Source organism: Vidua macroura, chromosome 13, assembly GCF_024509145.1.
Source record: "Vidua macroura isolate BioBank_ID:100142 chromosome 13, ASM2450914v1, whole genome shotgun sequence".
In the NCBI taxonomy this organism is placed as follows: Eukaryota; Metazoa; Chordata; class Aves; order Passeriformes; family Viduidae; genus Vidua; species Vidua macroura.
In genome coordinates this window covers 1385234-1453724 of record NC_071583.1, presented here as the reverse complement: position 1 = coordinate 1453724, position 68491 = coordinate 1385234, and the positions used below count along the sequence as shown (strand labels likewise).

The following is a 68491-nucleotide window of genomic DNA, read 5'->3' as shown; positions in this document are numbered from 1 at the left end:
CCCAGGAAACAGGGACAGGAGGAGAGGGAACGGCCTCAATTCAGGAGGAATTTCTCCATGGAAAGTGTGGTCAGGCCTTGGCAGGGGCTGCCCAGAGAGGTCTGGAGTGCCCATCCCTGGAGGTGTCCAAGGAAGGGCTGGATGACAAGGTGGGGATGGGGCACAGCTTGGGCTCGGTGATCTCGGAGGCCTTTTCCAGCCTCGGTGGCTCTGGAATTCTGGGAGTCTGGGCTCCTCCTCGGCTGGTGCGGGTGGGCGAGCGCTCGCCTCCCCGGCGACGTCAGCGCCGCTCCGCGGGCAGCAGCGCAGGGGAGGAGAAGGGGGCGAGATGCGTTTCTGTGGAAAGTACTTCCACACCCACCCCAAAGCCTCCGGGACAGACGTGATCTTTGCCACCTAAGAACGAGAGGTGTGTGGTTACTCGGAGCAGGTTGTAACAAATTGAGTCCTGCTCGCTAAACCTCATTTTCCAGCGGGTACCTGTGGGCTCAGGGCCGTTCTCATCGGCCCAGGTGGAACCCAAAGGCCCCCCGGTCCTGCCAGCCCACACTGCCCGAGCGCTCCCTGCATCTCAGTCACTGATGCACGAGGTGAATATTGGCGCCGGGATCAGCTCCCAGAGGAGCAGGAGCTCTTCCCTGCTGTGCCTGCTGCAGTATGGAAATGATCCTCCCGGCAGACAGCTGAGTCCCACCTCGGTTCCCATTCACCTGGAGATGAAAGTGCTCTGGCTGCCAGTGTAGGCGGGGCAAAACTATTTAAAAACCTCATTAGAGAAAGTATTCGGGGAAGACAGCAACACCCTCAGTTGTGGTTTGCTCCAGGACTTCTCAGCCAGATCCCTGCTGATACAGAGGGAAGGGCACTATGAGAGACATTCCTGTCAAATACTACTCCTCGTGGGGATGCCTTGGGTGTCCTTTGCCTTTCTCTCTGTCCTGGTGGGCTGTGTTTTACCTCAGCCTAAACGTCCCCCTCCAGGTGGTGTTCTGGGGGCTGGAATCAGGGCTGTGTTTGGAATGGAGGGGTCCAGGAGTGATGTAGGAGGGCCCCAGCTCCATGCTGGAGGAACGCAGTCAGCAGAACTATGTGTGATTTTGATTAGGCAGAAGTCCACCATGAATATTTCCTATTCCATTTAATTCCTGTTTGTGCTTATTTCAGCTGAATTTGCAGCAGGAGTAATGCCCAAGCCACATCTGGCTCCTGATGCACATGGGATCAGACCGGGAGTTTGGGAGGAGGTGGATCTGGATTCAGAGGTTTGGCTTCTTATTTAGAAAATGACGGGTTGCATTCTCCCACGGCTGCTCCAGACTGCCCCAGAGCTCTATGATATTCCTGGCCAAGGGTTTGTTCAGTCTGCCTGACGAGGAAACAATGTCATGTGTATGGCTTGTCTGGCCGCGTGCACCTGCGCTTCCCCTTCTGCCTTCATTTTCTTTGCATCCCATTTATTCCAAGGGGCCAAATATTCATTAAGTCCTGATGAGTTGGAGTGCCAGGAATCCCTTTTACCTCCCCCAGCACAGCCAGCCACCCACCTTAAGCAGCCCCATTTAATCCAGACAACTGCAGCCCTCAGCCCAACTGAGGGACATCCCGAGCCCTCCAAGCAGGTCCCATGGGATCACACAAAGACCAGACTGAGCTAAGGAAGGCCACGTGCAGCACATGGCCTTGCTCTCCCTTGGCTCCAGCCACAGGAGCTGGTGGCATCTTGGCAAAGCCCATTGGGTTCCCGCTGTGCCCCTTCCCAGAATCATGTGGAATCACAGAATCAGCAAGGTTGGAAGAGATCTTCAAGATCATCCAGTCCCACCATCACCCCTAAACCACGTCCCCCATCCAGACAGCTCTTGAACACTTTCAGAGCTGGTGGCTCCACCACCTCGAGGCAGCACTGCAGCCCCCAGCTCCCCACACTGGCCTGCCACACTCTCACCTGTGGCCCATGCCCTGAGGAGCAGCCCCTGCTCACCCCTGTGCTGATGGCATTTGCGGCTTGAACCGACTCCCCCCGACCTGGCCCTTGGGTGCCTCACACCCCCATGGGCAGGGAGGTCACACAGACCTTGTCCCAAAGCCTTGAGCTGAGAGGTCAAGGTTTAACTCACTCACGTCCTCACATGAACTGCAGGAGGAACACACTCCCGGGCTGCTCTTCTGCCTGTCCCAGCTCTATTTTATTATTATTTTTAGGGGTGGGTGTGTAATTTTTTTGGACTCAATTAGCAAGTTGAGAATATTCTCTATGTTAATATTTGACTCAGACATGATGCAGTTCAGCCCCGTAGCTGTTGTTACCTGCATCCCCCGAAAGAACAACATCTCCCCAGACTGGGAGCCTCAGTGCTGTTGATTCCTGCCGGGGTACGTGGGTGCCAGTGGAAAATAAATAACGTGGTATTTTCCAAGTGGCAGATCTGAAGGCACCCTGCTTTCCTTGCTTTGCATACTCACAGAGCACCATCCTCTCTGCTTCCCAGATATGAAAGCCGAGGCAGAGACATCTGATGGGGCTCCAGCGCTGACTCACTGTTTGATGTGAGGCAGGAGGAGGGATGTGATCAGATCCCCATTGTGCAGAGCATCCACCAGACAACGCCAGCAGCGGGAGGAGAAGCGATTCCTCATCCTCCCTGCCCCTCCAAAGCCTGCTGTCACCCCTCGCTGTCCCCTCCCCACCTGCAGCAGCCGGGATGTCACCTCTGAAATGGCTCTCGGGTTGTGGACTCCCATCCCTGGCAGCATCCAAGGCCAGGTTGGATGGGAGCAGCCTGGTCTGGTGGGAGGTGTCGCTGCCCACGGCAGGGGTGGAACTGGATAACTTTAAGGTCCCTTCCGAGGCAGCCCGTTCCATGAGTCCCTGATTCGGTGATCAGGCCGTGTGCAGACAGAGCTGAGGCCTGTGCAGCCCCGGGGCGTGCCGGCTCTGCACGCCCGGGGTTCTTTCTCACGAGATGGTGCAAGAGCCGGGGGGGAACTGGTTAAACAGCGTGAGCTGCCGGGGCTTGGCAGGGCAGCATGTCACCGGGGAGCCGGCGTGTTTTATTAAACACGCTATCAAAGTGGGCTAAAGTCTCTTATTAATGTCCACAAATTTTGCCACTTCCAAATAGTTTCCACCTACATGTTCCTCCCACTGCTGCACTGGGTGCTGGCAAACATCTCTGCTCAAAGAGGGGAACGGCTTTCATTTGAATAGTCCTGGGGCGAGTTTCGCTGAGCGATGCCAGCGTCATTCCCGCAGCTCTCACGTGCCCGGCAGCGCTCCAGGGTCGTGCCGGAGGGAGGGCACAGAGACAACAGCTCTTGCTGTGTTTTCCCAGTGCTTTATCCAGGCAGAGCCCATGGCAGCCTAAACCAGTGCAATTAAGCAGCGATGGATGCACGTATTTGCAATATTAAATCTCAGCTTCTGACTCGTGACGGTCCCTGACGGTTCCACGGCAGTGAGCGCGGCCAGCTGTGCTATCGAGAGTCTCGCACAGCTGAAACCACCCGGCCTCACACCAAATCGGGCTTTTGCAACTCCCAGAAGGCTGAGGCAGAGCCCTGGTGGGTGTCAAAGTGCTCCTCACACCCTGCGCTGAGGTCCCACAGTGTCCCTTGGGACCGGCCTTGGCTGAGGGGTGTGGGCTCTCCCGCGCCTGCCTTGGACACTGCGGGTGGGAAGGGAGACGCGCAGCTCTCCTGGGAGCTCCTGGCTGGCTACATCCCACACTGCCCGCGCTCTGCAGGACCACGGACCCCATGGGGATGGAGGCGCTGTCCCCCCGCCGGAGCCTCCCGTCCGTCCCGGAGGCGGGAGCGGCAGCAGCTGCGGAGCTGCCGGGCTCGGAGCGGAGCGGAGCCGTCACGTTTGCTGAGCACAGGAGAGAACCCCGCTCCCAGCTCTGTCAGAGACAGCCTGGCTCCCGCAGGAACTTTTCCCGGTGCGGAAAGCACGGGGTGTTCCTGCCGGCGGCTCGGGGCCGAGGATGCCGAGGCTGAGCGCATCCCGCCCGGCACCGCGTCCAGCCTCGGCAGGGCTGAGCTTTCACCTCCGGTGCCAGTAACCCGACCCGGGATTGCTGGAAATGGGAGAGAGGGAGAGTCAGCGATTTGATTACAGGCCACAGGCACATGCCTGGCCTTCATGGATATATTAAGTAAGAGACATTTTAAAACAAAACCACCCTCAGTAACCTTATCGTAAGCTCGAATCCACAACCCATCTGTTAACTCCCGGCGCTGCCCACATAGGCTTCCATCAGACAGCAGTGCCAGGGATTTTTGGAACGTTTTCCCCCAAATCCCTGCGGTCGGAAGGGGACAGGCCCGGGGAAGGGGCAGATCCTGAGTCTCGGATTCCCAGCCCACCCCCAAACCAGCCCGCAAAGTCTCACCTTCTCGTGCCTCTGTAAATAACTGCAAATCCCCTTGGACACGAGCTGTCGCGGTCCTGTGACTCCCAGCCCTGCTGGAGGAGCGCTCAGGAGAGCTGCTGCTCCACGGATGGCTTGAGAGAATTCAGCCTTTTAAAACATTCTGTTACTGCCTGAATCGTGGGGTGTAAAGGAGCCCTCCATGTAGAAATAATTCAGCAAACACAAGCGAGAAGGCGAATTGATGATTGCATCAGTCCTTGCTCATGAAAACTGATCCCCGGGAAAATGTAACTCAACTCTCGAGCAATCTCACTTGATGCCCAGGAATGCAATAACTTCATTTGGATCCTCCTTTTAGGGGGACTCCTAAATCCTTGGCAACGTCCCTTAAGGTCATGAGCAAATCCTGATATGGAGAATTGTTTGGCAAGCACGAGAACAGTAAAAGGGCTAAATAATTGGGGATTACCTCTGACCCTGATTTGTGGCTCACCACCCACTGCAGGAATGTACCGAATATCTGAAGGAGCATGCAGGAGTCAGACAATCCACGGGCATGAAGCCGTCCACGTACTCTTGGAGCCTGAACTTCAAATGCAGAGCAGGTTGGCCCCAAACCTCATTTTTCATTAGCAAAAGGCTGCAGCAAGCTCTAATTATTTCTGTTGCCTTGGACAAAGGGTCGGTGATGGGACAGATGAAAAACTGTGGGTTTTTCACCCTTTGTTTGGAAAATAACAGCTTTGGTCTTGGGGGCACAGAGAGAGCGGACCGTCTGCCCCAGGGCTCGTTACTGAGGCTGGTTATGGTCCCCTGAGCTGCAGCAGGGGACAAACCATCACCCCCATGTCTCCTGATGGTTCTTGTCGAGTTTGTTCAGTGCCTGCAGGAACGAGCAGCTCTGCTGAGGGGGGTCACAGCTCGGAGCTGTGGTTCTGTGGTACTCTGAGCGCCGTGCTCAGTCCCAGCTCCTCTCCTCCACGGTGCGCCGGGGCTGTGGCACCACAGAGACCCTCAGGGTCCTGCCCATGGCAGGGGGTTGGATTGAGATGTCTTTAAGGTCCCTTCCAACCCAAACCGTTCTGGGATTCCATGATCTTGGCCATAATCACCAGGTTTGCAGGCTCGGATGTCAAACACTGGGAGGACCATGTTGAGTGGGACAACCCAAACATCTGCTTTGTGGAAGCCCCATGTCACTGATCCAGTGCTGTGGTGTTCACACTGGAGGTGCTGCTGGGAGCTTGTAGAGGAGATTTTGGGGTTTTATAGACCTTACATTTATGGCTAGCATCTTTCTGAGGCTCTGACTTCCCTTGGGATTCTTCCTGGTAACAACAGACACCTTTGGACGGGGGTAAGCCCTAAACAGCCTGTCTCCATCACCCATGTAAAACCTCTCTGTGCTCTCATGTAGCACCTCCTGCCCTCGGATTCCTCCCGGGGTGGAGCAGCCAGGACTCTGCAGGCAGTAGCAGCAGCTCAGTGCTGGAGCTCTGCTGTTCCCTTATCTCGGTAAATGCACCTTTTATCAGCTGAGCCTGCCTCTACTTGCTCAGCACTCAGCAGGGAAGTGACCACGGCCCTTCAGGAGAGCTCTGCCTTGGCAGGTACACACAAACCATTATCATCGCTCGGCGTTGTGCAACCGCTGGCGTCCACGGGCAGGGGATGTCATGGAATGGTCTGGGCTGGGGGGGACCTTAAAGTTATCATCATTCCACCCCCTGCCATGCACAGGGACACCTTCCACTAGACCAGCTTGTTCCATGCAACATTTCCAGGGATGGGGCTGGCACAGCTTCTCTGGGAACCTGTGCCAGCGCCTCCCCACCCTCACAGGGGAGAATTTCCTGATGCTGATCACAGAATCACAGAATGGTTTGGGTTGGAAGGGACATTAAAGCCCACCTTGTTCCAACCCCCTGCCATGGGCAGGGATGGATACCTTCCACTGGAGCAAGTTGCTGCAAGCCCTGGATACCCCCAAGGATGAGGTCCTACCACCCCAAAACCTCCCTGCAGCACTGCCACTTCCCCAGAGCCACATTGCAGAGACTCTCACTTATTTTATTTCTTCCCCCACATTTCCAGACTTCCGTGGCTGCAGCTGTGTCCGTGTTGAGTGCCTGTGTGGCTTTGGGGGTGATTTTTTTTTTTTTTAAACTGCTTTGTTTTTCTTTCTCCCCGATCTTGGGACACAACAGTGGTACCTCACGGTATGGCAGGGCATGGTATGGCACGGTATGGCACAGCACTGTATGGCACTGTATGGCACTGTATGGCACGGTATGGCACAGCACTGTATGGCACTGTATGGCACTGTATGGCACGGTATGGCACAGCACTGTATGGCACTGTATGGCACGGTATGGCACTGTATGGCACGGTATAGCACAGCACTGTATGGCACTGTATGGCACGGTATGGCACGGTATAGCACAGCACTGTATGGCACTGTATGGCACGGTATAGCACAGCACTGCATGGCGTGGTATGGCACTGTATGGCACGGTATGGCACAGCATGGCATGGTATGGCACTGTATGGTGCAGCACTGTATGGCACTGTGTGGCACAATAAGGCACAGCATGGCACGGTATGGCACGGTATGGTGCAGCACGGCATGGCATGGTATGGCACTGTATGGCACGGTATGGTGCGGCACGGCATGGCACGGTATGGTGTAGCACAGCATGGCACGGTATGGCACGGTAAGGCACAGCATGGCACGGTATGGTGCGGCACGGCATGGCGCAGCACGGTACGGCACGGCACGGCACAGCCAGGCACGGCATGGCACTGTACGGCACGGTGGCACGGCACGGCACTGTACGGCACGGCACAGCCAGGCACGGCATGGCACTGTACGGCACGGTGGCACGGCAAGGCACTGTACGGCACGGTGGCATGGCAAGGCACTGTACGGCACGGCACAGCCAGGCACGGCATGGCACTGTACGGCACGGTGGCACAGCCAGGCACTGTACGGCACGGCATGGCACAGCCAGGCACGGCATGGCACTGTACGGCACGGTGGCACGGCAAGGCACGGCACGGCACGGTGGCACGGCACAGCCAGGCACGGCAAGGCACTGTACGGCACGGTGGCACGGCACAGCAAGGCACGGCATGGCACTGTACGGCACGGTGGCACAGCAAGGCACTGTACGGCACGGTGGCACGGCACGGCACGGCCCCAGGCCGCCACCCCCGGCCCCGCCGCGCCGGGACACACGTGCGGGGGGGGGGGCCCGGAGCCCCGGCCCCGCCTCGCCCCGCGCCGCCGCCACGTGAGGCTCATGTGACGGCGGGGCGGGGGCGCCGGGGCCGCCAGACGTGCCGGCGGTCACAGGGCTCCGCACGTCGCTGCCGTCCACCCACTCGCCCGCATTTAACCCGGCCCGCGGCCGCCCGCCGCTCCTCAGCCCGCGCGGCGCGGGCGCGGCATGAGCAGCAGCGGCACCGGCAGCGGCACCGGCAGCGCCCGCAGCCCCTGAGCGCCCCGCACCGCCCGCGCCCCCCGCCATGGAGCGCATCCCCAGCGCGCAGCCCCCGCCCGGCTGCCTGGGCAAGCTGCCCGCCCTGGAGAGCGGAGACCTGCCGGGGTAAGCGGGGCTCCGGGGGGCTCCGGGGGGGCTCCGGGGTGAGCGGCCCCGCCGGCTCCGGGACGGGGCTAACGCGCTGCTCTCCTTTCGCCCGTGCAGGCTGGACTTCGCGCACATGTACCAGGTGTACAAGCCCCGGAGGGGCTTAAAGAGGAGCGAGGACAACAAGGTAAATGGGGGGCGACGGGGTACAGTGAGGAGAAACATAAGGAAAACTGGGGGTTAGCGGGGTAAATTGGGGGTTAACGGGGTGAATCGGCCGGTGCGCGCCCGTGACAGCGCTCCCGGGGCGGGGGCTCGGCCGCTCCCGGCGCACTCGGGACGGGAGGAGCGGCGGCAGCGGGGCCGGCCGGGCTGGGCTGTGCCGTCCCCCCGCTGACCCGCTGCCCCGGCCCCGCAGGAGACCTACAAGCTGCCGCACCGGCTGATCGAGAAGAAGAGGCGCGACAGGATCAACGAGTGCATCGCGCAGCTGAAGGACCTGCTGCCCGAGCACCTCAAGCTGACGGTAGGTGCGAGCGGAGGGACGGGGCAGCGGCTCCCCCGCGGCCGGCGCTCTGCTGCCGCTTCACCGCGGATTTGGGGTGGGTTTGGTTTTTGGTTTTTTTCCGTTTTTTTTTTTTTTTTTTTTTTTTTCTCCGTGGCGCCGCACGCCCGGGCAGGCTGTAAGCGCGTCCCGAACTTCCCCGGGAGCTGCGGATCCCCGCGGGAGCCGGACCGCCTCCCCACAGCGCTGCCGGGCGACAGCAGTCCCCGGCCGGGCTCCCCCGGTCACGGTGCCAGCAGGGGCAGCAGAACCGATAAATAAAACGCTTCTCTCCGGGCTATGCAGCTGGTCTGAAAGTACCCACAGGGTTCCGTGAGAGCCTTTCCCGTAGCCTGCTTTTTAACTTGTTTCCGTGGAATGCTGCCGGCGGTAGTCCTGCCTGCTCAGGGTCTCGCCGTGCCCGTCCGCCCGCGGCTCCCGGGAAGGCGCTGGCAGCTCCTGCCTGCGTGGCCGAGCCGGCGGCGGGTGCCAACCTGTGCCTGTGCTCCCAGACTCTAGGGCACCTGGAGAAGGCTGTGGTTCTGGAGCTCACCTTGAAGCACGTGAAGGCACTGACCAATCTCATCGAGCAGCAGCAGCAGAAGATCATCGCTTTGCAGAGCGGTTTGCAGGCGGGTGAGTGTTCAGCCGGCAGGGTGAGAGCCTGTGTGTGTGATGGACTTTCCCTGGGGAGCCCGTGAAATGCGGTTGTGACACCTTGTTACCGAGGAGGGAGGAGACAGGAATTCTGGCCTTTCCTGCTGTCATTTTCTCAGGCTTTGCTTATGAGCTTTCACAAAAAAAAGATGCATTGCTCAAGATGGTCAGTGCAGAGTGCCCTGGGAGTTGTTTGAAATTAAACTGGGTTTTAAGTAGTTTTAATTACAGCCCAGGTTTGCTGTGAGGCTCTCTCCAAAGCCATTCGATTCTTCCTATTTGTGTTTGTGAGCTTTAGATAACGCAGTCTGGTTTATTTGGTTGTTTTTCTCTGGAAATAGATATAAATCTGCTTTCTATACACACCTTTTTAAGTTTCTGTATAACCGAGCTGGCCTGGGCTCTGCAGGCAGAGGGGACCCGGTGCTTCAGCTTATCAGCCTTAGATGCACTTCCTCCTGCTGTTTTCACATGTGGCTCTCACGTGAATCGGATACAGTAAACCCGAATTTTTGGGAGGCGCCGGCAGCCACAGGGAGTGCAGTGGAGCTGCCGGAGCAGTGGAGTCCCCTGGAGCTGGCGGAGCTGCTGGCAGGGCCGGGAGCTCCCTGCCCCGAGGTGCAGGGCGAGGTGCCCTGCCTTCCCCGGGGCTTTCCTGGAGAAGCCACAGCTTGGCTCACTCCCCTCCCCGCTCTCCAGTAGCTGTTGAAGGTGGATTTTGCAGTAAATAACAAAAAGGAGCAGGCAGCACTTTACGTGAACTCATTGTGTAAAAGTGGACAGGTGGATGTTCCAATGGAATTGTCCATTTCTGCAGGAATCTGGGGATTTCTGTTCATAGAGTCCAGCTTGGCCATCGCATTCCCCTCTGGCTGTGCTGTAACCCAAGTCCAACGTCGCCTCCGGTCCACCTCGGAGCTGGAAATGGAACTATTTAGCATGTTGTTAATTTTTAATTTCTTTCTGTTAATGTTTCCTTAGGTGACCTGTCATCGAGAAACCTTGATTCCAGCCAGGAAATGTTTCGATCCGGTTTCCAGATGTGTGCCAAGGAAATGCTGCAATACCTGGCAAAGCACGAGAACGGCAAGGAGCTGAAGTCGTCGCAGCTGGTCAGCCACCTGCACCGGATGGCCAGCGAGGTGCTGCAGGGCGGGGCCGCCCGCAAGGCCGGGGACATCCCTCCCAAAATGGACTTGAAGGAGAAGCCGGCGCCCCTGGGCGAGGGCCACGGGAAGAACTGCGTGCCCGTGATCCAGCGGACATTCGCTCACTCCAGCGGGGAGCAGAGCGGCAGCGACACGGACACGGACAGCGGGTACGGGGGAGAGCTGGAGAAAAGCGACTCCAAACCGGAGCAGCCCTATTTCAAAAAGGATACCGACCTCAAGTACGCTGTCCAGGAGAGAATAAGCTCTATTAAGCAAGAGACTGAGGACCCGCCGGCCAAAAGGAGCAGGCTGGAGTCGCCGCAGGACGAGGGCCCTTTTGGCAGTGACATGATGGGCTCTCCCAGCAGCTTCCTGGGCCCCCACGCTCACCAGCCTCCCCTGTGCCTGCCTTTCTACCTGATCCCGCCGTCCGCCACCGCCTACCTGCCCATGCTGGAGAAGTGCTGGTACCCGGCCTCGGTTCCCGTGCTGTACCCCAGCCTGCCGGCCTCTGCCGCAGCACTGACGGGCTTCATGAACCCCGACAAAATCTCCCCCCCTCTGCTGATGCCCCAGAGACTCCCTTCTCCTGTACCGGCCCATTCCCCCATCGACTCCTCCGCTCTGCTTCAAGCTTTGAAGCAGATTCCTCCTTTGAACTTGGAAACCAAAGACTGAGCGCAGTGTGACTGGTTTTTCTCTTTTTTTTTTTTTTTTCTTTTGTTTTTTTGTTTTTTTGTTTTTTTTAGTTTGAGAGACTGTTTCACTTTTATATATTGGCTGGACTGAGGTGTGGGGATGAGGTTCACTGTGTGTAGGAAGCTAAACCCCCTTTTCTCTGACTTGTCAGGTAGCTTGGAGAAGGATGAAGGATGCGCCCAAGTTAGCGATTGACAACTACTTCCAAAAGATTAAAGAAGGGTTTTGTGCTTGGCCCCTTCCCTTCTTCCCTCTCCACATCTACAGAGCGGCAGTTGACTCGGTCAGCTGCGAATCTATTGCAAAGCTGTGAAGAAATATTCCATTGGGCAGACCTGGTTCGAGGGTCTGCGAATACAAAATACGTGAATATAAACCACGGTACTTCCCCGAGCGGCTCTGGAGGCAACGGCCCTGCTGGCTCATCTGAGCTGGACTGGTGCCCCAGTGACCCCGAGCGTGGGGGGGTGGTGGTGGCAATGCCACCGTGGGCACAGGAGGAGCAGGGCAGTGGTCACTGGTGGTGGTGGCAATGCCACCATGGGCACAGGAGGAGCAGGGCAGCGGTCACTGGTGGTGGTGGCAATGCCACCGTGGGCACAGGAGGAGCAGGGCAGTGGTCACTTCAGGGGCAGCAATGTCACCAGGAGGAGCAGGGCAGTGGCCACTGTGAGGTGGTGGCAGTGGTGGCAATGCCACTGTGGGCACAGGAGGAGCAGGGCAGTGGTCACTTCAGGGGCAGCAATGTCACCAGGAGGAGCAGGGCAGTGGTCACTGGTGGTGGTGGCAATGCCACCGTGGGCACAGGAGGAGCAGGGCAGCGGTCACTTCAGGGGCAGCAATGTCACCAGGAGGAGCAGGGCAGTGGCCACTGTGAGGTGGTGGCAGTGGTGGCAATGCCACTGTGGGCACAGGAGGAGCAGGGCAGTGGTCACTTCAGGGGCAGCAATGTCACCAGGAGGAGCAGGGCAGTGGCCACTGTGAGGTGGTGGCAGTGGTGGCAATGCCACCGTGGGCACAGGAGGAGCAGGGCAGCGGTCACTGCCTGGTCACACACAGGTCAGGCAGACCTAAGACGGGTTTCTCTCCACACCTTTGCTGATACATAGACGTTTTTTTTTAAGAAATAAAAGGTAGCTGCTGCTTGGAGCTTTCCATGGCGTTCATCTAATAAATAAATTAACCTGCGCCCTTCCTGTAACTTGAGCTGCTACGTTGGGCCGGGTCGGGAGGAGCTGTCCCTGGGATCGCGGGTCGGGAGGAGCTGTCCCTGGGATCGCGGGTCGGGAGGAGCTGTCCCTGGGATGGCTTCGCTGGTGGCACCGGCTCCGGCCTCTCCCCGGCTGCCCTGGCCGCTCCCCGGGCAATCGCCGCGGCTTTCCCGGCCGGGCGGGTCGGGCTCTGGCCGGAGGGAGCCGGCAGCGCCATCCCTGCTGAGCGTGCCCCTGTCAGTGCCTTTGGAGAATGACGAGGCTCAAAGGAGCGTTTTCAAAGGAGCCCGATCCCGGCAGGGTTTGAACATCTGGATTCCTCCTGGCACACCTGGCTCACATCCCCGTGTTAAGGAGAGAGGGGTCGGGTGGTGACACTTGTCCTGTAAACTGCAAGGGGCTTTCTCCACAGAGGAACATCCTCTCCAGTTCAGCTTCTTTTTAATTAAAAACCCCCCAAACGTCACTGCTAAAGGCAGTGCTCTTTGGTGGTTTTTTTCTTACTGGTTTTGAGAACTGGTGAGCAGAACCCCTGTCTGGATCCTCATGTCGCCCTCCCGTTGCACCAGCTGTTGAGATGCACTATGCTTGATTGCAGATTGTGTTCTAACGTTTATTTTGTTGTTGGTTTTTTGGGTTTTTTTGGTATACAGTTGTTGCCTTTATTTGTAAAATCCTGTTATAAATATATATATATATATTATATAAATATATTAAAAGTTAAAACGTTTCAGATGTCTATTATTTGTATAACTACTTGAGCATAAAGAAGTGAGAAATATGAATGTATTCTTGTTTCTGGGTTGTCTTTTTTTTTTTTTTTTTTGAAGAGAAATATTCCGTTTTTCTCTCGGGAGAGGTACAGTGTTTATATTTTGGAGCTGCCTTCAAGGTGGGATATTGTACATATTTTTATCTTGAGTAAATGTTAAGTAGCTGTTTAAAAATGCTTAATAAAATAATTCTTTTCCTGTGGAAGATAAGGGTTTGCCTCCTGTGCTTTGAAATGTTTGGGCAGGGTCATTCCACATGGCCTGGTCCTGCAGGGGATGGCACAGGGGGGAGCAGGAATTTGGGATGCAGGGGGGAGCAGGATCTTGGGGTGCAGGAGGGATGAGGGATTTTGGGGAGCAGGGCTCTCCTTGCTCCCCCCACAGCTCCTCTGCCATCGCTGCCTGAAGGAGCTCAGGGTCCCATTACCCGTGTCACCAGGAATATTTATTTATTTTAACTCCCTTGGCACCCTCAGGGATTTTTTTTCCTTCCAGACTCGAGGGAGGTGCCAGGAGAGCCTGGCTGGCTTTCCTGCTCTCTCCTGATGTCACGTTGTGCTCCCTGTGTCTGGCATTTGGCTCTGTGGGGAGGAGGCAGCCCCTCACCCCGGAGGATGTAGCATCTCCACAGGCTTTGCCCAGTTCCTGGAGGAAAATGGACTTGCTGCAAACTGGTTTTGCTTCAGCACCCTCAGCCTGTGTCTGAGCTGCCCGAGCACTGCCAGGGATGGTGCCCACCAGGCCCCTGGGGCTGAGGGGTGCGAGGGTCAGGTCCTGCCTTTGCTGGAGTGATCCCTGCCACCCCCACGTGTCCCTGATTTGGGAATTCCAGCTGGCCCTGTGGGTGGTGGAGCAGCCTGCTGCCTCTGCTCCCAGTGCTGCAGAATGAGCCCGAGGGCAGGGTCCTCATCCCACCACGGGCTCCCTCCCAGCCTCTCCAGCAGCGATGCTGGTTTCTGCTCTCCAGACGAAATGACGACGACCCCGAACCTTCCCCCAAAGGCAAAAGAGGGGTGAAGCAAAGGGATGGGTGGGAGGACTCAGTTTCCCAGTGGTGCTGCCTGTGTGTGGATGGGGCACGGGCAGTTCTGAGGGGGCATTTGGGATTTTCACTGTGCAGATGAATCACAAAACGTGGGGAGTGGTTTAAGTGTCCGACTGGGCTCAGTCCTGGGCTGAGCATCTCCAGGACCCCACATGGAGAGGCCAATGCTTCTGTTAGACTGTGGTTAGAACTAAAGAAACCTTAGCTTAAGTAATGCTAGGAAAAAAACGCTGCTTGGTTTAATGTGTTTGGGGCCTCCACACATCCCAGCGTTCATGTTATGTTTGCTTTAATTAGGGCTAAATATTGATCTTACTGAAGCTGACTGTGAAACCCCATTTGGGGACAGCATTTGGTGCTCAGTGCAGAGATGTCTCCAGCCTTGGGACCCCCTGGGTTTCTGGCTCCTTTCCATGGCTCTCATTCCCCTTTGGTCCTCATATTCTGACCCCCCCTTGTCCTGTGGTGGGACAACTTGCAGGATTTCCAGATCCTCAGTCTCGGAGGAAAAAAATTGCAAAAAAAGTGGAAGAGGGAACATTTACTCAGGAAGCAAAATATTATTACGGGCTGGGAATTTCCTCTGCCACCCTGGCTGGGTGCCAGCGGGACAGGTGAGTTCTGTGGGGCAGAGTGGGGCCGGGGCTGCCCCTGTGGTGGCACCGGGTGGGGACCCCAGCAGCCCTGCCAGAGCTGCCTCCCCGGGCTCTCCATGCTGGCCCTGGAGGAGGAGGGGATGGATGGATGGATGGATGGATGGATGGATGGATGGATGGATGGATGGATGGAGGGAGGGAGGGAGGGAGGGAGGGATGGAGGGGCGACCCCCGGCACGGCGCCAGCCCGGGACAGCCCGTGCCGCCCGCCCCGCCGGGGTGTGCTGAGTTCCCGGGCTTGTTTTCATGGTCTCACCCAGCTCTGACCTGCCTCAAATGTTGACACAATGTCACGTTTCCGACTGCAGTCTTTCATGTGCAGCCGGAGGCTAAATACGGCTGCTGGTTCCTGGAAAAAGACGTGCCTGGCACCCTTTCAGCAGAAACCCGATCCCCATGCAGGCTTGGCACAACAGCTGAATAACACAGCAATAACTCTTTCAGCAGCATTTCAACCCATAAATAGGGCTTCCCGAGCGACTCCTTGAAGTCAGACAAGGAGGATACAATGATTTGGGGCAAAAAATTAAAAATAAATGAAGTTAGTGTGCGTGAAGAGCGGGTGGGAGGGGGCAGCGGGGTCAGGCAGATCAAAGGGTGTCGTGGAGGTGCCGAGTGAGGTTTGCTGAGTGGGAGCACAGGATTGCCTCAAAAGGAAAGAAATGCTCCTGAATTTTTTAATGTCTCGGTCCTGTTTCATACCAGCCCCGTGGAGGCATGGGGAGAGCCTTCCTGAGAGCCAGGGCCTTTCCTAACCCCGGTGAGGACACACAGACACATAATTTTAGCTTTTCACCACCTGTTTGGAAAGCTCCCGTAGCCGGGCGCTGTGGGACTGGATGGTTTTTACAGGCATGTACCCCGGGAGCTGCTTATTTGCATTATGCATGGACCAGGGCCTAAAATAATCTGCAGTGACGCACATTTTTTTGCTGTGATTTTCACACCCCCCCCCCCCCCCGCTAAACCCCCCCCCTTTTCCAGGACTCCGTTTTTCTGAACGTGCCGTGACTTTTGAGGACCACGCATGGTTACCCAGCCCCGGGGCTGAGCCGGGGCCCTGATTCAGCACGTCGGGCTGAGCCGGGGGGAGCTGCCCCGTCCCGGGTCCCCCGGCTGTGACACACGGAGGGAGAAGTGCCCTCGTGCTCCGCCTTGGCTTTCATCTGCAGAGCGTGTAGCTGCAAGTGCGGCGTGTTTACAAATGCAGGCATTGCAAGATCCCTTGAACTGTGTCCTAGTACAAAAGAGGCTTTGAAACGAGAAACACGTTGTCATGGCATGTTCCAGGCCAGCAGCACCAGACTGAACCAGATAATTGCTGTTTCTGCCTCAGCGTGGAAAAAGCAGCAGGTCTTGAGCAAGTCTTTTTTTTTTTTTCCCCCCCTTAGACATTTCGTGTGATGCTCGGGATGGGAGGAGAGGGTTGGGAATGCCCGGGCAGCGGGGGCAGAGGCAGGATGAGCTCCCCAGGGCTGCAGGCAGAATGACTCTGCTGGGCTCAGCCCTTGTAACCGTAGCCCGCGGGGCTGGTGACACCGACCCTCGCTATGCGACACGGGGTGTCCGTGTTCTGTAACCCTGGCGTGCTGCCCGAGCCGGGAGATGTGGCTCTCGCTGCTCCCTCGTGTTCCAGAGCTTTCCCACTGCCCTTCTGCGGGCGGTTCACGGCACTTGAGAGCTCTGCCGGTGCCTCCCAGTGCCAGGGAGAGCTGCTAATTGCAGTGAACATTGCTGGCCCTGGGCAAGGCACCTCTGCCCTGGGAGCACTGGGCACGGCTCAGGGGTGCCCGTGCCCTGGTGCCCTCACTCCTGGGGTGTAAGAAATGGAGGGTAACATTTCTACCTGATTTGGAATAATTTATTTCTTAGACATGTGTCTTTCTCCCAGGTGTGTTTCTGCCCCAGGCACATCACCCCGCGGAGGCAGTTATTGCCATCCCAGCCAGGGCCTTTGGAAATGGCCAAACAGGAAAGCTCTGCATGGGAAGGGTTTTTCACCACATGTGCCTAGTTAAAACTGCAAACGGAGCAGGCTGGGTAATACCACACAGCTGATGGAAACAGGAATGCCTGGAAATAAAAGGCAGCTCCCCCAGCTCCTCCTGTGCTTCTTGCTGTCCTTGGGCTGGTGGGAGCTGGCTGGGCTCTGTGCTGGGCTGGTTGCCCCTGGCATCCAACTCTTTGCACCCACACACAGAGGCAGGTCTGGCTGAGGCAGGTGGGTGTTTGCTGTGGGATGGACCCTCGGTCATCTCAGCCCTGCCCATGTCCGTGAGTGACCCTCTGACAGTGCTGATGAGAAAGGGCTGGCTTGATGTTACAGCCTTGAACTTGCCCCTGGTGCTCCCTTTTAGCTCCTCTCTGACCTCTGCTCTTTGTTCCAGTGCCCAGGATGGGCTCCCACGTTGTTGTTTTCTGCACACCAGCTCAGCCCAGGGATGATGGCCACGGTCTGTGGCTGCCAGAGCCGTCACACCAGAGGAATAATTAGTTTCTCTCTGGAACACAGCTTTGTCCTCCCTTCAGCCCCTGGTGCTGCTGGAAGTACAGCAGCACTCCCTCCTCTGTGCAGCTCTCCTCTCGCCTCTGTGCCGTGGCAGCGAGAGAAAAGGCCGAGGTCTATCCTGCTTTGAAAGAACTGATGAATATGCAAACTATCAGGGCTGAAATATTGCTTATCCGCGTCACGGGGTGTGCACGGAGCTCGTGCTTGTGCTGCTGCCTGAGGATGTGTGCACCACCAGAGTGCAGCTGAGCAGCTTAGGGAAGATTTAACTCTTATTTCTATTCTCGACACCGAATCATTAATAAGGTTATGGCCACGCTGGGGTCCTTTCCCAGTGCCCTCCTCCTGCTGTGGCGGGGCCTGGGGACCTGCTGGTGGGGATTGACTGCAGCTATTGATCGGGTAAAGCTCCAGCCCAAATGGAAGCAGTCACTGATGATTATCTCGTGGTATTAGTGCGTGTATTGTGAAATTGGTGTGATTTGAGATGAAATGTGACCTATGGGCATAGGCAACGTGTTCTAATGTATTCAGAGATGCCGGGGCTGACGAGCTATTGCTGCTGCTACCACACTGATTAAACCCCAGCTCGCTCTGCTCCCATTGAAATCAGTGGGAGGTCTGTCATTGCCTTCCGTGAGTGCTGGACTGGATCCAGACTGCACTTCATGGGATGCATTATTCCACAGGATTAGAGAGGCACAGGGAGTGGGATTCCTCTCTCTCACTGAGCTCTGTGCTTAGATGTTTGCCTTGGAGCTGGCTGGGACATGAAGCACCCGGCCTGGTTTTGGTGTCAGCCCAAGGAGGGGATGAGTGGTGTTTGCTCCGGGTCTGCCAGGGCTGGGGTGCTGCTCTGGGACACGTGGGGGGCTGGGCAGCCCCCTGCCATCCACAGCTCCTGGTGGCATGGGACACAGGAGGCAGGGTTCTCGTCAGCATTGCCTGTTTGACCCACCAGTGCTGGAGTCCTGGTTCAGGAATGAAAAGCCCACTTCCCCCCAGGGAGGCCCAGAAGGGTCCTGGCTCTGCCCTGCTGGTCAGGACGTGGCTGGGGAGGGGCTTTCTCAGGTTCTTCGTTTCAGACAAACGTTTGGCCTCAAAGAGGTGCCGGCGGCTCCGGGGCTGGATTCCCCCGCGGCATGGGAGGCTGCTCGGAGCTCCTCTCACCGCCAGGGCCCTGCCATCCCAGCCCCGCCACACCGGCCCCTGGCTGAGCCTTTGGGTGGAGGATGACTCAGGGCCCCGTGCAGGGAGGGGGTGGCGGTGACCCCCCCCAGGGCTGCTGGGGAACTGAAGCAATCTGTTTATCATGGAAAAACTGCTCTTTGCAGCAATTCAAATGGAAACTTCCCAGAATGAGTGTTGCAGAGCTTTCCCCTTGAATCACCGGGCCTCCCAAGGGCCGCTTTCGAAGACGATGCCCTCGGGAGAGCTGTCCCCGTCCTTGCCGTGCGTGGAGCTCCCTCCCGGCAGCACAGCCGCTCCCAATCCCTCCTCGGGCCCGTTCCCATGGGAGCAGTGCCATTCCCCAGGCGGGACAGGTACGGGAGCACCACACGCAGGTGTCCCAGGAGCTGCTGCTCAGCCGGGTGCCGGAAGGCTCTGCGGTGCTGGCACCTCCCAGCCCGGGGTGGAGGCTCCCACCCGCGGCCATCTCGCCGGGCCATTTGCCTGTTTTCCCTTCCCTCTGGCTGCCCATCACCTTTTCCGTGGCTGAAATGAGTGTCCAAAGGCCACGGGGAATTCAGCCGCGGCCGGGAGCTCACGCAGCCGGGTGAATAAGGAAGGGAGTGAGTGAGCGAGTGACGCCTGACCCGCTCCGCTCCCGAGGCTGCCCTGCACGCCGTGCTGCCCGGCCGTGCCCAACGCGGTGCTGCGGGGGCACGGAGCCCGTGTGGTGCCCGTGGCACAGGCCCCGGCCCGGCACGGCTGCCCAGGGATGCTCCGGGCAGCGTGGCCACAGCTGTGTGTAAGCCCTGAGCTGGCAGCCGGGCAGATCCGGCCACCACAGCAGCGGGATGGGTGTGGCAAGGGGTGGCAGGCAAGGACGGCGGGTTAGGGCACCCTGGTGGTCCCACCGCCACCCGCGGAGCGAAGCTGCTGGGGATTTTTGTACATTTATTCCTGCCGGCCCCGCGGTGCTTGTCCCCATAGTAACAGAGCAGGCTGGCACTGCAGCGCTCAGTGACATCCCCGGTCCCCAGGGAGCAGCCGAGGACCTGCGTGATCCGTGTCCCCAACTCCTCGGCGGTGCCAGGAGCCCGGGGACGGCTTTCCTGCGCCTCAGAGCGTGTCGGGCTCTCACCGCGTCCCTGCAGCCCCGGGAAAGCAAAGAATTGTTGGCCGACAGGGCAGAAAGGACAGGTGCGGGGCTGGGCCAGGGGCTGGCAGGACCGGGCTGGGCTGAGGGCGGGTTTGGTGGCAGCTCTTTGTGCCCAGCGCCGGCAGCCGCGGCCGGGATGTGCCGCACGTGTGAGAAGCACGAGCCCGGCTGCTGCGGGAAGCTGAGGCAGGAACCGCAGAGGGGTTTTCCGGGCTCCAGCGAGCACCTGGGCACTTGAGGTCAGGAGGCATCTGCAGCACGAGCCTTTTGAACCCAGCAGTGAGGCAGAGGTGTTTTGAAGGAGACCGGCAAGACACCGATCTCTGCTCAGATCCCGGAGCCGCTCGGAAGATGAGTCAAAGGATTCCTGAAACAATTAGAGCTGTGAGGTGCAGCAGCAACAGCACATCCACCGTCAGCAGCTCTGCCAGGCGCCCTCGGCCAGCTGTTCGTGCTTTCCCTTTAATAAGGCACATTAGGCAATTTCCCATTTAAAAATGTTTATGGGAATATATAAATATTCTCTTATACAGAACTTGCCTGGCCCTTTGTGCGCCAAGCGGTGGCGAGAGTGACTTGAATAGTTATAAATCTGTCGAGACAGCTTGAGATGGAGCCTTCAGCGCGGTGAGATGGATGTCTCAGAACCCCCCTGGGGACTGAGTCCTCCAGGTGCCGGGATGGGACACCTCGCTCCGTGGGACAAAGTGCCCCACCGAGCAGGACAGGGCCACCACAGGCTGCGTCACGTCCCCTGGTGCCCAGCCACAGGCAGCGTGGGCAGGGTTTTCCCTCGTGTGATTTCCCGATGGCCGCAGGAAGAACTTGCACAGACCCGATCTGGATTTAATCAAAGGATTTTTTTTCATTTGCTGTCTTATGTGCTGACCACCAAACCACATCCTTCGAGCCTGAGCCCAGCACAGTGAAACAAAAACTAGGCCAGGGCTTTTTGCTATGTTTTTTTTTTCTTCTTTTTTTTTTTTTTTCCCTTAGTGCATCAGTTGGGTGCAAAGCTGGCACACACGTCTCCTCCAGCCCCTCTGCTCCCACACAGGAGCTCTCCTCCAGCTCCCCTCTGCTCCTTCCCAGGGCAGCCTGGCATTTCCACCACCCCTGAGCCAGGCACTTGCAGCTCCACGTGAAACCTGGGAACTATCCAGATTATGTGCACTGAGCACAGTGGCAGTGGGAAGCAAATACAGAGGAATAATGAGTAATGACGTGCTGGCAGAGTGTGTCGGGACCTAATAAGGCACAAGGTGGGGACTGTCCTTGGCTCTCACCCGACGCTCGCTTGGTGCAGCCTGACTGTGGGGTCAGAGCAAACCAGAGGGGCCCCAGCGAGCCCCCGGTGCAGGTGGGAGCAGTGGCTGTGGTGTGACACCGTCCCTGGCAGCATCCCACAGCACCCAGGGGCGAGGTGCCCGCGCAGGGAAGTTCTCACGTTCACAGAACAGAGAGCAGCTTTATTGTTGTATTTTGCAAACCAAAACCAGCCGGGAGTTTCTGAAGCGTCTGCCATCCCCGCAGAGAGCTGTTTAGTCATGCCTGGTGTGTGTGCATGTGAGACAGCGAGGGGAGGGAGGCTCGAGGACTTTGCAAAGATTAAAGATTTATGCTGACCCTTGAATCTGATCCAAGGCTACTAATCTGCCCTGATCCTATCATCTGCTCAGGGTGGATCTATTTCACTTTCCTTTATGGTACTCCTGACTCATTCCACTCCCACTCCAGGCCAGTCCAGTGGGAATGGGAAGCGCTACCACATATTTGTTTGGGTTTGCATTAAAAACTCTGGACCTCTAGTGGGTGCAGCTCATAAAGGAAACCAGTGTGGATAAGATACGGCTGAGCTGAATGCTTGGAAACCACTCCCAAACGCAAGCTGGAGTGGTTTGAAATCAAGGTGGAGTGATGTACTGAAGGCACAATACTTGGCAGCTACGCCCAGCGTGTGAGAAAGGCATTTAAATCCAAGGTGGTGAGGTGGGCAGGGCACCCCGCGTGCTTCCGACGGGACAGCCCGTGCCTTGCAGGGTGTGCAGTGCCAGGGAGCTGGCACCCACCCCTCCGTGTGCCCACCTGCCCTCTCTGGCTCTGCGCTTTGCACCCCGCCGAGCCCCCCTTGGGCCTGCAGGAAGCTGTGCCAGGGCTTCTGCTCCTGCCCTGGCACTGCTCTGCCTGGGAAAGGCCTCGCTCGTGCTCCATCACCCCGCACTGAAAGGCTCCCGACGGCTGCTGGGGCTTTAGCGTGAGAAACCACGTGTGGAGGAGAATACAGACCGGACTTTTGGAGGGCAGAATAAATCTCCTCTGCCTTCACAATAAAAAACAGCGTGGCAGAAAGATAAATGTGAGCTTTCCACCCCTCAGCTCTTCTCTGCCGCAGCCACACGTGTCTGGAGGGAGGTGGGGGATGCCACAGCAGCCTGGCCCGTGTGCCAGCTGGGCTGGGGTGGATGACACCCACCGGGCAGCCCCGGAGCCGCGGCAGACGGGCAAACAGGATCACTCACACAGGCCTGGCCCGTGGCTGAACTGACCAGGAGATGGAGTGTGGTATATCCTATTTCAGATCCCCTGGGACATCCTGTTCTCCTGATAACTGATGATATGTAAATATAGCAAATGCAAAGCCAGGCACTTTCCTAGGGTGCCCGGCCCAGGCTGCTTATAGAACAGGGCTGAGCCCCAGCGGCGCGCTTGGAAACACCCATCTGCAACTGCGACACGGGCATCAGGCTTTATTTTTAGTTTAAAACCAAGTTCCTGTTCGTAAGGCCAGAAGGGTTACAGGAAGAAAAATTATGAAGTGGGATCATTTACTGCTATTTTCTTTTCACGTGTCCTTCCTTCCTTCCTCCCTCCTGAGAAATGGGATGTAGCACATCGCTATTCCAGGCTGCAGTGTTCGCTGGTTCCTGCTCCCTCCGAAGAGGCCCATTAAGCCTTGTGTAACAAAAGGCTCCGTCCTCCCAGCCCCGCCAATTACCCCTGATTTCTGCTGCTACACGGAGGCGCTTATCTCGTGGACATGAAACGCCGGCCTCGCTGACTCGCACCTCCTTTCTCTTCTCGGCAGAGTTTTGGGCCGGTCCTGGCAGGCGGGGTGACAGACAGGGCACAGGGATCCCTCCCTGGCTCATCAATCCCTCTCCTCCCCGCGCCGCTGAGCAGCCCCAGCAGCCATGGGATGGAGGGACACAATGGGAAGTATTTGGTCCGGTCAGCCAAAGGAGCCTCTTTAATGAGCAAAGCCGAGCACTAATTAGCCCGGAGCGCAGCCCCCTGCCCCATCCCCGTCCCCGCGGTTCTCCTTCAGGCGGGGTCACCGTGCGAGGGGAGCCGCGGGGATGAGTTTGGCAGGTGCCCACGTGTTTTTCTCCTTCCCGTGCCCTGTTAGGGAAAGGTAATCCCGAGCTGACAGGAGGGAGACTGCGAGCTGCTGACGGGAATTCCCAGCTGAGAGGTTTTGAGAGCGGTGGGAGCTTTGGCGTGTGGATTAGGTTGCTTATATATGCTATAGTGTGAAGGAAACGGGCGGTTTTGCTAATTCCCTTGCACTTTGGTTTAATAAAGCAGGATTTGTCTGGTGGGAAAGTGTAACAGTGGGATTTTAAGCTGTGTGAGTCTCATGACTGGTGCTCGCCTGGCTGGGTGGGAAGCAGGGAAACATCAATTGCATTCTGTCTCTCCTGTGTTCTCGTGTTTTTAAACATGATTTGAGTGCCCACAGCTTCGGATGAGCTTTATTTGGGATGAGGTTTATTTAAAAAATCCATATGCAGATGCTTGCACTAAATTCTGTTTTCCAGAACTGCACTGCCCCATGTCTTGGGAGAACCAGGACTGCTCGGTTTGTCAGTGCCTTGTGACAAAGACTCGCCTAAACTGAGAAAGGATAAAGAGGGGGTGGCCAGGACACAGGGGGAGAAGGGGCAAGTTAGTATCTGGTACAGCCTCTGTAAGCAAACGAGATCCTTCTGCTTCTGGCTTTAATGAGAAAGTCCCCAGTGGAAATTCAGAATCTGGACCTGCATCAAATCCTCAAAGTTCAGGCAGTTTAGAGCGAGGACTTTGGTCCATTCCATCACTCATCAGAGCTGCCTGCAAAATTCACATCCCAATACTTTTTTCCAATCATAAATTCTGCCAAAGATGCGTGCTTGGATGTGAGATATTTTTCTTCTTTTTCATCCCTTTTGCTAATTTAATTCCCAGATCTAAATCAAGTTTTCCGTCGCAGACTTCCAGGAGCTGGGATGCCTTTGCTTGCAGTTGGGAAGCTTTGCTGTGTCCTGTGTGGTGTGGTGGGGGGTTGGAAGGGTTCACCTGCCTGCAGGTGACCAAGTGAAGGGGGGAGGACTCGGGGTCAGGGTGCTTTATTGCCAGAGCCCAAGTTTTGGGATGTGCTAGGGAGTAAATCATTACAGTGCTCCTGCCCTCCTCTCCCTTATTATTAAGAGGATAAAACCCGAGCCATTTTTGAGATATGCACAAATATGCTCCTGATGAGGGCCCTGAGCAACCAGGCTGATTTTCTGAGCAGCCTTGAAGCAGCAAGGCAGAGCAGCCACATGCTGGGCTCTCCCTTATTCTTATTCTTTTCTGTTTTCTTGGGTGTACAATAAGAGCTAATCAAAGTGATGCTCTCCAGCAGGCTTTTGTGTATGGCATTACAGCAAAATCCTAAATTCCCCTTCCTGCTCATGCATACAAAGCAGGAAGAACTAGGATGGCTGCAGTATATTTTCAGATGATTTAGCCAAGGAGAAAATAACTGGATGGCTGGAAGAGGAGTGTTTGATAGGAAATAACCTTGAAGCACAGCTCTGACATGATGGCGTGAGGTGCCCAGCTCCCTGCTCCATGAAATGCCAGCAGGGAACGTGACTTCCAGAGGAGATGACAAAGGACAATGCAGACAAGCAGAACACCCAAAATCCAGTGCAAGGGAGACTGCAGAGTGGGCTGGGTGCTCACTTCTGCTCCTGATTTCAGCACTGACGTACATGAAGGTCCCCCTGCTCAGTTCAGGACTCTCACCAGGTGCTGAGGCGACAAACAGGTCGTGAGTTTGGCTGGTGTAAATGGGTGCAGCTCAGCGGACTGGGCTCATGGGAGGCATTTGTACCTGTAGCTGTGCTCCTTCTTCCCCCACTAAAGGCAAAGGCACCTCCTGGGATTTGCCCCTCACAGCTGGGGCGAGTCGGATGCTCCTTCAGCACGAGGTGAGAGTGTGGTGACACCTGTGACACCTCTGGGGACAGCTGCCCAGAGATGTTCCCTCCGGGCAGGCTGGGGCTCACACGGGATTGGGTTTTGCTGTTCCTGCTGTCCATCTCTTGGGAACAGCTCACCGCTGATAACATCTCTCGCTTTGGATTTATTCCCAAAAATAGAGAGGAAGATTTGCAGGACGCTGTGGTGCCCATGTGCCAGGGGAGGGCTGGGTGTGGGTGCTGGCACAGGGGGCTGTGCTGTGCAGGGAGCCCAGCCAGGGGAGGGTGAGGATGAAGCTGAGCACTCAGCTAAACGCTTCAGGGGAGGAAGACGGCTTTGGTGAGGCTGCACCCCCCTCTGCTGGAAAATCCAAGCAAAGGCAGCAGAGCCGCTGGCCAAGGAGAAAACTTGAGAGGAAAAGGGGAAATCAATGTGCGAGGAACATTAGTGAGGCCCGGGTTCCCTGGGGCCCGCTGGGACATCGCAGCATCCAGTCTGGGCTCTGCTGGGGTTCATCCCGTGCCCGTCACAATGGCAGAGCTCCTGCTGGGGACAGCCTCTGCAGAAATTGGGACACATCACATTTGTGCCGGGCACAGTCCCACTTCCCGGTATGGGAAGGAAGAAGTGAGGCAGGGGCAGCACCCGGAGCCGCGGCTCAGGCCGGTCCCGGTGATGTGGCAGTGTCTCACAGCAGAGAGACCCTGAAGGGAGCTGAACAGAATAGCACAGACAGGCTCAGTGCTGTGCTGCTGGGTTCAGAGCTCCTTCACAGCCCAGGTGTGCCCAGGGGCCACAGCTGATGGGCATGAGCTGCAAAACACTTGGTGGGACTGAAATACAGACGGCAGCCTGGACTGAGGGCGCTGGGGTCTGTCATGAAAGGGGCTGCAGCACTGTTTGGACATTGCCTGGCAGCTGGGAGGGAGCTCTACCTCAAAGCAGAGGCTGCAGAAAATGCCTCCCCTGGCCTGGCACCATGTGCATGGTCCCTGGGTGGGCAGCTCAAGGCTCAGTCTAACCATGGAGCTCCAAGGAGTCCCTGCTGTGGCCTTCCCAAGGTGCTGCTCCCTTTGAATCTGGTCACAGAGGTGTCTGTGCAGAGCTGGAGCCCAGGGCTCTGTGCCCGCCTTTCCGAGCCTCACTTGGAGGCTGTTTGTGCTTAGGCTGGAAGAATGGGTTTGTTTCTGTGCAGATTTAAAATCTAAATTACAGAAAGGGTGAAATGCGGTGACTGGGCTGGCCAAGGCCCTGACTGTGCACTAAATCTGCAAGCGTGGGCCTGGCTTTTGTGCAGGGGGCTCTGCAAGTGCCAAGGTCACTGCTAATAAATCTGACTGCAGGACCAGGAGAATTTTATTTAACTTACTGCTAACAGCAGGCTCCTTTTTAACTATCTCTTATTTTTTTTTCCCTTGCTCCCTTCTGCTGATTCATGCTCCTTGCTTCTTCGGCTCTGGGAGATGCCAGCATTCCTAAAGGTCATCACTTGCATGCAGCAGCTCATGCTGGGGAGTGTTTGCCAGCACCTACGAAATTGAAATGCTAAAGCGACTGCCATCATTTATATTTTCCCTGGCAGTGACAGACAGTTGCACAGCTTGCCAGCCGCCAAGCTGCCACGTTTCCAGGCTTGGGGACTGCTCCAAGGTGAAGGAGGTGTGTGAAAAGCGATGCCTGCCGATGAACCTGATACCGGGTCACCTTGAGATTAGGATTCTCACCTGGGCTCACCTGCAGGCAGTCCTCCTAGAGAAACCTCGGCGTCCAGGCACGCACCCCTCTGACCTGCACGCAGCCCGTTCTGTCGCGCCGTGATCCCGTGACTCCGGGAAATGAGATCCTGCTGCTCACGTCAGGCTTCACGCAGGAGCCGCGCCGCTGCCTGCCCCGGCTCCCTGGGGAAGCAGCGCTGGGCTGCCCTGGCTGCTGCCTCCCTTCCCCGCGGTGGAGAGGACTCGGTGCTCTCCTGGGCTGCAGGAAGAGGCAGGATTTTATGGCACGCTGGCAGCATGCAAACATCTCTGAGGAAATTAGTTATGGTTTAATTTTCATGGGGTGTCTCCCTCTTCATGGCAAAGGAATACTTCTGGTTTAGCTCGAGCAGTAACAGCACGACTGACACGTTTCTTTTTTCAGGGAAAGCAGTGAGGAAGACACAGAGAAATCCTTCCTTTGCCTCCTCGGGTTATTTAATGACTGTTTTTACTGTGGCAGTGGCAGAAATGCTGTGTAAAATGACAGGAGGACTGTTACAGGCTGTGGAACCAGTTATTTCATGTCCATCTCTTTAGAGGTGACCACTAATCTTCCCCTTTCCTTTAAGAGTCTGTAACATAAGAAGACACATATCTTGTATCTGCTATCATCTGCCTCCGTTTCTTTTGATATTATTTTAAGCGAGCCTTGAAAGAGCAGAGCTGGAAAGAGCCCCCAGCTGCCTGCTGGCACTGCAGAGCGAGGCTCCCGTTTGTCCTCACAGCCCTCAGATTCCCCAGGAGCTTCTCCCTCCCTCCCTCCCTCCACAAGGGAGGATCCTGACCTGGGAGGCACCCACAGTCTCTAAGACATTTTATAATATTTTTTTATAATTACATTTTACATCATTTATATTATTAAATTAAAATATTATCTATTTTATGACTATTATATATTTATAAATAATATAATAAATACTATATATATTAAATTCAGACAATAGAAATATATTATATATATTATAAAATTTACATAATTTTATAACATTTCATATTTTTTATTATTACATTTTACATCATTTATATAATTAAATAAAAAACAGTGATCTGTTTTATAAATACATATTTATAAATAATATAATAAATATTATATATAAAATATATACAATATAAATGTATATATTAGAAATTAAAATTTACATATTTTTATGTGTTTCATATGTTAAATAATATTTTGTTTATTTTTATGTAGTATTTAATATATTATTTAATAGTTTTATTATTTTTATTTTTATTATTACATTTTGCATAATTTAGATTATTAAACCAAAATATAAGCTATATTATAAACATCATCTATTTATAAATAATAGAATAAGTATTATATATATATAAAATACATACAGCACAAATAGATCTATTATAAGATTAAAATTTGCATCATTTTATATGACAACATTTTATCACCCAGCTGAACGCTGGAAGAAAACGAGCACGCCAAGGAGCTGAGGGCACTAACAGGGCACGTGTGTTTGCCTCCCCTGTGCACAAGCAGGAACGCCGAATCTCAGAGCGGTGCTGTGGCCGCCTCTCGGCTCCTCGCTCGGCAGCAGGGGAGGCGCCGCACCGCGGGCGTCTGTAACTCATCAAATCAATTAGCTCCTGTCTGCGGGAGGAGTCGTCAGCCGGAGACAAATCAAAGGAACGTCCAGTCAGGTATTCTGTTCTGAGAGGAGCTGTCCTATTTTCTCATACGGACGACAGGCTCCGAAATCTGTGCACAACTCAGCTCGTTATTAGAACTAATTGGTGCCAGGCGTTCCATCCTCTCGGATAGGGCTGACCATGGGGGTGAAATTTTCCGAGTTAATGAAGCAGAGGATGGATTAAGAACTTTCAAAGTGCAGTTCCTATCTCAGCTTAATTGGAAGGGGTATATTTGTCGGCTTTTTTTAATGGATACAAAGGGAAGCCGTGTTTTGGGGTGGAAAAGCACATGCACAAACACCTTCCCTGCCGCCGGGGGGCTGGGAATTGCTAATTTCGGTGCGGCAGAGCCGCGGCGTTTGAGGGCAGCGCCTTCCCCAGCGCCGTGAGCCTGAGGAGGGATGGAAATGGGATTTATTCTCTGCGTGCAGCACTCGCTGTTCCCCCTGTGCAAGGCAGAGAGCAATCAGTGCAGATCTCCTCAGGCCGGGGAGCTGCCGGCAGAGCAAGGGCTGCTCTGGGCGTGGGCATCCTCCTGACGGAGATCCACGTCCCCCAGACCATCGTGTCCCGCTCCACAATCCCATTCCAGTTGTTGTTTCACACCTGCTTTGCACTGCTCTGAAGAGTAGATTTGTGACACGCATTTTTTCTGGCTCAGGAATTTAATTTTTTCTGTGTGATTTAGAACTTTTCCTTCTGCCAGCAGTGGAGAAGGAGAATCCTTTGCAGGAGTCCCAGACACTGCATGTAACCTGTGCTTCACATCCAGGCAGCCCAATCCATTCTTCGTGTGTTTTCTTAGCTCTTTAATATTTGTAAAATAATCTGAGAGCCACTGCAGCCAGCTGCAAAACAGTAGCTCTTTTCCAGCCTACTGACAACCAACAGATCCTGCTTAACATCCATTAATAGCCCTTAATTTGAGTCATGAAGGTTTTACTGCAACCTCATAAGAAATCCTGAGGAAAAAGATTGTGCTTCAGGGGAACAGAAAAGATTCCTCAGGCATCCTGTAGGTTCCTTGTGATTTCTTTTGCTGCTACAGCTCCATTTGTTCCTGCCTGGCCTCACAAGCCACCGTGTAACTCCCCAGAGAGCTGGAGCCACAAAATTTGTGAATTTGGGCTTACTTTGACTGGGAATTGAAACAACCCCAGTTACAGTGACAAGAACCCTGGTAAATCACCCAAAAAGCCCATGCAAAATGCATGCTACTCCTTCAACTCCACTCGGAAGTGCTTCCTGCTGGAAACTAAAAGTGACCTCAATAAGTTGTGATAAATGCACCTAATGGAGTGGTTTGGTCAGTGTTATGTACTCATAGTTGATTTGGCTCAAGCAGAAAGTCCATGCAAAAGGCAGGAACTTCTGGGGAACATCTGGTGATGTGAGGGTAGCTGGGAATAATGAGGTGAAGCAGGCTGTCCCTTTGGTTTTGGAAGTTCTCTGAGCACACAAAAGGTTTTGTATTTCACTTGCTTAAAATGTACTCGGGCTAACTGGAAATATTGCAGTTGGTGGTTTTTTAATCCTTATTCCTCTGCAAGCTGGGATTGGATTTGTGGATTTGTGAGTCCGGGTGGCCCTGAGGGGCCCTCACAGCACTGCCGTGATGGCACAGGAGGGGTGGGGGCTGGCACCCCTTCACCCCAAGGTGAAGGACACCTTGGGCAAGGTGGAGAGGACGCAGATGGAATCTGTGCCAGGGGGAGCTCAGGCTTGACATCCAGAGGAATTTCTTCATGGAAAGGGTGGTCAGGTTTTGGAAGGGGCTGCCCAGGGTGGCAGTGGAGTCCCCATCCCTGGAGGTGTCCGAGGAACGACTGGGCTTGGTGACAAGGTGGCGTTGGACTCGATGACCTGGGGGGTCTTCCCCAAACCAATGGAGTCTGTGATGGAGAGGGCAGGGCAGAGCCTGCTCCATGGCGGGGTCAGGGGTGTCACTGCCACCTGCCCTGCTCCACGGTGGGGTCAGGGGTGTCACAGCCCTCCTCACCACAGCCAGCATGGCAGGATCGGGGGGACACACCTCACCACACCCACCATGGCGAATCAGGGGTGTCCCACTCCCCTCACACACCCACCATGGCTGCTCACGGGTGTCCCACTCCCCTCACACACCCACCATGGCTGCTCACGGGTGTCACACTCCTCACCACACACAACATGGCGGGATCGAGGGTGTCACACTCCCCTCACACACCCACCATGGCGAATCAGGGGTGTCACACTCCTCACCACACACAACATGGCAGATCGAGGGTGTCACACTCCCCTCACACACCCACCATGGCGAATCAGGAGTGTCACACTCCCCTCACACACCCAACATGGCGGGATTGGGGGTGTCACTCCCCTCACACACCCACCATGGCGAATCAGGAGTGTCACACTCCCCTCACACACCCAGCATGGCTGCTCACGGGTGTCACACTCCTCACCACACACAACATGGCAGATCGAGGGTGTCACACTCCCCTCACAGACCCACCATGGCTGCTCAGGGGTGTCACACTCCCCTCACACACCCACCATGGCGAATCAGGAGTGTCCCACTCCCCTCACACACCCAGCATGGCGGGATTGGGGGTGTCACTCCCCTCACACACCCACCATGGCGGATCAGGGGTGTCCCACTCCCCTCACACACCCACCATGGCGGCCCCGCCCCGCCCCGCCCTCTCCGCCGCGGGTCCTCCCGCCGCCAGGGGGCGCTGCGGGTTGGGGCGGGGCCGGCCGGGCCGGGTGACCGCGGCGTCACGTGAGGGCGGCGGGGGGAGCCGGGCCCGGACGAGCGCGGGTGTCCCGGAGCGGCCGAGAGCAGCGGCCGGCACAGCCCAGCGCGGCTCGGCACGGCACAGCCCGGCACAGCGCGGCCCGCAGCGTCCCGGCCCGCCGGAGCCATCGCCCGGCCCAACCCGCACTGCCCCCGGCCCGGCCCGCAGCGCCCCCGGCCCGCCCGCCCGCCGCCACGATGTTGGCGCTGCTGTCGCGGCTGCTCGACTGGTTCCGCTCGCTCTTCTGGAAGGAGGAGATGGAGCTGACCCTGGTGGGGCTGCAGTACTCGGGCAAGACCACCTTCGTCAACGTCATCGCGGTGAGCGGGGCGGCGGGCGGGGGCCGGCGGCGGCCTGAGCCCGGCCCGGGGCCGCGGGGATGGAGCGGGGCCGGGCCGGGCCGGGCCGGGCTGGGCCGCGGGGATGGAGCGGGGCCGGGCCGCGGGGAGCAGCGTGTCAGCCCTCCCTGAGGGGATGGCTGGGCCTCGGGGGCTGCCGTGCCTCCGTAGAGCCTTGTGTGCTAATGGGAACCGCGGGGACAGCGGCCCCACAGCTGGGCTCGGCCCCACAGCTGGGCTCGGCCCCACAGCGGGCTCTGAAGGCTCCTTTCAGTCAGGGTGTCGGTGTGGCCGGGCTCTGTTAGCAGATGTGGAGATAACATTGTGTGTCTTCAGCTGCCGCCCTCCCTTTGAGTGCTTTTCGGTAGTCCTAAATCATTTAGGTGTCAGCACCCACTCACGGTTCTCCTCTCAAATATTGTCTTATCGATTGCTGAAACCCGTATCAAATAATCTCCTTTCTCTTAAGGTACAACTTACCTAAGAAGTACAGCTCACAAGCACAAGCCCATCAGCAGCAAACTGCTGCACTGGGGCCTGCTGATCTGGTGATGTGCCTGGAGCAGGTAAAGGAAGGGTGTGGGAATACTCCTACACGAAGCTTTTCCATTGTTGAACGAGATAAAGAGTGGCTTTGCCTAAATGGCGTGTTCAGCTTCATCAGTGTCCTGCTCTGCTGATGTATGTGATGGAAAACATTCCAGGAGACAAGCTGGACTTTGGGAGCTCCTGAAATGGGCAGCCAGGGTATCTTTGGGGATATATTTTCAGGGAATGTGAGTGACCTGAGTGCAGTGCACCTAGAATGAGAAAGCTGATGTCTCCAGCTGTAGAGTGAGCACGCCTTCAGCTCCTCTCTTGGTTTTTGAGGCTGTGTCCTTAGCACCATGGAATACTTGTAAGGATGTATATATTTAAGTGCCAGTTGAATGAGTTAGTGTCTGGAAAAGGACTTTCATTCTCTTGCAGCTATGCATCATCCTTGCACACTGACAAACACCCTGGCAAACCATAACCAAGCCCTTGTATTGCTCAGGTGTGAGCACTCAGTGGGCTTCCTGATAATCATGGAAAACGGGTTACTTCATGAAAGGTAACTTCTCTGACTAGTTGTCAGCTAAAAGTTGCTGGAGTAACCCAGGGAAGCCCAAAGCCTTTTCTTTCACACTTTGCCAATACATCTTGGCTTGGATTTGTAGAAATGGAGCTCTGAAATTGTTGTACAGCCTCGACCTGTGGCTGCTGAGCGGGTACTGCTTGGAGTGTTTCTGCAGCTGGGGGCTCTCTGCAGGCTTTTCGTCCTCTGGAGTCCTCCTGGTGATGGCACTTGACAAAAAAATGCTTTGCTTCTGTGTAATAGCAGGAGTTTGGGGAGTTACCTGTGAAACTCGCTGCGGGCATGTGCAGCAGTCAGAGCTGTAGTGGCTGCACATCAGTTGAGTCCATCTGAGTTGTCTCCAGTGGGAGAAGTTTCCCTCAGTGAAGCTGGAGTCTGTTTCCAACCTCCTCTGCGGGGGTTGAATCTTGCAAGGTTTCAACCACATGTTAGGATCACACCCAGGCATTTATCTGAGTGAGTGCCATCCAGGGAGCCTTGCAAAACCCCAGGGAAGGAGGAAGCTGTTGAGCATGCTGACACAGCCTCCTTAGCTGGTTTAGTTTGGAAGCATCAGGTCACATTTCTGAAGCTTTTAATTAGGAAATCTGGTGAGCCTTTACACCAAAAAAAACCAGAGGGAGGGGGTTTGTCCAGGTCGGTATTAATTGGTTTAAACAAAATAATTGCATAAGGTTCAGTTGCCAGTGCAAAATCACTTTTTGGAGCAGTGCAATCCGTGGCATGCAGAGCTGTCTTCTTATTTGCTTCCTTGACTGACTTTAGTTCAGAGTCTGCATTTGGGAATGAGTGCAGGGAAAGAACAACTGCTCTCTGCAGGCCAGTTAATGGTTTGGGTGGATGAGGCTGTTGGGATTCCTCAAAACTGAAATGAAAGGAATGACACAGCAAGATGTCCTGCAGGACAGCTCTAAAAGCTGGAGTGCACACCAGGAGCTTGGTGTGGCTCAGAAGGTTGTGTGCTGCCTAACAAAGGGCTGTTGCCAGTCTCCACAACAGTGAGTTTAATCCAGTATAAATGTCTAATGTAATCTCTGCCCATCAAATCAGACACATGGGACTAGAGGGAAAACTCAACCAGTTACACAGGGAAGCTTGGTACAAGGCCTGACTGCTGCTGAAGTGGGCAGGACACGAGAGGCAGACAGTCCAGTTCTAGAATAATCCTTTTCTAGATTGGTGGCGGGTTTTGATCACATTTTTTCCTCCAGTGTAAACAAACACTTGATTTGTAATCAGACTAAACAAGGGCCTGGAGAGAGGACAAGAGGGAATGGATTTGAACTGAGAGATGGAGAGGTTAGATTAGATATTAGGGATAAATCCTTCCCCGTGGGGGTGGGCAGGCCCTGGCGCAGGTCGCTGGAGCAGCTGTGGCTGCCCCTGGATCCCTGGAAGCGTCCCTGGACGGGGCTTAGAGCACCCTGGGATAGTGGAAGATGTCCCTGCCCATGGCAGGGGGTGGCACTGGATGGCCTTGAACGTCCCTTCCAACCCAAACCCTCCTGTGTTCAGTTTGATTAGAAGGTTTAAAACCCAACGTTAGCAGTGAAATCTCGTTAGAGCTGGATTCAGCTAATGCAGCTTCTGCTTTTCTAAGGCTCCGCATTAGTCACTGTCTCTAATTAGATATTAAGCATAAGTTTTCCATGTGCATGAGTAAACTTGCTCACAAGGGAGGATATCATTTCTTCCTGGTCCCAATTTCCCTAATGTGGATGGCCTGTGGCTCTTATTCAGAGAAACTGCATGTCATCCCGGGATCGCATCTGGAATTGTCGGCTCCTGAGCCGAGCCCTGGAAGTGCCCATTATTTACAGCCTCTGCAGGATCTTGTGGTGTTTGCAGCTCGTGGCCGTTCCCTCAGCCCAGCAGCTGGAGCTGGGAGCCGTGGCCGTGCTGCTGTGGGGAGCACGAGGGGCTGCTGGGCGTGTGAGGCCACTGAAACACGACTCAAGTAAGCTGAGCCTGCCCCTCAGGCTGCTGCTGCTGGGGAACGGGTGCTCCTGCAGCCTCCACAGCCTGTGCATGGAAGAGTGCCGTGGCCTGGGTTTCTGTAGAAGTTTTGCCTGACGCCTGGTAGGTTGATCCTTGAACCGGGTGTTTGGCACTGGAGCACTGCAGCTCATTAGCCTGATAGCGAGCAGAGATCTGGAGGAGTGGGAAGAAGTTGGACTTTTCTGATACAGTTATCAGGTTCAAGAGCTAAACACAACCTGTTTGTGGTGACAGAGTAAATAAGGTCCTTTTTTAGTATTTGTGTCAGAGCCTGAATTAGTGTGGTTGGTTTTTTAACTTTGGAATATCTGGCAAGTGTTGGAATGAGACTGGTTTCTAGAGAGAGGCAATTCCTGAAGTGCCTATCAGCGAAAGATTCGTTTGGCCAGCTGGGAGCTGCAATTTCCTTCTGTTCTCATGACTGTTAGAAGTAACTTTGACTTGAAGAAGCCGCACCAGAGAAGTGGTGGCAGAAAAATATTGCTTTAAAGAGCTCCACTGCTGTTTTAATGCCTTTTGAACCACCCAGGTAGGCCATAAATCCCATGTGTTGTCACTTCATATACACCGTGGCTAAGGGAGAAGGCTGATAAATTCGAAGTGTTTCTTAATGGCAGAAGTCTCTTGAAATGCATTGCATCACTTCATTAGCTAATAAAGCTCCTAGGAGGTGACTCAGACCCTTTCTTTGAGGCCCTGCTTGCTGTACCCTAGGTGGGCTAAAACAGGTGACTGAAATCAGAATCTCCTTTTTCCATCTTGGTGCTGAGTTCCTGTAGAGCACTTTGTAAGCAGTGGCAGAGCTTTTAAGTGGTAACATCTGGATAAAGACACTTTCTTGACTATCAGAAACATGAAATGTCCTGATCTCTTACATGACTGACTTCTAGACAGACATATGCCTTCCTTATGGTAGATATTTGCTAAGTAGTCCATGTCCTTTTAAATATTCAATTGAAGTCAGGGCTGGGGAAATAAAACTGCCTTTTCTTGTCATATACCACTGGTTTGGTTTTGCAGGAATCATTCCTGGAAGTGCTGTTGGGAAGCCTTTGAGGGATTGAAGCTTCTAAACTGGAGGTCAGGGTTCTGACCATGATCACAAGTAGCTGGAATGCTGAAGTATTTCCTAAAGAAGGAAGCTGGACTGTAGAAAGTTGATTTGTCCATTTATGAGGCACTACTTGGTTGAGGCTATGAGTGTTGCAGAGGAGGCTTAGTGTAGGGGTTGCTTGATATAATGCTAAAATTGCACTGCTTTTTAAATAAGTTTTTTAAGAAGACATTTTGGAGACATGCAGCATTTTTTCTTACTGTGAAAAGAAAGAAATTTTTAGGGATGAGCAGCAGGGTTTAATGTAATACTCTGGTTCAGGTGGATTGGGAGTGTCCTGGCTGGATTCCATACTCCAGTGGTGTTGTCTCCTAGTTGGTTAAGCTTGTTTGTGATCTCATCTAGCTGGGTGAAAAGTATTGTGATTAAAGATAAAACAATCTTTGCTGTGTAATAACAAAATCTGTCTGAAGAAATTGGTGCTGTAACAGTAGTGAATCATGTCAGCTTTATGAGATGCAAACTAAAGGCTGCCCTGACCTTCTCTGATGATAAGGAATGTCCTTGTGCAGGCTGTGGAATCAGAATCAAGCTGCTTAGGGGGCTGACAGTCCCTAGAGTTGTCCAAGGCCAGGCTGGACAGGGCTTGGAGCAATCTGGGGTAGTGGAAAGTGCCCCTGCCCATGGCAAGGGATGGAACTGGATGGTCTTTGAGGTTCCTCCCAGTTGAAACCACTCTACCATTCCATAACTCCCTGGAATTTGAGTTTCTGGCTGTAGCTTATGGTTTTGGAGAGGCAGATGAAGAAACCCAAATGTGTTTTGTTTGGTTTATGGTTTGACTCAAGACAACTGGAAATGGTAGGTTTAATAAGGTTGTTGTAATATTAATTAAATTATAAAAGAGGCTAAACTTGCATCCTTTGTACACTTCTGGAATGTCAGGGGGTGGCAAGTTAAACACTTGTCCTAAGTTTTCCTCCGGGAAATGAACCGTACCTGTAGCTGACGTGTTCAGAAATGCTGCAGTCTGTGATTTAGTGCTGCCACTGATACAAGGTGAGCTGAACCCAAACTGATCCGTGGAATAAAGTCCCTTAGTTCAGTCTGGATGCAGTTTTGCTGCTCTGAGTAATCCTTATCCCACATAAGGACTCATCCGGGTAAGTGGGTTCATGCTGAAATCTCATGCATAAAATCTCATGTTTGGGTTCTCCAGGAGCTTTGAAGGGAGCATCTCTTAAACCAGGAGGCTGAAGGATTAGTCCTGGGGGTTCTTTGTGCATGTGGCCTCTGAAAGTGGCTGTTTAGTCTCCCTGGCCCTTATCTCCCACACAGCTTGGAGTTAACTTTGTTTGGTGACCTTCGGTTTGTGCTGGTGCTGTGTGGTCTGTGTGACCTCGGGGCTGAGGCTTCCATCAGAATCCCTGCTGGGACAGCTCCTGCCCTTCCAGGAGCCCTGCAGGGAGGTCAGGGTCTGCCTGCTGGGGTGGGCACCAGTGTTGGAAACAAGGCGTTGCTGGATTTGTCAGCAGCTACTCCTGCTGTCCTTGATGAGTGTTTGAGCAGTGCTGCTGTGTGTGACAACAGCCAAAGACTTTCCCATCGGGAATTGAAAATATTGCTGTGCATATCAAACTTGTTTTAAAGCTGGTGTTTCGGGAAAAAGCATCTTATTGTGAGCACACAGTGATAACACCGAGTACTCTGCTCTGGGAGGGAAGGCTGATTCAAACCAAGTGACTGCTAGTAAAAGTATGTTCCTTTTGTTCTGCTCTAGAGTAGCTTTTGCATATGAATACTCTAAGTTGAAGCTGAATTCCTGGCTTTTTTCCTCTGAGGAGGTAGTAAACAAAAACCCTCTAAATTCTGAGTGTAGAGAACAGTTTCTGGGCCAAGGCAGTTGAATGTGGTAGCAGAATCCATCAAAGGAGATCACTGTCTGCTGCTAAAATCCTTTGCAATCGTTTTAACCAATTTTTGACCTGTCTTAAAAGAGAAGGGGAGTTCCAATAGGTTCCTTTGGGTCCGGTGCCCGTGAGCAGAGAACACCCACACTCACATCAGGGGAAGGTCTTTCAAGTGAAGACCTGAGCTGACCCTTGTGATCATGTCAGCTCAGGATCGACCCTCTGCAAAGCAGAGAACAGGCAGCTGAAACTCAACTTGAGTGACTGTAGTTTTAAGGTTTTGAGGTTTTAAGCAAGTCAAAACAAGTTTGGGGATGTGCAGCGTGGGTAGAGAACACTTGGGAAGGAATAAGATGCAGCAGCTTTCCTGAAGATTCTGTAAAAGTTTCCCTGTGGTGGCTCACAGTAATGTCAACATTACATTAAAGATGTGGCAAATGAAGTGCTGCTCCAATCTGCAGGAATCTGTATCCTGAAAGAGCAGTGGGAGAACATGACATTGGTACTGAACAGGCTGCAATTAGTGGGATGACTGGCACAGTGAGTGCTGCAAGGGAGGGCTGTAAACTCCTCAGGGATGGGCAGGGAGTGTTTGGACAGCCTAGAGCTTGATGAGGGTCACGATAAGGTTGTTTATGGGTAGGAATCAGGGGGAAGGCCAAGGCAGATATCCTGGTGGGAGTCTCTTCTAGACCACCCAGCCCAGGATGAAGAGGCACCAAAATCCTCCTTAAGCTGCTGGCGAGCTGAAGTCTCACCGTGGCTAGGCCTCGTTCTCATAGGGGACCTCAGCTTCCCACATGTCTGCTGGAAATAAACCCAGCAGGGAGGTGGTGAGTCCAGGAGGTTCCTGGAATGTGTGTTCCCATTGATAAGAACAGCTCTCGAGAGAAGGATCTGGAAGGATCTGAGTGGGAATAGTTGGCAGCATCTGGGGTAAGGCTCAGCAGCACAGAAATGGAGGCTCAGGGAGTGCTTGGGAGACACTGGGATAGGAGCTGTGGGTGTGGGGTGTGACTGTGGAGGCAGGAATGCTGTGGTGCTTGAGCAACGTGGCAAGTGACCCTTCAGAGGCAAGATTAGTTTGAGGAGCTGGACCGAGCTGCCCCAGGCGTGGCAGCACAGCTGACCATGGGCTCTGAGCTGTGCTGGTCACTCTGGCTGCGATGGGCAGTTCAGGCCCTGGCATTTTGGGCAGGAATGGGCAGTTCCTGGCCTGGCATTCTCATTGGGCACCCACCCTGCCATGTTAGAAGGGGTAGAGTGGCTTCTGAAGCAGCGCTTCAGGATCTGACCCAAGCTCCTCGTGCAGCCCTGGTCCTGCTGGCCACACTGTTCCTGATACAAGCCCGGAGCTGTTGCCCTCCACGGCCACCTCCATGGTCAGGCTTAGTTGCTCCTTGCAGCTTGTGGGCAGTCAGGCCCTGATTCTGGGGTAGTGTGTCTGCATCAGAGATCCCAAAAGGCTTTGAACCTCAGGGAACTTCTCTGGCCAGTGTCAGGGGAGAGATGCAGACTTTGCTACTGTGATACCAAACCCTAATTAAACAACTGAATGCTTTGGGATCAACCCTTATTTTTCCAAATGTGCTTGACTGTCTGGTTCTATTACACATAATGGATGTAGTGAGCTTCATAATGGCCACTGTGGCTGATTCACCTTCTGCCAAACAGCCAAGGGAGAAATCTGTAGTAGTGTTGAAAACTCTAGTTATGGCTGCAGGAGATAGTTGGGAACTTGGCTCTCAAGCTGCTGCAGATGGAAGTGTTACAGACAGTAAAACAACCACCACTGGAGAGGCTCTCCAGTGCAGTGCTGTTTGCAGCAGTTCTGTCCCAGCTGGGAGTGATGCTCAGATCCTCTGGAGCTGCATTTGCCACTGCTGCACGCGTTGGACACTGGCCTGGCAGGAAGCTGACCCGGCAGGTCCTTCCACTTTGCAGCCTTTTACACTCCTCAGGGAGTCACCCCATACCTGTGGGTTGGAGGCTTCCTCCACAAGAGTGATTTATGGCTGCAAATGCTGGCCAGAGAGCAGCTTGCATCAGAGGGAGCCCTTGTGGATATTTCTAGCTCCCAGGTAACTGGGAGATCCCGGCATGCCGGCCTTGGCTCCAGCAGAAGAAGGTGAATGGCTCTTTCCTCCCCTTTGCAGCCCTGTCTGTCCATGTTTAAGCTGTGCAAAGCACTTCCCCAGGTGACTTTGCTCCCCTGGCTGCTTCAAGGCTTGAAAAATGATTTCAGTGCTTGTAAGAAATGAGTTGTCTGACTTTACACAACTCCAGTACACGTGGATTTAACATCCACGACTTCTTGGCCGTAAAACCTTCAGTTGGAAGGCAAATGGTTAGAAAAAGCTTGTGATGTTTTACTATGTAAACCAGCTGTGTCAGATAAGCACTAAATTTAACTTTCTCTTTTTTTCTTTTTTTCCAGTCAGGTCAATTCAGTGAAGATATGATTCCTACTGTGGGCTTCAACATGAGGAAAGTTACAAAGGGTAATGTTACAATAAAGGTATGTTGCCATTGTTGACTGTTTTCTTTAGCTTCTAGTTTGAAATTTACATGTTTGCTCTGTTTTGCTTCCAGCCTTGAGGCAAATATAGAACACTGAAGAGGCTCAGCTAAATCTGTCGAGTAGCTTAAGAAGACATTTATGTTTATTTATGGAGTTTCTGAAATGAGAATCTGTGTGTGATTCCCAGGTTCATGGACTAGTTAAAGCACTGTTGTGATAATGCTGTCTGGCTTAGATCTGAGTGTTTGAAGCCAGAGATGCTGCTTTCCTTCTCATCAGTTTGCTTAAAGGAAGGTTTTTTACGTGAATACATTGTATTTTCTTGTGTAGCTCAGTGTGTAACCTTCATACCCGGGATGTTCTTACACCTGGTGCAAGGTGCTCCCCTTTGCACCTCCTGCCGTTGGGCCCTAAGCTCTGAGCAGCTGTGCAAGGGATTATTCCTGTTTCAACATGGGAGGGGTCAAGCAGCTGCTTAAGGAGAAAGGAAAAACTGTAGTGATTTCTTGTCTTATCTTTGCCTGACATGTTTAAACACAGTGCATGGCTAAATTGTCTTTCTCCCCTTGCCTTAAGATTTGGGATATAGGAGGGCAGCCCCGATTCCGAAGCATGTGGGAGCGATATTGCAGAGGAGTTAATGCTATTGTGTAAGTGTCCTTCCTTCAGCTCTGCTTCCTTCACACGGGCTTCTCTTCTCTGGGAGCCTTCCTAGCACTGCATGCCTGACTCTGTAGTTCTCCTTGTGATTCTGAACCTGCACTGCAACCACACTGACCTTGTTCCCCCTTAAGTTCAGGGCTCAGGATGGGTTGTTTTATCAGTGTCTGATCTGGAGTACTAACTCCTCCCTGTCTGAACTGGGTGGCAGTGCTAACCCAAAGCATCTTCCTTCTTTCTGCTCTGGTCTTGGAGAATTTTTTTTTTTTTTTAAAGAACTAAATTCTTTGCTCAGAAGTCCTGGCTTTGTTGAAAGCTTTGTTGAGTGTGCTCAAACCTGGCAGTGTAAAGGAAAGAGTGATGTTTCTGCAGGAGCTCAGTGTCACTGACCTAACCTGAAATTCTCTTTAAAGCTACATGGTAGATGCTGCAGATCGTGACAAAATAGAAGCCTCTCGGAATGAGCTGCACAATCTTCTAGATAAGCCCCAGTTACAAGGAATCCCTGTAAGTAACATCACCTTAAACACCATTAAATGTCTTTGAAGAATGTGCATCACTTCAGCAACTCTGAAGTCTACCTTGAACTCTGAATTATAAGGCCCAACCTTACTGGTATAAGCCAATACCTGGACAATACCTGCCCTCAGTGCCTTAAACCAATTTTTGACCTTCAGTGGTCTTATTTCACTCAGTGCTCCCAAAACATAATAAATACAATTGAAACAGTAGTTTAGAGGATTCCACAGTCTGAGTTTGACCTATTGACTAAAGGTTAACCACAGTGTAGTACAGAAGTGTAGAGCAAGTTTGGGGAATCTCAGATGAGTGTGCTGCAAATGTTCTGAGATTTATCAACTGATGTATTCTCTTGCTTGCTCTTTACACAGAACAGTTTATTTGTACCCCCTCTTTCCCTGTGACTAGGTCAGTCTTCTTTCTTGATCTGGTTTAACTGAATATCTCATTCCATTGGATTTAATAGGCAGATGCACACTGCTCATGAGACTCCCTTGAAGTTTGTTGGTTTTCTGGTTTGGGTTGGGGTTTTTGTCTGTTTGCTTTGGGTTTTTTTTTAAACAAAGCCAAAACCATTTCCTTCTCTGGATTTCAGGTTCTAGTACTTGGAAATAAGAGAGACCTTCCTAATGCTTTGGATGAGAAACAGCTAATTGAAAAGATGTAAGTCTAACCCTTGCTAAGAAACATTTCTCTTAGTCAATAAATTCATGTACATAGGGTTGTTCATAGATCAGGAAGCTTGCATTTATGAGTGGAAAACCCAGCAGCAGCAGGTAACTGAATATTGTACAGAACTAGCTGTGTGGGGAAGGGGAAGAGGAACAGCTCAGATTGTCAGTAAGAGCCCTTGTGTCAGTGAAATGTGTGCTGACGTGTTCTCTCTTTCCTAGGAACCTTGCTGCTATTCAGGACAGAGAAATCTGCTGCTACTCAATTTCTTGCAAAGAGAAAGATAATATAGGTAACTATTAATCCAAAACACTGAGAATTATGAAGTGCTGTCAGAGGATGGATTGGGTGGATTGTAAGTTCTTAAACACAAACTTCCTGTCTTCAGGAAACCGGGAACAAATCAAAGACCAGTGTGTGAGTGCACTGCTTGAATTCCCCCTAACTCCTGATGGCAGTGAGGAAGCCTGAGTGGTGTTAAAGTTTTAGGGGTTGTAGTTACAAAAAATGCCAGTCCCTGTGAAATCTGCTCCTTTCTTGAGCCAGTTTGCAGATAAAGAGCTGAATAGTCCATGAGCTTGGCCTGAATGATTTTATACTTCTGTCAGGTGCTCTCAGCTCTGCCTCACTTGGTCAGGATGCCAAGTACTCACAGCAAGTTTTTTCCCCAAATTTATTCCCCAAGATTATTCCCTTGAAATAGTCACCTTCCCTTGTTGTGTTATCAGAGCAGATTGTGTTGTGGCATCTGCCAGTCCCTGTTCCCTGCAGCCAAGCAGTGCCTTTTCCAGGCACAGACATCAAATGCTTCAGAACTTGTGGAGTTCAAAGCAGAAACCGTGTCCTGTAATCTCTGATATTTGCCATAAGCTTTGTGAGTAAACTGAGTGATCTCAGCTGAGTGAAAACAGAATTTAACAACACTTTCCACCCTTTTCCTGATGCCTTCCATGGCTGCCATGGGATTAACACTGGTGCATTGCCAGGCTAACAAGAGTTTGCTGATGAGGAAACTTCAGGGTGATGCTCCCTGGAGAAGCTCTGAAGGATACCAGGATGGCTTTAGAGTGAAAAAAAAAAAAGCATCTTTCTAGGAAAATGGAATAGTTTGTGGAATGGTTGTGGCTTTCAAGAAGCCCCTGTCACTTTAGCATCAGTTAAAGGTTCAGACGTGCTGGATGGAAGCTGAGACTCCCTTCTGTGGAGATCCACACAAGGCTCCCAGCACAGCTGAGCATCACTGAGGCTCTGGGGAAGGAGCTGCTGGAGGGGAGCCAGGGCCTTTCCTTCCTTAGGAGAGCCTCTTCCAGGCAGGGAGGAGCATGATGCCTTGGACCACAGCTTTGTTCTCATCAGGGGAGGAGCTGCAGGCTGGCTGAACAGGGCAGTGCTGATCTAAAACTAATTATTGGAGCCACGGTGAAGTGTTCCATGAAGGAATATCTTCTTCCTAGAGAGGGACAGAACTGAGGAACCAGGATGTGTGGGCCAGTGCCTGTCACTGTTACCTAAAGGATGCTTAACAGTTACAGGATCAAAGCATGGACAGCAAACATCCTAAAAAATCATTGTGCTCATCTGCCCTGAACTATCCTCCAGAGAAGGGCTTGGACATTCCTGTCCTGTCTTTGGGACGCTGGAATACCAAAGCCTTGCCACTTATACCAATACAGACTCTTGAATGTGGAACTTCTCTTCTCTCTCCCTGTAGATATCACGCTTCAGTGGCTTATTCAGCATTCAAAATCTAGAAGAAGCTGAAGTCTTCCTGGAATCTCCAGTACCAGTTGGCCATAATCTCAATTGTCCACTTCCCTCCATAATGAGATACTACCCAAAAATCCTGTATCAAGAATCTGCCTTTTCACGGTTCATTTCTCATGTGCACTGCTGAAGACTTGTATTCCTATTCTGTCACAAAACAACTAGAGTTGTCATGATAAAGTCAGCACAAATATTTATTTTACAACCATCTGTGGTGGGAGGGTTGTGGGGGGGGCTTTTTAAAGACAATATCTCTACCATGTTAACTACGATGGTACACTCTGTTCTGGTTTTTCAGGGCCAGGTTTTTATATGATTTTCAGCAAGTGTTTTATTTCTAGTGTTTAGTGGCTTGAAGATGCTGATGCTTGACAGCATTAAGATTCTGTAAGATGCCACATACAGTAGTTAGAAAACATTTAAGCGTGAGTTGTGGGATACTGATTGATCTCACAAATGCATGTGATGTGTGTATGTAAGCAGAGAAATGGAAACTGTTTGCAGAGGGGAGCACAAGGCATAGATCAGCATCACTAATCTACAGCTGAGATCCTGTCACTTGAAAAAGAAAACTCTCGTGATGAATTAGGAAAGACATCTGTTTAAAACAATTCTGTTGCTTCTGTTTAACATTTATGTGGGGGATGGGAATGGACTGTTCTGTCAAACTTTCAAAAATTGGAGTATTCCAGCATGAAAACAAATCACTAGGAACATCAGGCTGTGTTCAAATACATTTTTCTATCTCCAGATACTCGCGGTCTCTCTCTGAAACCAGACCATGCATTCTGAGCAGCTGCATGACACCCAAATTACTGATGCTCTTGTATCGAGGCAGTTGTTGACCTTTAGCACAATCTGTGTGTAATTGTCAGTGTCTCTCCTGCTCCTGGAATGGCTGGGCACAGTTTCACCTGGTGCTATGGAATACCTGGGCTATTGTGACAACTCTAGACCCGCCTGCTTTCTCGATGTAACCATGTGCAAAGCCTGTCAGATGCAAGGAAACGTTTTGCTGTGTCAAAGCACAAGAGAGCCAATCAATTGATCCTGTCTCTTGACTAGCTCCTGCAGCTTAGGGAAGTGTGTATAAACTCAAGAGCGTAATGTTTCTGTAGCTTTACTTTCTCAGTGACTTCAGCATATTTGAAGGGACGGCCTTGTTCAGACTGGTTTGTTCATCCAGCAGTGTCCGTGTAGCTACTCGTGTGTGCAGATCCATGGTGCAGCTGCTTGTGTTGCCTCACACTGTGTGTGATTCCTCACCTCCACGTGGTTTGCATCCCTGGGAGCCCCGGGCTGGGAGCAGCTTTGTCCCCCTCAGTTCTGACGAGCCAGTGTTAATGCAGACTGCCATGGCCTTACTGTCGTGTCCCAGCTCTGGCACTGCTGCACAGACACTACACGCTGCCTGCCTTCAGTCTGAAGTTACATTTTAACTTTTTGTCCCCTTTCAGTTCTCTGAAGCATGGTTTCAATTAATCCATACTCTGGTGCTGTAGAGGAGAGGGTGTATTAACTTGCTACTGTAGTCTCGAGTTCACCAGAACTGCTACAGTTTTATTTAGCAAATCTGCTTGTGCCTATCATAAGGAAACTAAACTAGAATGTGTGAATCTTTGTGGGGGACCAGGTCACTGTTCAGTTAACTGGCCTATAGCTAAACTTGATGTGTTTGGTGTTTATCTACTTCACTGCTTTCAGCGTTTATGGCATCCAAACACTACCAATTGTTAACCTGTGCATTACTCTCTGCATGTGAACAACTTATACAATTACTGAACTTTGTAAATACGTGATTTCTTTTTTTATTTAGGTGGATGCATATGTTGGTTTACTGCTCTTCAGCTTTATTCAATAAACTTATGTTTTGAGGGTTGTATTGACACTTAACTGCCTGACTTGAGTTGATGTGGCTGAAATCATGGAAAAACACAATGGGGTGTCTGTCTCCTCTGCCAGAGATTACAGTGGGGGAAGAAGGATTGGTAAATACCTGAGCTGATTTATATTCTGTGGTTCAGCTATTCCAGTGAAATGCTCACAAAACTACCTTTGAGGCCTGGGGCTTGCTCAGCTCACCTGAGCAAGCTCAGATAGTCTGAGCAGATTGCAGGGCTTTTTTTATGCGTGTGAAAAGCACTGGTCAGCTGCAGGGTTTGAAGCAGGGGCAGCCTTCTGGAGCTCTGTTTTCAGGAGAGAAATGCATGTGTCTGCAAGCTTGGTTCTTGTGTCGAGCCTAGAGTAAAACCTTTGTTTTTCTAGCACAAGTGTCAGATCATGCAGAGCCTGATCATTCACTGCCTGTTAAAGCAGAAGGATTCTTATCTCAGTGGAAAGTGAGGCTTTTGTTGACTGAGGTCTTGAACAAAATCTTTGCTGTGATTTTAGTCTGAAGTTTCACTGACTATTCTTCCCAAAGGTTTTTGTTGTATTAATTTCTCTTAGGACACTGATTAATTAACAGGACTGCTGTCAGCATCTTCCAATTAATGGTAAGAAATTGGATGTCTTGTTTCAGGCTTGTCTCCATGTAAGCTTTCCAACTTACTGAGCTGTATCAGGTTGGTTTTGAGTGCAGGTCTTTGAGCATCCTTCACGTGTAACTCTGCTGGTGGGAAGGACTAGTGACCTGTTAAAGATCCTGTGCATATTTCTTTGGGAGTTTCCTGCATGCAAAACAAGCTCCCTGCAGTTCATAGTCAAAGTAAAATGTCTCTAGACACGAATCTGAAAACAGTGTTAGTGCACTAAGCCTTGTCAGCCTGGTTGGTATGACAGCAGTAGCAGTCACCAGTAAATCAGCTGTGGTATGAGCTGGCCCACAGCTCTTTGCTTGATGTGGTATTTCAGTACCAGTCTCTGTTTCTAGGTGTAAATAGCAGGGAGAGACACAGGCTCCCCTTATGATGTGTGTGCTCTGAAAGGTACTTTTGCAATACTCCCCACAATGCCCCCAGCTGGGTTTCACAGCTGCTGTGGTACTGCTCTGCCAGATGCCCTTGGTTACTCCTGTGGCAGGCAGGAGCCACGGGAGTGGCTGTTTGATTGCACTGCTGCACTTGTTCTGTTTCTGGCCTTGAGTAACTTGCCAGGTACCTTTTCTTTGAAAAGGGAAGTGTTTCCTTCAATTGCAGGAGAGTTTTCCTTGGAGTGTCCCTGTCCTTCCCAGCTTCAGTGTGGATGGTGGTTCCTTAAAGTGCAGTTCCAGAGCAGGGGAGTTCTCATCACCCAGGGGCAGCTGAGGGCTGGGCAGCTGCACAGAGCAGCTCTGTCCCACCTCTTGGCAGCAGGAAGGATGCACAAATGTGGAGCTGTTCCATCATCTGTGGAACCAATAATCCAGTTTCTCAATGATTTGTGTTTTTTCTTTACATCTTGGTGGAAACAGGTTGGAAAGGTTTTGGGTGCTGACATATCAAACTGCATCATCTTCACTTTCTGGTAGAAGTAAAGGCCAAAGAAAATGCCTTAAACAGTCTCTCTGTTGAATCTAGGAGTGTTGGGCAGGGATCTGTAATAACCTGAGGTATGGCTTAGCAGGATTATCAAGCTTTGAACTCCCTGAGGTTTCCTTTGTCATTTGTGGCTGTGCAGTGGCACGTCCTGGTTTGCTTTGTGCAGGAACTGTGCTCCCCCCGCATGCCCAGCACTGCTCCCCTGCCTTGCTCCTGCACTGACCCTGACAGTGTGGATCCCAAAAAGGGCTGCACAGCAGCATATTTAGCTGTGTTTCTAAGCTGACACGGACAGTGAATCGTGTTAAAGGAGAAATAATGTGTGAGTGCCTGAGCTTTCAGGGCTTTAGCTCCCAAAACGTGAGTGCAGAACAGCTTGTCTCACCAGACCATGACCTTGAGAGAGTGCTCTGCTGCTTCAGGGCCGCAGCTGCTGGCTGTTCCAGTGTGTCCTGGTGAAACAGGGGTTTTCTCTTACGTGTCACTCCAGTGGCAAACACAGAAGGGCACTCAGAGGGGCTTTGCACATACTCTTTAAAAGGAGAAGTGAGATACTTGATTTTATTTCCCTCCCAGTGGAAGGTGGGTAAGTAGACCTTTGTGCCAGGATTAGTGCCTTTTAATTATGACATGACAGGTTTTATTCTGTTAAAGGCAACATGTATCATTGTGATAATTTTGAAGTGCTTCAATAAAGTGTTGTTGAAAACCACTTTTTTTGCATATTCATCTGTAGTAGGATAGCTGCTTTTATCATTGTTAGAAATATCTAAGAGCCCTCATTACCTAAGTTAACTACATAACTTCATCTGGAGAGTGACTGTAAACCTTGTGCTCAGTGGGGGCAACTTTGAAAGGCCAGGCTGTGAAATTCCCATCCCTGATTATTTTTGTTCTGGTACTGGAAGCATTGGTTGGTCTCATTTGTGTTTCTCTCTGAAAAGACCCATTGGGTTGAAGTTCCTGAATCATATTGTTCAACAAACAGAGCAAACATGTCAGTAGGGGAAGAAAAAGTTATTGTGGTGTGTGAAATTTAAAGCCAAACTTGATTCTCAAGAGTCTCAAGAGTAAGTAAACTGTTAAGGTGCTTTTGTGTAATTGTGTTAACTTGGGGTGTGGATATTTCAGTCTTTGCAGCAAGAAGGAAATTTCCTCTTTTTAGAATCAATAATGAAGTCCTTTCTTGGTTTGGATAACATTTAAAAGATCCATGAATTCTGCAGACTGAGGAAGGGAACTGAAAGATTGTTCAAGCTAGAGGATTTTATCCAAAGTCAGCATCCAGAAGTGTGGATGGACCACTGAGTTGTGATACTTGGTTTGGATTTATTCATTCTACTGTTTCTGTTACAATAATTGGAAAACGAAGATCTGACTTCTGAACTACTCTCAAATACAGGCTGAAGACAGATCATTATTGTCTGGTTGTTTGTGCATAATAAGTCCTTTATTTTTTTTTCCCTGTGTAGGCATGTTTCACGTTCTGTCCCATTTCCTGTAACAGACCAGGCACTTTGGTAAAAGGATGCGGCAGCAGCGTGAAAGGGCAGCTCAGCTCAGCTCAGCGACCAGTTCACAGCCAGCCACTCGATGCTCAGAGCTGGGTTTCCTCTTTACCTCCCCCAGCTGTGGTTTCTTTCTATTCTTTTCCTTGTCTTCGAGAGGTTCGGTTTTTTTACCAGTACTGCCGGAGTGAGTTCACTCTCACATCCACACCTGGCATTTGTCAGCTCTTCTCTTTCTGCAGCTCTCGGGACCCGCAGCCGTCCCCGAGCCCGTGCCAGGGGCCACCAGCGCTGCGGTCCCACCTGGTGCTCTGCTGGCCGTGCGGGATGGAAATCCCCGCGTCCATCTCCTCCAGGATCCTGGCCCGGGAGGGAGCGTGCCCCGGCTTCCCCCTGCTGCCCGGGGAACGCGGCTCCTGCCCTGCCTCCAGGGCAGCCCCAGGGCTCGGGGCTGGGCTGCAGGAGCCGCGGCTCACAGAATGCCAGCGTCCCCGGGGCTGGCAAAGCCCTCCCAGCCCGCGGAGTCCCAGCCGGGCCCCAGCCCAGAGCCCTGAGTGCCACCTCCGGGGGACACCTGCAGGGATGGGCACTGCAAAGCTCCCTGGGCAGTGCCACGGCCTGAGCACGCGTTCCTGCTGCAGTCCGGCCGCCGTCCCCGCTTTCCCCGCCTTTCCCCGAGCGCTGGGGCGTGGCTGTGGCCGCGGGGCAGGGCCCGGCGCCGGGCAGGGCCCGCGGTCCGGCCCTGTCCGGGGAGGCCGCGCCGCCGCCCGGCCCCGAGCCGTGCCACGACAGCCCCGCGCCGCCGCGCCCCGCCCCTTTAACGCCGCCGGGCGGTGCCTTTGAGCGACACACCGCGCGTCCAATGGCCGGCGGCCGCTCTCTACTCCGCGCCGGCTCCACCAATAGCAGCGCGGCGGGGGCGGGCCTTGCGCCGCTCCCAGCCCGTGTTTCCCTTGCTCTCTTAAAGGGGCCGCGGCGCGGCGCGGGCGGCGCCGCTGCGCTATGCGCGGGCGGCCATGCGATGGCGGTCGGTGGTGCTGGGGCTGCTGCTGCTGCGGCTCGGGCTGCAGGCGCTGCTGGTGCTGCTGCCCGCGCTGGCCCGCGGGCTCTGCCTGCACCCGCGCCTGCCCTGCCCCGGCCCGCGGCCGCCCGCGCTGCCCGGCCCGCCCGCGGGCGCCGCGGGCCGCGGGGCCCGGCTGTGGGGCGCGGCGGCGGGCGGCGATGAGTACGAGCGGCGCTACAGCGGCGCCTTCCCGCCGCAGCTGCGGGCGCGGCTGCGGGACGCGGCCCGGGGCATGTTCGTGTTCGGCTACGACAGCTACATGGAGCACGCCTTCCCCCGCGACGAGCTGGACCCGCTGCACTGCCGCGGCCGCGGGCCCGACCGCCGCGACCCGTGAGTGCGGCCGGGGAGCGGGGCCCGGCGGGGAGCGGCTGCTGAGGGGCCGGGTTAACGAGTGTGTGCTGGGGAGGAGCGGGTTAACGAGTGTGTGCTGGGAACCGGTTAACGAGTGTGTGCTGGGACCCGGTTAACGAGTGTGTGCTGGGGAGGAGCGGGTTAACGAGTGTGTGCTGGGGACCGGTTAACGAGTGTGTGCTGGGGAGGAGCGGGTTAACGAGTGTGTGCTGGGACCCGGTTAACGAGTGTGTGCTGGGGAGGAGCGGGTTAACGAGTGTGTGCTGGGAACCGGTTAACGAGTGTGTGCTGGGAACCGGTTAACGAGTGTGTGCTGGGGAGGAGCGGGTTAACGAGTGTGTGCTGGGGACCGGTTAACGAGTGTGTGCTGGGGAGGAGCGGGTTAACTAACGAGTGGGTGCTCGGACCCGGTTAACGAGTGTGAGCTGGGAACCGGTTAACGAGTGTGTGCTGGGACCCGGTTAACGAGTGTGTGCTGGGGAGGAGCGGGTTAACGAGTGTGTGCTGGGACCCGGTTAACGAGTGTGTGCTGCGGAGCGGATGGGAATGGCTGCTGCGGAGCGGGTGGGCACGGCGCGGGGCTGGCATCGCTCCGTGCGTGCCTCCCCGGGGGTCAGGCTGGGCCCAGCCTCCTCCCGGTGCTGCCCGGCCACGGGGCGCTTGGTAACGGGAATAAGCTAAAATACAACAAGTTTCAGCTCTCTGTGAGTCGTGGAGTGGTTTGGGTGGGAAGGGACTCTAAATCCCATCCAGTGCCACCCCTGCCATGGCAGGGACACCTCCCACTGTCCCAGCCCCAGTGTCCAGCCTGGCCTTGGGCACTGCCGGAGATCCAGGGGCAGCCCCAGCTGCTCTGGCACCCTGTGCCAGGGCCTCTCACCCTCCCAGGGAACAATTTCCTGTTAATATCCGGTATAAACCTATTCCCCTTAGGGTGGAAGCCATTTCCTCTTGTCCTGTTACTCCAGTCCCTCTGTATTTCTTGTAGTCTCCCTTCAGGTACTGGAATGAACTTCTTTCCATAGTGGGGCAGAGCTGTGGAACAGCTGCTCAAGGAGTCAAGGAGACATTCCAAACCTACCTGGATAGTTCCTGTGTCACCTGCTCCAGGTGACCCTGCCTGCACAGGGGGTTGGACTGGATGATCTGCACAGATCTCTTCCAACCTTAACAGTTCTGTGATTCTGCTCTTCCAGCTCCAACCTGAACATCAATGATGTCCTGGGGAACTACTCCCTGACGCTGATCGACGCGCTGGACACGCTGGCGGTGAGTCCTTGGCATGGGGACACTGCCCTGGCCACCCTGGGACCTGCCCTGGCTACCCTGGGACCTGCCCTGGCTACCCCGGGACCTGCCCTGGCCACCCCGGGACCTGCCCTGGCCACGCTGGGACCTGCCCTGGCCACCCCAGGGACTGCCCTGGCCACCCCGGGACCTGCCCTGGCCACCCCAGGGACTGCCCTGGCCACGCTGGGACCTGCCCTGGCCACCCCAGGGACTGCCCTGGCCACCCCGGGACCTGCCCTGGCCACCCCAGGGACTGCCCTGGCCACCCCGGGACCTGCCCTGGCCACCCCAGGGACTGCCCTGGCTGGGGGAACTCCCCAAGGCTTACCCAGGTGGTGCAAACAGCTGGATCATGAGCCAACAGCTGGATCATAAACCAGCAGTGTCACATGGGGGTAACAGAATGAGAGGAGTTGGAGATGTCAGCAGAGATTTCCAGAAAAGACAGAGGAAATTTTGGAGCTCCTCTCCAAGTTTCAGACGAGATCTCTTTGGGATGTGCCCAGCGTGGGTGGATTTGAACTGGAACTGCTGTGAGTTGCTGAGAGGTCCATCAGGAGGAGGGTTCATTGTGGGCACAGTGGCTGGAAGAGCCCTGGTTGTTTCACTTGGCAGGCAGGGCCTGACTGACACATAGATCTGTGTGAAGAGTGGTGAAAGGAAGGAGGGGAAAACCTGTACAGCTGCTTCTCACCTACATTTCTGATAAAACTGGAAGATAATGTGAGGAGAAGCTCATTTCTGTGCTAGTACCAGGGTATGGGGTCATGAGGAAGAGCTGGGCATTTTCAGAGACCCCAGCAGGTTTCATTATTCTCATCTGTGCAGGCAAGGCAGGTTTTGTGCCTTCTGGAGTGTCAGGGCTCACTGATGTGCATCTCCTCTGGAGCAGAAGGTGGTTTGGGCTCTTTGGGATATAAAACCCTTCCCATTCTACCCTGGGACTGCAGCAGTGGTGAGGAGCTGCTTGAGCAGGGCAGCTCTGAGCAGAACTGAAAGCAGAAGTGAGGGAAATGTTGGGTTTTACTGAGAGAAGTTTGGGATCTGTGCTACGTGCCTGATAACGGAGCCTTGCTGTCCTCCATCACCAGTGGGGCAGTGCTTAACTTCTTTCCTCAAATGTAAAGGTTCTGGTTGCTACATCTCTTGTGTTTCAGAAGCTGCTGCATGGGGCAAGCCTGTTCTGCTCTTCATTGCTCAGACCAAACACGTGATGCTTCCCCACTGGGTCTGGGCAATGGGGACAGCTGGCACCTAGTGCTTTGGTTAAAAATTTAAGTATGTCCCAGCCTTTCCATGGGCTCAGGCAAGCAGGAACCTGGGTTTTCCTTCCACATTCCTGCTCCCCTGAAGCTCAGGCTGAATTGACATCTGTCTCTGGATGCAGTGGAAATCACTTCCTAGGTTAGACCTGTGGGAAGCAGGCACTCCTGGCTGTGCAGTGTTGGGTCAGGAGCATGACAGGTTGGACTGGCCTTTGGTCAAATAAACATTCAATCAAACTTCATTGTTCTGCAAGTTGTGTTACGTTTTAAGCAAGTTGTGTCAGTTTTAAGCTGAACTTAACTCTTGAACTGATAGTTCAGGCAGTTTGAATACTCAGTGTGCTAAATCTGACTGCTTGGCTAAGATGTGAACTTGCCATTCTCTTCCCCAACCCTCTTCTGAAGCAACAACTGTGCAAACTAGCTTTGTTTTTCTGTAAAAGGTAATGGGAAACTCCTCAGAATTCCAGAAGGCAGTGAAGTTGGTGATTGACACAGTTTCATTTGACAAAGACTCAACAGTCCAAGTTTTTGAGGCAACAATCAGGTATGTGGTGCTGAGTTTCTGTCTTTAAAGGTTAAAGACTTGGTGTGTGTAATTCAAAGTGAAATCATTGATTAGGAGGTCTTTGGCAGGCTTTATTCCCTAAATTGTTCCTCAAGTAAGCTGTTTCTTAATATTCTATGAAAATATCCCATCCTTTCATATAGGAAACAATTTTAATCAGTCCTGTGTGACCTGGAGCAGTGAGACAGTGGTTGGCTCTGTGCTTGCAGCAGAGACTCAGATCTCTGCCCAACAAACAACCCTGGGACAGCTTTTCCCTGCTTTGTTTTTGTTTCATGGACTTCTGCTCACTTTCACTTTCATTTTAGATGAAAACCACTCTTCTCTGTTGGAAATGGGTTTAGATACTGTCTGATTTTGAAGGGTTTCATTTTCTGAGTGTCTCAAGCAGTGTTTATTCCTGCTTCACTTGGCCCTAACCCTAAGGCTTTATTTTTTTCTGATTACTAAGTTTATGTAACACTCTTCCTGCCATTTGCAGGGACAAGGAGGTCTTCAGTCCTAATCAGACTTGTTACAAGAACTCCTGGGTTAGGTAAATTTTGCAGAACCAGGTTTTGGAACTGTGGCTGACAGCAGCATGACTTGTACATGTGTTCACTACTGGTGGGGGAAAACCAGATCATTTTGTGTGGTGCCTGTAAGGAGCACAAAGTAATAATTCTGTCAGACAGGACTGCAGTAAGGTGTTTAGGTGAACAATGAGGTTCAGAACAGACTGAAAACCTGAATTTTCCTTTTCCCACAGGGTTTTGGGAAGCCTGCTGTCTGCCCACATCATAATTACAGACACCAAGCAGCCCTTTGGTGACATGACCATTAAGGATTATGACAATGAGCTGCTGCACTTGGCTCATGACCTGGCAGTGAGGCTGCTCCCAGCCTTTGAGAACACCAAAACTGGCATTCCCTATCCCCGGGTGAGTGGACACAGCAGCCCTGGGGGAAATTGGCTCAAAGCAGTGTTTCACCTGTCCTGCAACTTAAATGTTGTGCCCTTTTACGTGCACTTGGGGTATTGAGCCTGCTCTAAGTTATTCTAAAATGACACAGGGGAAACTGCCCTGAGTTTTTGTGACATGGGTAATACAAGTTGCTCCTTCTGTCTAGTAAATGTTTTCCCTGGGCTGATTTTTACTGTGTTTATTGTTCCCTGTGGGTCAGGAGTCATTTGTCCCTGTGCTGGTTGGCTGGAGCATTCCCTGCCCTGTGTCACACAGCAGCAAACAATACTGTCATTAACAAGGAATACTGTAAAGGCAAATAGCTGAGGAAAGTGACTCTATTGGTGACTTGCTACTAAAACAATTATAGTAGAATAAAACTCTTCTGAAATATTTATCATACTGGGCTTGGAATTTGCAATTTTCCTGAAGACTGCTCAGTGGGTTCTCAATACTCTGGGATTCTTGGATGCTGCAGCCTCTTGCTTTAAGCAGATGCAGTTGGCAAGGAGAAGGATGTCACTACTACAATCCTGGAACAATCCTAAGCTGCAAAACTAAAATTAGCACTTGCCTGGCTGCTCTTAATTTCTGGAGACAGCAGCACTGCCTTTCCTCCAGACCTGCCAGGCTGTAGAAATGTGAATTTTCACTTCTGTTCAGGGCCTGGTAAAGCAGCTGAGGGTGGTGTAACTTCCCTTCAGCTCTGTGTTCCAAGAGGAAGGGGAGGAGCATCCACTGAGGAAGCTCTTGGTTTCAACAGCACAAACGGAGGGGCAGCAAAGAAGGAAAAGCCTGAATGTTTAGTGAAAGGCATGAAAAAGTGAAGTTTGCAAGGGTTAGCAAGTATAAGAGAAAAATGAGGCTTGCCCACTTTAGGCATGATGCTGTAAAGCTGGAAGAAGAATGTCAGGAATTCTCCAGGAAAGCTTTCCAAGCAGCAGTGTGCTGGTTTTGTGTCTCTGTGCACATTCCATGCTGCACATTGTGCACTAACTACCAAAGAGGCTTGTTCCTAAAGGTGAGGGTGCAGCTGTGAGCACAGCTGGCTGAGTGCAGCCTGCCTGTCCCTGTTCACAGGTGAACCTGAAGAAGGGGGTTCCTCCAGACAGCCACAATGAGACCTGCACAGCAGGAGCTGGATCCTTGCTGGTGGAGTTTGGGATCCTCAGCAGGCTGCTTGGTGATTCCACGTTCGAATGGGTGGCCAGGAGAGCTGTGAAGGCCCTGTGGAGCCTCAGGAGCAATAACACTGGACTGCTGGGTAATGTCTGGGTGCTGCTGTGTTAGCCTGCCTCAGGCTGTGCCATCAGGCCACAGTTCCTTCACGTGCCCTCAACCTTTGTCCTTCTGCTCCCTCTGTAGCTGTTCGGTCACGTTCTCCTTGTGTACCCAGGGGATGTGTTGGACTAATGGCACTTTGGGGCTTTCCAAGAAAAATGGAGTCTCTGAAAGTCTCCTTGGGGCACAGGTTTTCAACTCAAATTTTTCACAAAAGTGGGGAATGGAACTGAAAGCCCTGATTTGTGTCCCCATTAATATAATTCAGATTGGCAGATGACTAAAAGTACTTAAAATAACTGCATGCGTGTGGGTGTTCCTCAGATGAATGCACCACTGTAGCACTTCATCTGATGTTAATCTTTGATTCTTCCTCCTTGGGAATTTCTGAATGTGTAATATTCCCAAGTCTTGACTGGATTGTTTCTCTCTGATATACTCAGCAACCTCAGACTAAACTTTTTGTTTGTTCTGAAAGGAAATGTTGTGAACATCCAGACTGGTCACTGGGTTGGAAAGCAGAGTGGACTGGGAGCAGGGTCAGATTCGTTCTATGAGTACCTGCTGAAGTCCTACATCCTCTTTGGGGAAAAGGAAGACCTGGAGATGTTCAACGCTGCTTATCAGAACATTCAGAACCACTTGAGGAGAGGGTATGTGATTCATGTCAGCATCAATTCCTTGAGCAGTGCATCCTCCAGCAGGATCTGGAACACATCTGTTTATAGTGCTTTGTGTCATGCTCTAGAAAATCTGTTCTCCTTTTTCTGTAAGAAGCAAAATATCATTTGCATGGTAGTGTCCTCATTCCTCAGCAACTGATGGGGTGTAGAGAAGCCAAACTGCTTCCTGTCCCATTTATAAATGTTAAGGCTGAAAAAAGTCTGGCACTGCAAAAGAAATGTTTTAAATTGGCTGCTTTGTTCTTCTGAAAGCCTGATCTTGCCTAGCATGACTTTTTGGTAGAAATTCTTCAGGCAGAGCTCTAAGATAGGATCCCTTTATGAATTAACTTCTCTGAGAGCATGACTGAGGTTTGGGTTCCTTTCACAAGGAGCCCAGCACAGCAAACCAGTGGCTGCTTGCCTTTGGTGGTGACAGTGTGCTGTGCCCTGCTCACAAAGTGAGCTGTGCCCTGCTCACACACAGTGTGTGCTGTGCCCTGCTCACACACAGTGTGCTGTGCCCTGCTCACACACAGTGCCCTGCTCACACACAGTGCCCTGCTCACACACAGTGCCCTGCTCACACACAGTGTGCTGTGTGCTGCTCACACACAGTGTGCTGTGCCCTGCTCACACACAGTGCCCTGCTCACACACAGTGTGTGCTGTGCCCTGCTCACACACAGTGCCCTGCTCACACACAGTGTGTGCTGTGCCCTGCTCACACACAGTGCCCTGCTCACACACAGTGCCCTGCTCACACACAGTGTGCTGTGCCCTGCTCACACACAGTGTGCTGTGCCCTGCTCACACACAGTGCCCTGCTCACACACAGTGTGTGCTGTGCCCTGCTCACACACAGTGCCCTGCTCACACACAGTGTGTGCTGTGCCCTGCTCACACACAGTGAGCTGTGCCCTGCTCACACACAGTGCCCTGCTCACACACAGTGTGCTGTGCCCTGCTCACACACAGTGCCCTGCTCACACACAGTGTGTGCTGTGCCCTGCTCAGGCAGAGCACTGCCCTGTTGCTGTTGTTCCCTGGCAGGAGGGAGGCCTGCAATGAAGGAGAAGGGGACCCTCCCCTGTATGTCAACGTGAACATGTACACGGGCCAGCTGATGAACACCTGGATTGACTCTCTGCAGGCCTTCTTCCCTGGACTGCAGGTAAGCTTTCCTTCTGGTAAAGGCCCATCCTAATCCTGGGCTGGGAATGAGTCTGAGTTCTGAGCTGAGCTCCCACCTGTGGGTTTGCATCTGGCTGCTCTGATAAGAGTTCAGTTCAGCTCTGCATTAACACAACAATGTGGGGAGGCCTGGCCTGTTCTCTGCTAGATCTGAGAGACTTTCAACTTCCCTCTTTTAACCTCAGCATTTGTATTCTGTGCTGTGAGGCTCTGCTAAAGCTTCTACTGCAAAGAATGAATGCATTAGTACTTTTGGGGGTTATTTTCTGTGTGTTTTATGGGAGAAGGGTTGTATTTGATGCCTCATTCTCATCTTTGCTGGCCTGCAGCACTAAGTGTGTTCATGTCTGGCTGCTCTCGTGCCCAGGTGTTGATAGGAGATGTGGAAGATGCCATTTGTCTCCATGCCTTCTATTATGCCATATGGAAACGCTATGGGGCTCTCCCAGAGAGGTACAACTGGCAGCTGCAGGCCCCAGATGTTCCCTTTTACCCGCTGAGGCCGGAGCTGGTGGAGTCCACATATCTCCTTTATCAGGTATTTGACTTCCCTGAGTTGCACATCGTGGCTTGGCCAAAATGCTTTTGTTCAGAAAGTCACTTTATCCCCCCCGAGCTCTGGCCAGCTGAATTTTGGCAGCCCTGGAGCTGCCTCTTGTCATGTGGAGTCTCTGGGCAGGCACTGCAGTGTTGTGCAATGTTGTTGCTCTGCTGTTTGCCTTTTTTATAAGGCAGGCAAAAACAACACTAAACAACCTTTTCTAAAAGCTGCTGGCAGATTTTTACAAGGCAGAGAGACCTGTGACTGCTCAACCAAAATTGTTGAAGTAAATGTAACAGCTTTCCTTGCAATACTGCCCAGGCACAGGTAGAATAAACTAAAATAACTGTCTGCCTACAAGGAAGGGATCAGAGAGTTTGGATTTACTGCAGGTTTTCTAGGATTTGCACTAAAGCAAATGTGAGAAGCTTGCACTGGCTAATCTAAGTCATGCTCCTATAAAGATAAGTGTGCTGTGATACACAAGACTCTGGTACCAATAGGCCTTTGTTGTGTTATTTTTACAGGATTTCAGAATTGCTGACTCTAACTCTTGTCTGTCTTCCTTATTTAGGCCACAAAGAACCCATTTTACCTTCATGTGGGAATGGATATTCTGCAGAGTTTGGAAAAATATACAAAAGCAAAGTCAGTCTTCAATGTTCTTTTCTTCTCTCAGTGCTATTTATCTACATTTTATTATACAAACATTATATAGAATCCAGTCTGCCACATGTAGGTAAACCAGAAAACCCAGCCCTCCTTGAAAGCCACAAGTGATGATTTATTTATCGAGCATTTCTTTCTTTCCCATCTGAAAATGAAATTATAGTCCAGTGGCAACTTTATACCTTTGGAATTTTATCACTGCCTTTCAAAATGCTTTGTTGATCATCAGCTCTAAAAACTGCTGAAAACAGTAGTTGGGATTTTTCCTAGGGATCCTGCAAGGTGATTTCTCAGCTCATGGTGTTTAGCTGAACTGAGGGATGGCCCCTAAGGCAGATGCTGTTGGATATCAGCTTCCATTCAAGACAGCAGCAGTGAATCCTGACTTTAATACTGAGTAGCTGAACTTCTTGCAAGGCTCAGGGGGAAGACAATGAATTTTTATTCCTTATTATGAATTGACTCATTCTCTAGACAAATGTGTAGTGACTGCCAGGTCAGACATTGCTGCTGAGTGGGGTTCAGGTGATCACAGAGCCCTCAGCACCCCAGAACCAATAACCAGTGAGTGCTTGCACAACACGCCTGTTCCATTTGAACTTCACCCCTGGCAGCTGGAGTGCTCTGAGGTGAGGGGACATTGGAGAGCAGGCCAGCTGGAACTGAACCCAAACCCATGTCCAATGTTGCAGGTGTGGCTATGCCACGTTGCACCACGTGGTGGAGAAGACGAAGGAGGATCGAATGGAGAGCTTTTTTCTCAGTGAAACCTGTAAATATTTGTACCTGGTACGTGTCTGTTCCTCAGTGCCAAGGCAACGTGCACAAAAATGGCAGAGGAGGGGGCAGGAGGTTATTAATTATTAATTAGAAGCTGGCTTGGGGGTGGGGCACCATGACAACCTGCTGGGCTCTGGGGTTTGTGTGTGGGGGTGATTCAGGCTGAGCTAATCTTCTGTGACCTCACCCCAATCTCTGAGCTGGGGCAGCTGCCCAGGTGTGGTTCCTGAACCTGGAGAGCTGCAGATCTCTGGGAAGAGGCTGCAAAGGAGAGGGAGCAGGGCTGGAGGGAGCTGCTGCTCAGCTCTCAGCTAATTGCTGCTTGCAGCCCTCCTGCCTGGGGCAGCCTCTGCTTTCTCCCCGCTGGGCTTTAGCACTCAGAGGAGAAAGCATTTGGGCTGACATTGCCTAAACTCCTGTTCTCAATCTCCTTTAGTGCAGAAAACCAAATAAATCTGTGACTGAGTGGATGCCAGCCTAGAAATGCCTCACAGAGCAGCTTAGACAAATAAGGGCTCTTTAAGTTGTGCGAGAAGTTTTTCTTCTGCTCTCCTCTTTTAACTGCTCAGATCAATCCCTTGCATTAAGACTATTTATTTCCATCTGCTCCAGCATTATTTAGCCCTAAAAGGTGTTTTTGTGTGATCCTTCAAAGCGTGAGTACCTGTTTCCAACTGCTTGTTACTGGGAGGTGGAGGCTGTGGCACACCTACAGTGACTGTCTCTCCCACCCATCTCTCCTTCAGTTGTTTGATGAAGAGAATCCAGTGCACAAATCTGGGAATAAGTTCATGTTTACTACTGAGGGCCACGTCGTGTCTGTGGACGAGCGTTTCCGGACCTCGCTGTGGGAGGACATCCTGCCTGCACAGGAGGGCAGCGCCCACAAAACCAAAGCCACCGAGCTCAAGGCAGCCAACTTCAGCTCCAACGTAAGGAACACACAGGCTGCTCCTGCCTGGGCAGGGAGAGGGCCAGGCAGGGCAGACTGAGCCTTTGGAAGTGCTGCTGTGGAGCGTTTCCTTTAGAAATGCTCAGCACCCGAGGAGCTCCCCTGAAAAAGCACTTTCAGCAGCAGCGTAAATGGGATTGTGTGTGGGATTCTGGTGAAGGTGAAACCTGTCCCCTTTGAAGTATTTTGCAGCTGGTTTTTCTTTGTTCTTTGTTAATTTACTTGCAGTTATTTTTCCCTTCCCCTTTTCTTGGCCCTTAAAACTCTCCAGTGTTGCTGTCAGGGGTGAAGGGAGAAGCAGAGGGTCATCTAGACCAAGCTTTGTCTTCCTCAGTGTGGTTTTGGGGACCTTTCTTAGCAAGGCCTCAACTGACCCCAGAGCTGTGGCTCCAGTGCCCATCACCAACCAAAACAGATCTGGTTTTAATCACAGAATGGTTCCAGTTGAAAGGACCTTAAAGATCATCTCATTCCACCCCCATGGGCAGGGACACCTGCCACGGACAATTTTTTAAAATATCTCCTGGTGGGTTCTGGTGTGGTTCCTTCCCTCCTCCCTGCAGAGCTCCAGAAAAAAGAGCATTATTTTAAATGTTCACAGTTGTCATAGTGAAGGAAATCTCAGTTGCACAACAAGCTGTGCTGTGTGTTTGGAAGCTGCAGCCTGCACTGAGGAAACACTTGCTGCTCATTTATGGGATTTGTGCTGGAAGTCGGCAAAGAACGAGGGAAAGTTGGAGGAAAAAGTGTTATTTGGTGCAGTTTTCGGTACTGGGAGGATCTGAAAGGTTTGCAGAGGGGATGGGCTTGCCTGGGTTTGGATCTGAGTTTTTAAAAGATGTCAATTTTCTCAACAGTGTAACAGAGTCCCTGATGAGAGGAGGTACCTGCTGCCCCTGAAGAGCAACTACATGAGACAGATCGACAGAATGGTGGGGCTGATCTGAGGGGCTCTGCAGGGGAACTGGGGAGGAGCTTGGCACTCCTCTGCAGACATTGCTCCCCTTCAGCTGCTCCCTGCACAGGCTGAGTCCCCCAGGTGTCCCCTGGGCCTGTGGTCAGCCCTGGGCACAAGGGAGAGGGAGCTCAGTCCTCCGAGCTGGGGTAACCTCCTGTGCCACCTGAACAAACAGCTCTTGTTTCAAGACTTCCTATGAGAAATGTTGTTGCAAATGAAGGCTGAATATATTTTAAAAGAAAAAGAAGGCAAATTGGCCTGTGCCACTTAGCTACCTCTTTGTAGCTGTGTTACAAATGTCCCTCTAGAGCAGGGTCTGGTATTTAATTTGAAATGATCTCGGGGCCTGGGGAAGGAGTGGGGAAGTGCAATTTTTTACACCAAGTTGAATTATTGAATTTTTCTGACTAGCAATACACAACCTAAAGGTCTACTCAGGTAGGAACCCACTGGGTTTGCTGAAACAAAACTGCTCTGTGTACTCTTGGAAAGATCACTCCTGGTGGTGTAAGAGCTGCTGGTAGAGTCTGACATCCCTCACACCACAGCTGATAGGAGCTGCAGGGCTGTGAGAGCCTGTAGCTGCAGAAACCAGTGATCAAACCAATCCAGGTGCCTTTTTGGAAGGGAATGGGGGGGAGGGAAGGGGGAATTGCAAAGCCACTCAGGCAGGAGTTCCCAAAGTTTCCTTGTTTGCCATGTTCTAGTGCCTTTTCAGAGAGATGCTGCTAAGAACTGGTGTCACAGTACATGAAGAACAAACTATTTCACATTCCTGACAGGATTCATGTGTTAGTGCCTTAAGTTCTCTTCACTGGCAGGGAAAACTGAGCTTCCTTGGGAAGATGGAAAAGTATTTCTGATGAGCTGGTTGCAAAATACAGTGGAACCCAAAGTCACTTAAAAAGAGATGTTTGGAGTTTTTTTGAAGATACTGGAAAAATATCTGTGAACTTTCAGGAAGAAGGCAGTTAAGGGCTTGAGGGATGACAACAAACTGAGGCCAAAACAACTATTTTAAATATAGCAAGTTGGTTTTTTTTTCCGGTGGTTGCTTATATACTTCTAACTTTTGACTACAGTGGAAGTAGTAGAATGTTATTTTTGGGTTAATGACTTCTAAATTGAGGCATAAATACAAGGGCAACTTGATCTGCTGTATTTTCACCTTCTTACAACAACACTGGTTTTCATAAACCACCTGTTGCAACTCAGAACATTTCTAATAAATATTAAGTTTGTGCTGGAGAGGTTATTGTTGGAATCTTTCAATGTACAGAGGCATCTCAGGGACTTTGTTGTAGAATCTTCTATTCCATGATAGTTGAATCTTGTATTCAGGCAAAAAAAAAAAAATCATCATCAAGTCTTCTTAGTCTTATTATGTGTGTTTGAGGGGGTGAAGGGTTGCAGGGGGGAGAGGGAAATAGGTTAAAATTTCCCAAAATATTGCAATAGAAGGGGTTGCCTTGGTGTTTGAGGCAGCTGGTGATTCCAGCTCCTGTAGAATTGCTTTGCCAAAGGTATTACCAGAGTGTCTGAGTTGTCTGTTTCAGAGGAAAAGAGGAATTCAAGGTGTTGTGATGCAGAGAGGTGTTGGGAGAGGTTCAGGCTGTGCTGCCAGTACAGGGTGAGAAGGGCAGAGGCACAGAGGTCTGGGCTCTCAAATGCTGCTCCTGGGCCAGCTGGGCTCAGCCAGCTCTGGAATGAGAAGTGGTGGGGTGGGAGCCCAGCACAGCACCCCACACTGGCTGTGTGAGCTCACGGGGTGGCAGTGCCAGGGGGGGCAGGATTTGGGGATGGGCAGGACACCAGGAAGAACAGCACACCAGGACAGACACACCCTCAGTGCAGTGGGGGCTTCTCCTGGTCCAGGTTTGTCCCTGACTCCCAGTTGAGCTCCCTGAATGTGACTCTGGCCACTCTCTGTGATTGTGCCTTCTGAACTCCTGAACCCAGGAGAGGGTCCCAGCCCAGGATTGTGCACAGAATCTGTTCAGAGCTTTCCAGACAGAATTCCATGACTGTGAGGAAGTTGCACAACTGTTTTGCTATTGTGTTTTCCTTGTGATTGCCAGGAGTAGTGAAAGGTGGCTGAGAATGAGAGCAGCCCAGACAGGAATTGCAGCCTTCCAGCCAAACACAGTCAGCTTCCCTTGGGAAGTGCTTTGGAATTTCTGCTGCCAGGTGATGTGACAGTCATCTTTCCATAGGAATGCTCTTTATCCTCACAGAAGCTGGTGGTAAAAACTCCGTGTTCCATCAGGAGCCAACTTTTCTTCCTCTTTGTTCTAAAACTGCTTGGATATGTGTTTACTCTGTAAGGACAGGGCACCTGTTATGAACTAAAATGAGAGCTTTTGTACAAGTCAATGGCATCAAAATGGAGCTGATAACAGTGCTGGAATCACCTGCTGAAACAGACTCTTGTATTTCTTGGTATCGTGCAATATCAGGTTTTCTGAACTGAAAGTGCCATCTATGCTTAATTGTTATTTATCCATGAAGTATTTAACTGAGGACAGGAAACTTGGAAGAGGACCAAATGTGCTTTCATGAAATGTCCTGAATTTTCAACACTTGGCTTGCCTTTTGCAAATCTCCATTAAAAAATAGTGTGTTTGACTACTTTGATGTGTGTTTTTCCTGTAGGGGACCTCCCTGCACCTTCTGTACACTGGGATTTCATCTGGTTAGAGCTGGGAGAATCCCATTTATTCTTCCTTCAGGAGAATAAACCCACCCCAAAACAACAGGGCTCTCTTCTCCCCTTGTTCCCCTTTCTCTCCATGAGGATTTGGGGGCAGCTGAGAGCAGGGATTGGTGTGGGATAGGTGAAGTGTGGCAGTTCTGTCTCTTGAGCAGGTCCTGACCTCCCTGCTGGGATCCCCAGTCCTTTGTCCAATCAGTCCATGAAAAACCTGGTTCAGGTGGGAATTCTGCACCAAGAACCTTGCTGGGCTCTCTCCAGCCCATGGATAACCAGCCTGGGAATCAGCTCGTGCTGGGTTTGAGAACAGGAACGTGGCAATGAGCTGTCTGACCATCACTCTTTGATTTATTGGTTCTCTTTTGCTGCTTTTCCCTCCTGGATTTGTTTGCTGTCTGATGGGCATTCTCTCTTGTGCTGTTTCCTGGTTTGCAGTCCTGGTGCAGAGGCTGCTGCAGCTGGCAGGACGTTTGCTGTGTCTGGATCAATCTCCACGTTCCAGGGAAATGTCTGCTGGACATCCACGATGGGGATTTTGCAGTGCTTTTCAAATTCCTCTGTGTTTTTGGATAGTGACATCTTTGCCTTTCTTTACTTTTGCTGCACTCAGACTTCTAAGAGTCAACTCTAAAGTGAATGTAAAGGGGCTGAAATGCTGATTTTGGGGCAAGCACCCCAGCTCTGATGGTTTTTTCCCTGTGGCTGCACATTTTCCAGTGGAGTCACTGCCCTGAGCTGCTGTTGGCTGTCATTCCTTAGCTTGTCTCGCTGCCTCATCTGCTCCCAGAGTATTGAGCAGCTCTGGGTGGGACTGAGTGCTTTGATTGCAGCTTTTCCAGCCCACTTTTAAGAAATTATTTCCAAAAAAAAGCCGCTCTGCCATTGTTGCTTTCCTGAGAGATTGGAGTGCAGTAAGATCGCTCGTGATACAAGATTTAAAATCCAAAAATGTGACTGAAAACTCGCTTTTTTAGAGTGAAATGCACGGGACTACCTCGGTTTTAGAGCAGGCCAGAGGTCTGGGATGCTGTAGCTCCGCTTTGCCTCCAGCAGAGCCCTCCCTTGTGCCGCGCTTCGAGGCTTTGGCTGAGCCACTGAAACCTCGGTGTCCCCCGGGCGCAGCGCTGGGAAAAGCAGTTCTGCATCTTCCCGGGGAAATGCGGGATCAGCACCGCCCGGGGAGCTGCAAAGCATCGCCGACAGGGAAAGGGGACAGGGCTCTGCTCATCCCTAGACATATTCACCTTTATCCGGGCTCGGAACTGCTCTTCGAGAGGGATTTTGTGCCTCTGATCACCTCTTGTATGGTTTATCCACCTAAAAGACACCGAGAAACGTGTCTTGTGCCCCTTCAGCCTCGTTTGTCCCCTTTGTGCCCGCACTGATGAGAGCCGCTGGGTTGGGACTATTTAACTGAAAAGCGCCTTTTTTTCCCCCAGGAGATTTTGGTTGCCCGGCATTTCGCAGGGCTGGGGGAGGAGAGCTCGGGGCTGCTCCAGCCTGGCCCGAGCACTGCAGTGCCCAGGGCTGGTCACTCCCATCTCCCAGGACAGGCAGCACCGCGGGTTCTTCCAACAGCAGCCCCGGGGGAAGCTGGTTTTTATTCAGGTAAGGGCGAGAAAGGCACCAGTCCTCAGCTGGTGAGGATGCTCTGACCTCCTGTACTAGCCACAGGTGGGAACTGGGAGAGCTGGGAGCAGCCCCAGCCCAGCCTTGGTGGTCAGGGCTGGATTTACTGGGTCCAGGGAGGAGTTCCAGTCCCCATGGGGAGCAACTGGTGTGACTGGGAGTGCCCCAGTGCCCCCTGCCCTGGGGACAGTGGAGATCGTGGGGAGAGCTCCCTGGATTTGGGACATTGTGGAGAGAACTCCCTGGAACTGGGAGATCAGGGGTACAACTCTCTTGGTTTTGGAGATTGTGGGGAGAACTCCCTGGAATCTGGAGATCATGGGGAGAACTCCCTGGAATCTGGAGGTCATGGGAAACACTCCCTGGAATCTGGAGATCATGGGAAACACTCCCTGGAATCTGGAGATCATGGGGAGAACTCCCTGGAATCTGGAGATCATGGGAAACACTCCCTGGAATCTGGAGATCGTGGGAAACACTCCCTGGAATCTGGAGATCATGGGGAGAACTCCCTGGAATCTGGAGATCATGGGGAGAACTCCCTGGAATCTGGAGATCGTGGGAAACACTCCCTGGAATCTGGAGATCATGGGGAGAACTCCCTGGAATCTGGAGATCATGGGGAGAACTCCCTGGAATCTGGAGATCATGGGAAACGCTCCCTGGAATCTGGAGATTATGAGGAGAATTCCCGTGGCATTGGAAGATCACAGAGAGAACTCCCTTGGCTTTTCCTCACTCGAGGCAGGTGCTCTAAAATACAAAAAAACCACACAAATTAAGTGAGGGGGAAAAAAAGAAGAATATTTCAGTTTATTAATACTTTTGAATAATTGAAATTACTCGCTGGGTAAGGCCTGGGGGCTTTCCAATAATGGCAATCTGCATAGTGTTAATTATTTATAACGTTCATTTGGGCTAAGTCATTGCTAACATGAATAGCTCTTGGAAAGCTCCATGAATCTTCATCCTCGTGGTGTGACAGCAGTGGCAGCAGCGTGGTTCTGTCACAGAACTTCATGTGGAATACAAACCTCTGGCCTGAAAAAACACTGCTTCTCCCCCTGCTGTGTTCCAGAGGAGATGGATTTTCTACAGCAGCCTTCAGGAGGAAAAATTAACTCTAGAAGGAGTATTTAAATAAGCATTTTTAATAGATCAAATATCCCCGTGCTCGCAGACGCTGCTTAATGAGAAAACAAATTATGTGGGAGCTACAGATTCTCTTTTTTTAACATCTATGTGCAAATGATTCCCTCTCCTTTCCTTTTGCTTCCCTGCCTGCACGGATGCACCACGGCAGAGCTGGGATCTGGGGGAGCTGGTGGAGAGCAGGCAGGATAATTATCCATCATGTGGTGGCAGAAAAATCAGATTCAACAGAGCTGGGGTTGTTTGGGGTTTCTTTTCCTTTTTTTTTTTTCTTTTTTCCTTTGTTTTATTTTCCTTCTTTCCCCTCCCTTCTTTTCTTCCTTTCCTTACCCTTCCTTTTTCCTTCTTTTTTTTCCCTTTCTTTATTTTTTTTCCCAGCTGGGAATGTGTGATAAGGAGAAGGGAAGGAGGTCTGATGTCACATCTGGGATTCCCTGGAACTGAGGCTGTTTTTGTGTGAACAGAGGTCACAGAGATGTTGGGATAATCCCCTGTGGCTCAGTCCTGGTTTATCCACCCCCTCCTCACCCTGGGAATGTGGAGATGGAGCACGAGGCAGAGCAAGGATGGGTCTGTGGGAGGGGTTTAGAAAGTACATTCAAAACCTCAGAAATGCCACTAAAAAAAGTTTATTTTACGTTTATTCCTGCACTTTGTCAGCTGGACTGGCCATGATCATCCAAATCCCATTTTGGGGGAGAAAACCTTGCTCAGCCCATCCTTCCCCTTTCTTTTCCAGCTTTCTCTCCAAATTTACCCTGGAATGATTTCTCCTCAGTGCAGAGGAATGCTTCAGCTCAGTGATTAATTAGTATTGCTATTAATACAAGATGCAATTCCATTGGACTAATCTATCTTACTGGTCAGGCTTTAATTAATTAGGTAATAAAAGCAACCCTAAAAAAACCCCTTTGAACGCTGGTTAATGAAACCCATGGATCTACTTATTAAGAATTAAAACCTTTCTCTCTTTGATACTTCTCTGCTTTATTAAACTCTGCTCCATTGCTTTGTGTGGTTTGTCCCATCAATAACCGGGCTCTTTCTTCTGAATTGCTTGGTGTGAGCCAAGAAATCTCATATTATCTAATTCGGGACAGCTCTGCCTGCATAATGAACACAGCAGCAGCAAAACCCATTTGTTCTGGGCATTTTGTGGTGGTATAATTATAAAAAACCTCCGGTCTCGTGCACCCTACACCTGTTTCCATATAAAAAACCAGCTCTGTCGAGGAAGAGCTGGTTCCAGCCCTGGACACAGCCTGCCTCAATCCCAGAGGTGCTGGAGGAAAACCCTGTGAGGGATTTGCTTGGTTTGGATGCATCCATCCCCCCCTGCCTCTGGATTTTGTGCCCCATCGTTATTTTGGTGCCAGCAGGTTGTGAGCAGTGGGTGGAGCAGAGGCTCCTGCTGTTGCCTTTCCTTCCTCCTGCCCAGGAAGGTTTTTGGGGTTTTTTTTTGAGTTTTTTCTTTCTTTTTCCTTCGCTTTATTTTCCTTCTTTTCCCTCCTTTCTTTCCTCCTTTCCTTTTTCTTCCTTTCTCCTTCTTTTTTTTCCCTTTCTTTTTTTCCCCCTCCTTTTTTTTTTTTCCTGGCTGGGAATGTGCAGTAAGGAGAAGGGAAGGAGGTCAGAGGGGTTTCCCTGGGATTCCCAGGGATGAAATTTCAGGGAATTCTCAGCTCGGAGGTTTTGACACTGGAAGAATCCAGAGGTTCTCTTTTTGAATTTCACCCTCTGTGTCAAAACATTTCTGGTCTCAGCCTGGGAGGAGCTGCAATTCCACAGTTTCTGGCTGTGTCCTGAGGGATTCTCTCCAGCTGTCCCCTGCCTGGCTCCTGCAGCTTTTGCAGCTGATTTCAATCTGTAAATCCATGGTTTTCCAAGGCAGAGCCTTTGCCCGTTAGGACAGATGGCAACAGGAAGTGCAGGAAAGCTTTTTTTGGTTTTTTTTTTAAGAAACCACAAATTTAGAGGAAGCCAAGGAGGCACAAAATGATTGTCAAGATGTAATTATTCC

The 68491-nt window shown here is 52.0% G+C and overlaps 3 protein-coding genes across 6 annotated transcripts; all 3 read left to right on the top strand.

Moving 5' to 3' along the window:
• The first annotated feature begins 7779 nt into the window (after positions 1-7779).
• BHLHE40 (basic helix-loop-helix family member e40) lies at positions 7780-13208 on the top strand. 3 transcript variants are annotated; one of them, XR_008439269.1, is made up of 6 exons: positions 7780-7981; positions 8081-8150; positions 8382-8489; positions 9020-9143; positions 10146-11537; positions 11689-13208. XR_008439269.1 is itself a non-coding variant. In XM_053989702.1 (5 exons), exons 1-5 carry the CDS (start codon positions 7902-7904, stop codon positions 10991-10993), a joined length of 1230 nt encoding a protein of 409 aa, XP_053845677.1. In that variant the 5' UTR covers positions 7780-7901; the 3' UTR covers positions 10994-13208. The 3 variants fall into 3 exon arrangements, 1 of the variants encoding a protein (XP_053845677.1); XR_008439268.1 differs by having other exon boundaries at positions 11644-13208; XM_053989702.1 differs by having other exon boundaries at positions 10146-13208.
• Positions 13209-30985: 17777 nt separating this feature from the next.
• On the top strand, positions 30986-47667 carry ARL8B (ADP ribosylation factor like GTPase 8B). 2 transcript variants are annotated; one of them, XM_053989138.1, is made up of 7 exons: positions 30986-31264; positions 39799-39879; positions 40459-40532; positions 40956-41049; positions 41657-41724; positions 41955-42025; positions 43445-47667. In XM_053989138.1, exons 1-7 carry the CDS (start codon positions 31142-31144, stop codon positions 43492-43494), a joined length of 561 nt encoding a protein of 186 aa, XP_053845113.1. In that variant the 5' UTR covers positions 30986-31141; the 3' UTR covers positions 43495-47667. The 2 variants fall into 2 exon arrangements, with proteins under 2 accessions (XP_053845113.1, XP_053845114.1); XM_053989139.1 differs by lacking the exon at positions 30986-31264 and adding an exon at positions 31561-31848.
• Positions 47668-48877: 1210 nt separating this feature from the next.
• On the top strand, positions 48878-63608 carry EDEM1 (ER degradation enhancing alpha-mannosidase like protein 1). The gene is made up of 12 exons (XM_053989137.1): positions 48878-49859; positions 51077-51149; positions 52879-52982; positions 53752-53923; positions 55028-55211; positions 55707-55881; positions 56943-57063; positions 57451-57621; positions 58199-58272; positions 58986-59082; positions 59820-60005; positions 60883-63608. Exons 1-12 carry the CDS (start codon positions 49480-49482, stop codon positions 60970-60972), a joined length of 1827 nt encoding a protein of 608 aa, XP_053845112.1. The 5' UTR covers positions 48878-49479; the 3' UTR covers positions 60973-63608.
• The last annotated feature ends 4883 nt before the right edge of the window (positions 63609-68491 follow it).

What these genes read in the sequence shown, in the direction of transcription:
- BHLHE40 (XM_053989702.1), top strand. Translation starts at nt 7,902, where the DNA reads ATGGAGCGCATCCCCAGCGCGCAGCCCCCGCCCGGCTGCCTGGGCAAG. An exon ending in GAGAGCGGAGACCTGCCGGG is followed by an intron (nt 7,982 to 8,080) that starts GTAAGCGGGGCT and finishes TCGCCCGTGCAG; the next exon opens with GCTGGACTTCGCGCACATGT. An exon ending in GCAGAGCGGTTTGCAGGCGG is followed by an intron (nt 9,144 to 10,145) that starts GTGAGTGTTCAG and finishes ATGTTTCCTTAG; the next exon opens with GTGACCTGTCATCGAGAAAC.
- ARL8B (XM_053989138.1), top strand. Translation starts at nt 31,142, where the DNA reads ATGTTGGCGCTGCTGTCGCGGCTGCTCGACTGGTTCCGCTCGCTCTTC. An exon ending in CCTTCGTCAACGTCATCGCG is followed by an intron (nt 31,265 to 39,798) that starts GTGAGCGGGGCG and finishes CTTTTTTTCCAG; the next exon opens with TCAGGTCAATTCAGTGAAGA. An exon ending in CAAAGAGAAAGATAATATAG is followed by an intron (nt 42,026 to 43,444) that starts GTAACTATTAAT and finishes CTCTCCCTGTAG; the next exon opens with ATATCACGCTTCAGTGGCTT.
- EDEM1 (XM_053989137.1), top strand. Translation starts at nt 49,480, where the DNA reads ATGCGATGGCGGTCGGTGGTGCTGGGGCTGCTGCTGCTGCGGCTCGGG. An exon ending in GGGCCCGACCGCCGCGACCC is followed by an intron (nt 49,860 to 51,076) that starts GTGAGTGCGGCC and finishes CTGCTCTTCCAG; the next exon opens with CTCCAACCTGAACATCAATG. An exon ending in CCTTCTTCCCTGGACTGCAG is followed by an intron (nt 57,064 to 57,450) that starts GTAAGCTTTCCT and finishes TCTCGTGCCCAG; the next exon opens with GTGTTGATAGGAGATGTGGA.